The following is a 72,089-nucleotide window of genomic DNA, read 5'->3' on the forward strand; positions in this document are numbered from 1 at the left end:
CCCCATAGCATTGTTAGTGTTCCTTCTAGGAACCGGGGCAGGCAGTGAGCCGCTGCAAGGGGGGCATCGTCAAGGGGGCGGACCGGGCCCGCCGTCGTCACTGTTCTGGGTGGTCCCGTGCCGCCTAGGTCACAAAAGGGGCGTGCCCGGGCCGCGTCGTGACGAAAAGGGGCGGGCCCGGCTGCCGTCGTCAGGAATAGGGGCGGGCCCGGCCAGCATTGTCATTGAAGGGGGCAGGCCCGGCCGCACCAAAGGCTCTCTGCTGCCGGGGAAGCTCCGGGCACCGCTATATACTGCGGTGCCGGGCTTCCCCGATATTCATGCCCAAACCAGCATTGGGCCAGGCAAAATACACTTGGACCATATGCTAGTGTCACCCGTCTCTTGATTTCAGGTGGTAAATTTGTGGCCTAGGACTTGTTAACCCTTGCAAAACTACAGCTACTTATTCAAAATGAGACATGTCTCATATCTATGTGCCCATTTTGCCCATGTACTTCATGCCCAAGTCAGCGTTGGGCCAGACCAAAAACACTTGGGTCATCTGTAGGTCACACCCCTCTGTTGATTTCAGGTGTAAATTTTGTGGCCCAAAACTTGTTAACTCTTGCAAAACCGTAGTTAATTCAAAATGATAAAATGGTCCGGGTGCCCACTTTGGCCCAAACCAGCGTTGGGCCAGGCAAAATACACTTGGGTCACATATGTAGGTGATACCCCTCTGCTGATTTCAGGTGTCAAATTTGTAGCCCAAGACTCGTTAACCCTTGAAAAACTGCAGCTACTTATTCAAAATCGTTAAATATGGTGCATGTGCCCACTTTGCCAGCATATTTCGTGCCCAATTTGCCAGCATATTTCATGCACAAATTAATGTTGGGGCATACACACAGGACATACACATACCATACTTAGACACAGGCCATACATACACACATGCCATACATACACACACACACACACACACACACACACAGGGCCTACACGTACACTGATTATCAGACATGGTGGCAACTTGTTAGACTTGTGAAGACCATGCCAGGATATTAGTGATACTAAGAGAGTGATTCCCCCACTTGGATAAGAGGGTTGGTTTACCAGTGTGCACCCCCCTTATATAAGGTGTCACAGACAGGTACATCCCCTCTCTCTTTTTCTCCACCACACCTACAAATTGTACAGTGGTAAATGTGACTACTGAGATATGATGACTCAGACCAGATGAGTTGAGACCTTGATCCAGGCAGAAAGAAGAGATTGGTATTTTTATTTGCAAATCCAATTCACTACTTGGATCGGCTCCTCTATACACTGTTAAACACTTCATAAACATATTTTGAATTAACGCAATAAAGAGCAATCCCTGCCCGCCACCTTGTTTTATGTGTGTACCCCAACTGTATATGTCTATGTATGTTTTTTAATTCATTTTTCGCAGCCTTTTAATAAAGACAATAATAAAGGTTAATTTTTAAGGTTTATTAATTAGAGGTGCACAAACAAAAAGGACATTCTTTTTTCTTCTCTGTCCACTTCACATTATGCGCAACACAGTAATGCCCATTACTTATTAAACCACATGCCATTATGCCCATTACATGTCATTATGTCACACACCATAATGCCAATTACATACCATGTCACATAAGTGCCGCTTACCTACATGCTAGTTGCCAGAAGCTGCATGCTCGATGCCAGGAGTTTTGTGCTTGTTGGCACAGGGGGTTTCATGCTTGTTGCCATGAGAGGATTACATGCTTGCTGCCATGGGGGTTCCATGCTCGTTGCCATGGGGTGATTACACATTCATTGCCCAGGGGATGAAAAAGGGTTTACATCCTTGTTGCCCAAGGCGGGGGGATTACATGCTTGTTGCTCAGGGGGCTCCCTCCAACCATGTCGGCTCATGCCCCTCCTGGGCCCCTGACCCCAGGCTGCGCAATGCAGCAGGCTTCTCTAACCCCTCCTGCGGCTCTCGGCCATTTCAAATATGGTGCCGATACATGAGCCAATCAGAATTCGTGAACAGGCAGACATCAACATGGCTGCTTGTACGCGAGCTCTGATTGGCACCGGAGCTGCACTATATTTGAAATGGCCAAGAGCCGCTGAAGGGGTGAGGAAAGCCTTCGGCGCTGCGCTCCACTCTTCTAGTCTCTCAGTGGCAGCGGCAGAGGCGCTGGAGGGGTGGGGGAACTTGTGGTGCTGCTCTACTCTCTCCTTCACCTCTCATCGACAGCACCTACCCGAGGGGTGGGAGAAGTGCAGCAGGGAATGCAGGGTGATACGGTGCATCAGCAACATATTTCTTAAAGGTGCGCCGTACAACTCCGTACCCCCCCCTTACTTGCACCACTGCACCTACAGTACTCCAGCCAGTCCCTGCACTCTTGTCAGCAGCCGGTTGCGATCGTCATTTAGGTAGCCATCCTGACTGGCCAGGACATTGCAGGATGCTTCTGAACTACCTTTGTGAGTCCAGGGCTGCAGCCAGTTATATCACTACTGCTCGTGCCAATTGTTCTTCACTGCACAGGTGTGATCGGGTTACAGAACATACAGCCTCATGGCTGCAAATGGTTCCCCTGTCACATCTCTCCTGCTCCTAGAACACACAGTGTAAAAGTGTACGAGGAAGCCAATGTACCAGTCCTCACTGAAGAAACGCATCCCCATGACAATACAGTATATCAGGGTTGCCGACTTTAAGATTCTCCTCTCCGGGAGAAGCACGGAGAGGAGAGATTCAGCAGCCACTCAGGGGGCGGGGCTTGCGAGTGACATCACTAAGTCCTGCCCCCATGCTGTTAAAGCAGCTAATTCACGGATCTCCATGGAGGGGGCGGGGCTAAAATGACGCGATTGTGTCATTTTAGCTCCGCCCCCTCCTCTGAGACCCGAGGATTGCTGCATTTTAATGCCGCGATCCGGGGGTCAGCGGGGGTCCCCCCTGAATCCGGGAGGGTTGCCCACCCTTCCGGGGGGCGGGGAGGGGGACAAGATTTTCGGGAGACTCCCGGAAATTCCGGGAGGGTCGGCAACCCTGCAGTATATCCCCACCCCATAAGTCACAGTTAGGATGGTGCTTGCTGAGGAATCTGCAATTCATTTGCTGTGTGCCACCCAGAGCTTTAGAGATGAGGAAACAAAGCTTAATTGTTGTCTCATGGGACCACAAAACCTTATCTCGCATTGGGCCAGATGTATCAAGCTTCAAAAATGTGATAACATGGGGAGTGGTAAAGAGCCAGCCAATCACCTCCAACCTGTCATTTTTCAAACCCAGCCTGTTACATGGCAGGTAGGAGCTGATTGGCTGGCTGTTTATCACTCTCTGTTTTATCCCGTTTGAAGAGTGATACATCTGGCCCGTTGTAGCTGAGTCACTTTGATGCTTTCTGGCAAATCCAGATGTGCTTTGATGCAGTCTCTCTAATAATGGCTTCTTTCTAGCCACCCTCCCATACAGGACAGTTGTGTGCAGAGCTTTTCATATTGCTGACTGGTGCTTTCTCACTCGCACCTGAGGCACTGAGCTCTGTAGGTCCTCCTATAATAATAGTCGGCTACCCTGTGGGTCCCTCACTAGTCTCCTGGCTCTACCGCTGACTTGTGATGGGCGGCTTGGTCTAGGCAGCACCTGGGCAGCAGGACATAGCTTCCATTTCACCACTGATCCTACAGTGGGACATCAGAGCACTTGGCCTTTATTATTGGCTATTATCTTGTAGCCTTTCCTGCCTTGGGCATGTCTATAACTTTATCTGTTAGGTGAATAAAATGCTCCTTGGTCTCCAGTCTCACAGCTTTCCTTCACATTCTCCACCTGACCAATGTGATTTCAATGAAAGGGAGTTTGTCCATACATATTATTAAGGTACTTGTTTCCTAGCACGGCGCCCGTCGTGGGTGATCACATACCTTAAGTTAAGGTAACTTAGGGTATGCGATGGACGCGACCGACGTGATATTTGGCTATTTTTAGCCTTTATTGCCGGCAAAGAGAAAATCGCGTTGATCGCGTCCATCGCATGGCGTTATAATGGCACGCGTTCGACCAACGCGATCAACGTGATATTACATAGGGAGCAATGTTAAATTAGCCGGCTATTACAAAATCACGTTGATCGCGTCCATCGCATGCCATTATAATGGCATGCGATGCGACCGACACGATTTTACATAGGGAACAATGTTAAATGGGCCAATGATCCAGATTTTTGATTGTATAGGCACCCTAATGGGTAATGTGTATGTTAAATGCCCCCCCATTGTTAATGGGAACCCACGATTAACGCCAACCCGAAGCGTGGAGAGCATAGCGAGCCTGCAAGGGGAGGCGGTACGCGTCCTACGACCTGTTCATACCCCGCGAGGGGACGCGTAATACCTGTGAAGTAATGCGCGTCCGCTAGCCACGCTTTGGGCTCGGTGGATCGCTGCGCTCGCCACACTGTATAAAGTCAACTCCACGCCGACGTGCATAGTGGGGGTATGAAAAGGTCGGAGGACGCGTACCGCCGCCCCTCGCGTGCTCGCTATGCTCGCCACGCTTCGGGTTGGGGTTGATCGTGGGGTGCCGTTAACAATAGAGGGGCATTTCACCCATGAGGGTGGGTATACAATGAAAATTGGAGTCTGGGGGGCATTTTACATTGGGGCCAATGTAAAATCGAGTCTCAGGGACCATTTTACATTGGTTCCAATGTAAAAAATCGCGTTGATCGCGTCGATCACATCGCATGCGATTTGGTTGCATGCGATGCGATCGACACAATTTTTGGGATCCCGATGGATGCAATTAAAATTGCTGGCGCCCTGCTAGGAAACAAGTACCATTATTAAAATGAATATTGTATTATATCAGATAACAATCTACTGTTTATATTGGAACAGGGTTATTTATACTCAAAGGTCATACATATGATAAACTCATTATTGTATAAGTCTATCAAAAATCTACGCAATAAGAATAATTGTAACCTACAATCAACAGCAACAACATCAGCAGCAACTGGTTTAGGTAAGCAGAGCAAACCCAAGCCTACAAGGCTTATTCTGGCAGGGTGATGGCTTGGCGCAGTAAGGGGTCACAGCAACATTCTGTGGCTTCTGATTTATATTCTGTTCCCCAGTGGCACCAGGTTGTCTTTATAGGTGCCGGATGACTGAGCGGCAGTCAGGATTCCGACAGTAATTACATCGACGTCGGAATCCCGACTGCTAAACCCCTGACAGACGGGCAGCGGCTATTCTCCCTCGTGAGGGTTACTGTGTAACATCCATTTGCAGGCCCTGCGAGGGAATAGACCTTGCGAATGGGTGGTGGCCGGGCCACCATTTGCAAGACCGGGTTTGGTGGGCTCGCAAGGCTGTGAATTTGCAGCCTTGTGAATCAACCAGAATAACCCCTTTATCTGTAGTGTTATGTGGTGTGCGTCTACAGGGCCTCCAAATCCAATGTTTCTGCAGTCACAAAACACAAAACACCAGTCAGAGTACAAATAATTATTTATATTTTGGGGATTTATATGCAGACAAGATATATATATATATATATATTTTACTTCAGACCCAAAGAACAGGGTAAGAGGAAGGGGATAACAGTGCAAGGAGAGTAGCAAGGGAAATATAAATACAAATTGGGAAATTTAATAAAAACAAATATTAAAAATGCTTTGAGCTCATAGGTCCAGCTAAAATGGCAGTTTAACCCTTCCAATACTATAGGCCTGGACCTCCAGTCATGGAAGGGTTAAAATGATACAATGCGATAGTGTCTTATTAACTGTAAGAAAACCATACTTACAGGATTGTAACATTAAGAGCAGAAATGACGCCAGAAAGACCGATCGGGGGTCTGGTATCTGGGTCCGTAATAATAAAGTCACCACTTCATCTGTTTGCACAGCGCTGGCGCGCCGCGTGCCCAGTTTAGGGAGCGCTGATTCACCATCTGGTACTAATGATTGCCCCCCTTCTTTTCGAGGCACAATATTGGTCCTCGCGCCATGTTAAGATTAAGTGCACTTTTGTGGTGAGAATTAAATACAAAACAAACAAGAACCAAAAAAAAAAGGATTCACATAAAATACAATAGAGCACAAAGATATCTCAGTAACGTAAAACGGCTTGTGCAGCCTCTGGCTTAGTGGCAGCAGCTAACAGGTCAGACTGCTGAGCTACACAGCTTGCGGAGATGGTTAACAACAATCGGAGATGGGGTCTTCCTGGTAACTTCAATCAAGGATTGGGAGGGTCACAGATAAAGGGAAGGTTTGTAATAGAATCATACATAACATTTAACATACAGAAAATCAATCACATTTTTCTTGCGTGGGGATAGTTCCCTGTGTCTCCAGTGTGATGGTTTACTGATTTCAAGTTGTGCCCAGTTGATTCCAGTGCTGCTTGGTTTGGTCCAGTGTTGCACATCCAGTGAGGGGTTTGGGTCACCCCGCGACTGCCCGCAGTCTGGGGGGCATGGAGGAGGAGGGGCACGGGCACGTTTTCTGTGCCCAATGAAAAAAAAAAAAGGAAAAATTTGTTTTTTTTTTCCAGCTGTTCAACGAGCGCGTCAGTCGCCGAGTCGGTAAAAACTGAAATAATAGTCTGTAACTTGTGAAGGATCCAGAGAAGTGTCATAGCATCCTGCTGCTCCCTGAGAGACAGAAAGAGGGACAGTTAGAGAAGACTCCTGCGTATGAGGCATGAACACTGCACAAGTATCAGACAATAGAGGGGGATGTCAGGTGCTAGAAGGCGCATCTATTGCCTAATGACCTTACACTAATACTGGCAATGTAGTATAATCGGTGTCTGGATTCTGGGAAGACAGGCGCAGTGTAACCCAAGCTGATGGCTGCGTATTTCTTGTAAATGCACTAAGGACACTGGTGAGTAGATCAGAACGGCTTACCGGAGGTGACACCTGCAGGTGAAAGGTGAAATCCTGGGAAGGAAACAACTGGAGAGGCCATAAGTGGTACGATGATGGGATCGGCTGAGTACACGCTCCAGAGACCTGGGGGAGAGAAAAAGTTTCCATCAACTCCCATTACATTTACTACCAGGAGTACATACATATAATACTACATTTTATTAGCAGCTTATAGTCTCTGATCATGCTATTGCAAATGCCTGTAGCAGCCAGGGTCTATGGTACCATAGCAGGAATCTGGCAGCTTTAGGACCCTTGCCATATGCTGTCTAGCTAGCCCTAGGGTGCTCAGCACAGGCCAGAGACTTACAATGGTCTATGATACAGGTCTTCAACCTGTGGCCCTCCAGATGTTGTGGAACTACATGTACCAGCATGCCCTGACAGTTTTGGCATGCTCTTATAGGGAAAAAAATGTGGCAATGCATGTTGGAACATGTAGTTTCACAACATCTGGGGGGCCATTGAAGATCCATGGTCTATGATATATTTGGGAGAACCATTTCACCTTGTGTGGAGCAGAGCATAGAAACTTAAGTGACAGCTCTGTTGAACAGCCTAAAACTTACCTTCATCTGCACTTTAGCATACTCTGAGTTGCTTGCAGCTTTACAGAACTGTGAACATTGGGTCAGGGCTAAAAAAAAGGGCAAAAGCGCTTATTTAGAGTTTAAGATTTGTAAGTTTGTTTGCATATTATTGCGCAATAATATAGATATTTAAGCACTTAGGTGTTACAGCAAAAGGTTGAATAGAGAGTTATTAAATGGTACAGATATTTGAATGTGTTCAATTTAAAGTGATTAATTACGAGTACAATAAGAATGTTCATTGGTTGTAACATAATACAGTAGAATTGTAGAATACATTTGTTTACTTTAAGAAAACATCTAATCAGTCGTTCTTCTCTGCGGGCGTCCTGGGAGATTTGCATAGTCTCCGAGGTGCTCGTAGCGGGGTGGGCATACAGTAGGCGGGCAGGGGGCCTTCGCAGGGTTTCCTGGGCGTACTCACAAAAATATTGGATGCACCCAGGAAATGCTGGGCATCAGCAAGTGAACGGGGGTGGCTACTTGCCTTCCGGGGGCCGGCAGCAGACGTCACGAATGTCAGCTGCCCACAATGTTCACGGAGCAGGGTGCCACTTAATAAAGTCACCAGGGAGTGAGCGCTTCAGAAATCGACCATCGAATGATTTTGGGAAAATATGCGAATAGCGGGGTGTGGGCATTTCTGCGGTGCTACAAAGCTCACAAAGAAGCAAAATAACACTGCTTTGCCAGCCAACCAGAATAAGGGCCATACTGCTTATTAATGGGTGCAAGAATAGTGTAGCCCTGGCAGAAACAATGGTTAAGCATAGAGAACCCCAAGTAGGCATCGGCCTGGCTGCGATCCCATGGGAATGCCCAGCATTTCATAGAGACGCCCATGCCACTTTCATGGAGGAGAAACATCCTCCGGTGTGTGACAGCACTTGATGCTCTGATGAAGTGAACTATTAGGGGGAGCAGGCAAGAAACCGAATGGACATTCCAAACTACATCATCTACATATGCGATGGTCAGTGGGATGTACCGCCAATGCTTTGTACATCCCGTCCAGAGAGAGAGAGAGTTGGGGCAGAGAGAGACTGGACACACTTGTCGGCATAAGCAGGCAGCAGACGGAACACATGAATTCCCCCCCTGACTCTGCAACACCCCAATTGCTGGCTCAATAATCCTGGCTGGTACACACTTTTGCAGAAGAAAATCAACGAAATAAAAATGTATTGTTTGTGGGGGAAACAATTGTTGTCACTGATTTTCATTTTGTCTTTGACTGATCTTCCTTACCCATTGCATTGGCAGGTCTCAGTATCATATCCGCCACAGACGGCTCCTATTTATTTTTGATCTGTCCGACAGCCGGCGCTTACCTGTTCGCTAGGCTGGAAGTATATGCACCTTAGCGAACAGGACTGAATCAGGCCTCTTTATCTGTCTGTGCTCATGGTCGCCATCTCTCTCTACAGATCTCACACACTCTCCCTCTGCCCCAGGTTAATGGCTGTGAGGGGTAAGGAGACAGGAGGGAAGAAGGACACAGAAAACCTATATGTTACCTAACAACTCGATAAAAAAACCTCGATAATGGAAATGCTGTAGATGTGATTTTCCTAGATTTCGCTAAAGCATTTGATACTGTCCCACACAAGAGATTGATTAATAAAATGGAGAACCTAGGATTGGGTGAAAATATCTGCAGATGGGTAGGGAATTGGCTATGTAATAGAGAACAAAGAGTGGTTGTGAATGGTGCCATATCAGATATGATACCGGTACTAAGTGGAGTGCCCCAGGGTTCGGTTTTGGGGCCCATTTTGTTTAACATTTTTATTAACGATATTGGGATAGGGTTACTCAGCAATGTATCCATCTTTGCGGACGATACAAAACTTAGCAAAGTCATCAAATCACCAGAAGATGTCACCATGCTTCAAAATGATCTTGCAATTCTAGATGAGTGGGCAAAAAAATGGAAGATGAGGTTCAATGTAGATAAATGTAAGGTTATGCACCTTGGGAGACACAACCAGTGTGCAAGTTACAACCTTAGCGGAGAGGAACTGGGTAATTCCATACTTGAAAAGGATCTAGGAGTCCAAATAGACAGCAATCTAGGATGTAGTGCCCATTGTAATGTAGCTACAAAAAAGGCCAACAAAATTCTGGCATGTATTAAGAGGGGAATGGAAACTAGGAACTCAAGGGTAATTATGCCACTATATAAAGCATTGGTGAGACCTCACCTAGAGTACGGAGTACAGTTCTGGGCCCCACACTATAAAAAGGACATCATAGAATTAGAAAAAGTCCAAAGGCGAGCAACAAAGCTTATTAGGGGAATGGAGAATTTAAGCTACGGGGAGAGATTAAGCAATTTGGGACTATTTACATTAGAAAAGAGACGTTTAAGGGGGGATATGCTCAACATGTACAAGTATATCAAGGGCCAATATAAGGAACTGTCACACACCCTATTTTCTACTAGAAAGGAATCTAGGACGCGAGGGCATGAGTATAGATTAGAAAAAAAAAAGATTTAATTCAGCTAGTAGAAAGAATTTCTTTACGGTCAGAACAGTCAAACTCTGGAACTCTCTTCCCAGAGAGGTGGTAACGGCTGGCTCATTAAATGCGTTCAAGGCAAAGTTGGACAAACATTTACTGGAGAAAAACATCCATGGGTACAAATAAGAAATATAATTTGTCTGTAAAATACCAGAACCTACCAAATCAGCAATGGATATCTATACCAGGTTGAACTAGATGGACGCAGGTCTTTTTTCAACCTTACCTACTATGTAACTATGTAACTATGTAACTCACCTCTGATATAATGCTAGAACAGGTCCAGGTGCAGCACATATTCGGTGTACACATAGGTGGCCGGCTGCTCACCCGTTGTACTCGTGTAGACCTGGGTAACATAGATAAAGGTTATTACTGCACTATTCACACAATACTGACTATAGTGCACAACCTAGGGGTCTAGTTACTAACATGCAGCAATAAGGTGGATTGTCTATTACCTATTATTGGGGCAACAGAAACTCACTTATTGCCACCATCAGAGAAAGGTGACTAAGATCTGGGACTTAAAAATACTTTCTACCTCACTCTTCCCAACTGCTTTAAATGTAATAATAAAATACATTTTTAACCAATGTATCATCTTTTTTTCATGGATTTTTGTAAGAAACACCCTTTCAGCATTTTATATGTGGAAATGGGAAACAGGGACAGAGGGGCGCACAATCACTGTACTATAGTGTTCTCAGATCTAGTCCTCTGCATACACTGGCAGTGCATGTTTTCCATATGTCCTTGCTGGAGCACAGGCATATTCATTACTCACTGACACATTATAAAATATCTACAGATGATTCTTAGGATTTCACTTGTGTTTCTGTGAGGAGACCTGTAAATTGTGCGACGTTAGCTTGTCCCAAGAACTGGAAATGGGAAGCAATGCTCCTCTATAAGAAATGAATGTTACAGTAAGGGGGTCATATTGTTCATTTGCACCCCCCACGTGGTCCAGCGATGGGTTTTTTCCGTGCATGCGCATAATGAATTATGCGCATGTGCAGGGTCCCTGGGCGACTGAACTCAGCGACTGATCAGTTCACACTGACCAATGTGGGCCAGGGGAGTGGGGCAGCAGAGTAGGGTGTCCACCATGGGAACGCTCAGCATTTCATGGCCGTCCCTATGGGATTGCGTGCAGCGAGTGGTGTGCCAGGGTTGGACGGCTGACGTCACATGACGTCGGGCAGGCGGATGACGTCAGCCGTCCGTCCTGGTTTCGGCCGGCCACTGACTTATATTTGCGTGGCCTGGATAAGTCATTCGGTGGTCGGTGATCATCAAATGATTTCTCCTGCTGCGGGCACATGAGAGGGTATGTGTATTCGTGACACTTCCCCTCGCATGGTTGCAAGGTGATACGGTGGCGATTCGGCAGGGGCAGGCCCTCTGGGACTCGGTACGCTGCGAGTTTCACAGCTTACCGAGTCAACCAGAATCAGGGCCTAAGTGTAGAGATGGTGATGTGTTATATGTGTTATATAAAATATCTCTCAATAATCCATCTATGCCAAATCACTTCAGTCAGACACAAAGCCCTCTGACTGGCTCACTGGTCACCAAAGGCTATCCGCTTACGCAGCACTTTTACAGTTACAGGAAGAACACTATACACGTGTACCCAGACCGTCCAATAGGACCCTTCCATCAGGTACAGAAAGCTCTGCTCCCGGACTTCCCAGGTGGTTACCTGCAGTGAAACAGCTTTCTCATCAATTATCTAGTTCAACACAGGTGACTACAATCATAAACAGGGGGAAGCCCAAGAGCAGATCCTCTTGTACCTGATGGAAGGGGTCGTGCTGGGGGATCTGTTATTCCCCCACTCCCATCCCTAACTCCCCTCTCACATGTCAATACAGACAAAAGTAAAACAGTAGGGATGGCCATTCACGATCGATGATTCGAAATCATCGATGGTTCATGGCCAATGTCGAATACTTTAGCCATCGATGGGGGAGAACCAGATGCTTTCCCTCCATCGATGGAACAGTAAAACGATGTTTGCTTTATTTTTTTAAAGCCCCGGGACACAGAGCATAGCTCTGCCCCCTGACACCAGCGAAGCCATGTCCCCCGTGTTTTGATTGGCCCACAGGCCAATCAATCAAACACAATGGATGACCATCGATATGTGAAAATATTGATGGTCATCATTGCATAGTTTAGCACTATCGATGGCAATGGCAACAACGGCCATCCCTATAAAACAGATATTTTAGTAGATGTATTTAAAAGTGAAAAAACATAGGCACCTGATTGTCACTACCCCGGAGGGCTGTATTCTATTGTATTATTGTGGTGAAATAGTTACAGCCATACATTTATGTACATTTAATGTTCCTTTCCTGCAGTTAGATTATAAATTAGGAACATGTACATAGGATCTCACTGAAATTAGGCACAAATAACATTAACAGGGTAAGTTATAGCAACTTAGAAATCCTAAAAATAAAATTAGGCCCATTAGCATGGATACTATAGAGTGTATATGGGAGAGCAGCAAGCTGGTCACATGACCCAAGCTATACACTTTCATAGCTGAGAGTGGCAGTTATTTTCCAACTGGCATCTCTGCAGCAGACAGCATCAGAGGAGGAAGCAGGAGCCCAAGCAGAGGATTGAGAAGGGGAGAAAAAGCGATTTCAGGAGACAGAAAGCCAATTACTGGATCAGGTGAACCCGTCGTAAGACGCAGGAGCCGAATCAGGAGAGGTAAGTAAACTTATTGGATCAGGTGTACCCGTCAGTAGACGCAGGAGCCCGATCAGGAGAAGTAAGTAAACTTATTGGATCAGGTGTACCCGTCGGAAGACGCAGGAGCCGAATCAGGAGAGGTAAATCGACTTATTGGATCAGGTGTACCCGTCGGAAGACGCAGGAGCCAGATCAGGAGAGGTAAATCGACTTATTGGATCAGGTGTACCCGTCGGAAGACGCAGGAGCCAGATCAGGAAAGGTAAATTGACCAATTGGATCAGGTGTACCCGTCGGAAGACGCAGGAGCCAGATCAGGAAAGGTAAATTGACCAATTGGATCAGGTGTACCCGTCGGAAGACGCAGGAGCCAGATCAGGAGAGGTAAATCAACTTATTGGATCAGGTGTACCCGTCGGAAGACGCAGGAGCCAGATCAGGAGAGGTAAATCGACTTAGTGGATCAGGTGTACCCGTCTGAAGACGCAGGAGCCAGATCAGGAGAGGTAAATCGACTTAGTGGATCAGGTGTACCCGTCTGAAGACGCAGGAGCCAGATCAGGAGAGGTAAATCGACTTATTGGATCAGGTGTACCCGTCGGAAGACGCAGGAGCCAGATCAGGAAAGGTAAATTGACCAATTGGATCAGGTGTACCCGTCGGAAGACGCAGGAGCCAGATCAGGAAAGGTAAATTGACCAATTGGATCAGGTGTTCCCGTCGGAAGACGCAGGAGCCAGATCAGGAGAGGTAAATCGACTTATTGGATCAGGTGTACCCGTCGGAAGACGCAGGAGCCAGATCAGGAAACGTAAATTGACCAATTGGATCAGGTGTACCCGTCGGAAGACGCAGGAGCCAGATCAGGAAAGGTAAATTGACCAATTGGATCAGGTGTACCCGTCGGAAGACGCAGGAGCCAGATCAGGAGAGGTAAGTCAACTTATTGGATCAGGTGTACCCGTCAGAAGACGCAGGAGCCGGATCAGGAGAGGTAAGTCGACTGATTGGATCAGGTGTACCCGTCGAAAGACGCAGGAGCCAGATCAGCAGAGGTAAGTTCACATATTGGATCAGGTGTACCCGTCGGAAGATGCAGGAGCCGGATCAGAAGATGGAGGAGATGGTCGGGAAGAAGAGGAGAAGGAAGGAGACCTCAAGAAGGCCTGAAAAGGAAGCACCTAAGGAGGAACCCAGCGGCAAGATACAGAAGACAGACCAGAACACAGAGGAGATGGCCGGAAAGAAGAGGTGCAGGAAGGAGACATCAAGAAAGCCTGAAAAGGAAGCACCTGAGGAGTCCAGCAGCAAGATGCAGGAAAAAGACCAGAAGACAGTGAAGAACACTTCATCAAGAAAATCCAGAGAGGAGGAATCGCTGGAAGAGAGAAAGAGAGCAGCAAGCGAGGCTAAAGACCCGGATGAAGATCAGCCAAGACCAGGTAAGCGGAAATGTAGTTGGATGTCCTTGCACTGTAGTTCATTTTTACACTGGCAAAGTTGAATATTGTTTATATAAAAAAAATATTAATAATGTTTTATATGTAATTTATATTCATTTCATTGGTTACTACAGTTATTCAGATAAAGACAGTCTCAAAAAAAAGGATTAGTAAAACTACTGTAATATTTATGGAGAAAGGTGCACAACTACAAAGGTGCTGTAACCTACAGTATAGCTCAGTTTGGTGACAGGCATATGCCGGCATTCGCAGTGTCATTTACACAATGAAAACACAGTATGAATGTTCTTCTACCTTTACCTAGCCTAATCCTAACATTACTATGATTATTACTTCATTAACCCCACACCCAAACATCAGGGGGTCTACAGAATAGCTCTAGGTTTACTGGCACTAAAGGTGGTAATACCCAGGATGGCAGTGCCTGCATTTATACGTGACAGCCCAACCCCCCTGGGGAAGACAGCCATGGTGATAACTGAAGAATGTAGGGCTGGTGTCACCTGGTTTAATGACTCATGGGGGGAAATTTACTAAGATGTGTATGCTACTTCACATGTGATGTTGCTATGGGCAACCAATCAGAATCTACTTCTTATTTATTTAGCATCCTCTAGAAGACAGGATCTGATTGGTTGCCCATAGCAACATCACATGTGAAGTAGAATACACATCTTAGTAAATCCCCCGCCATGGTGTCATGGCGGTTTTTTCCCTTCATTTAATTATGGACTTGGATATTTAATCTATTATTAGATATTTAATCTATTATTAGATATTTAATCTAAAGTAATGTATGTTAACATGAATTTCACATATAGGAATACAGATGCAAACCCTTTCAGGCTGTTTATAGGACAACAAAACGCATTATATCCCGTGTCAAACTTGGACATGAAGGGCCCATCAGGCAAATGTAATGGTTGGCATCTATTGTAGCTTAATGCCATTACAAATGTACTACAGGCAATGTGATTAGTGCCAGAACGGTATGGCCAGTAACTACAGGATTAGCTCAGAGGAATTGGCTTGGTCACTAGAACCCCAGGCAATCCTTTTGATCACTAGCAATAATTTACCTGCTTAAATTTGCATGAGAATGCATCACTAACAGTTCCTTACAACACATAAATGCACATGCTCCATTCCTACAATAATAAATAGGCACTATTCAGTTACGCAACAAAATTATTAAACTCAAAAGTGATCAAGGTGCAGGGAAATACTGTGTCTGAAGTCTGGGGGCACATAGAAAACATTGGTGGTAGGTGTAGAAGGACAGAAAGCCTACATAAGCAGAGGGAAGGGCTAAGGCACTGCAAGGGAACAAGGGAAGGGTAGAGAGCCTGGATCAGACAGCGCCCGAGAGTCCAAACCACGCAGGGATAGAGCAGAGAGACTGAACCAGACAGGGGAAGGGCAGAGAGGCCAGACCAGACAGTGTAAGGGCAGAGAGGCCGGACCAGACAGGGGAAGGGCAGAGAGTCTGGACGAGACAGGGGAAGGGCAGAGAGGCCGGACCAGGCAGGGGAAGGGCAGAGAGGCCGGACCAGGCAGGGGAAGGGCAGAGAGACCGGACCAGACAGGAGAAGGGCAGAGAGGCTGGAGTGCCCCACGTAGGAATACTTAATTAAAGGTGTATTCAGGAGCTTGGGCTTACTGTTCAATGAGGCCTGGTGGTTCCGATTAGCTAGAAGTAGCTTTGTAAAACCCTATAGTGTGCTACGCTGTAAGTTTGAATCGTGCCCTATCTCCTTATCTGTTGAATAATAAATTCCTAATCTATTATTTTACTCCGCAAGGACCAAGCAGCATCTCACCGCCAGACTGCCCAGAGGACGAATCTCAATTCCTGGAGAGATATGACATCCGTCGGGAGTTAGGCCGAGGCACATACGGAGTGGTCCTGCTGGCGCACGACAACATCACCAAGACGGATGTCACCATTAAACTCTTGAACAACAACGGACTGTCAGATAGAGAAGAACTGAAGGCGTGGATGGAGACCAGAGCCCTACAATCAACATCTGGGAGCCCCTTCTTAGCACATGGACTTCTGACCTTCCAGAATGAAGACGTGTTGGCATTCGTCATGGACTACGCCAGCGGTGGAGACCTGTTTGACCTGCTGCAATCAAGAGGGCGTCTTGAGTCTACGGCTACAACGTACGATCTATGCATAATCTGGTGTATAACTCTGTGTGATATAGGATTCCGGTACTTATGTAATATCTGGACTCCCGTTTTTCTTATGAGACCGCGTCCCCTCGCGGGGCTCGCTGCGCTCGCCACGCTTCGGGCACGGTGGCTCGCTGCGCTCGCCACACTATAGAAAATCAACTCCATGCGTAGTTGGATAGTAGGGGTATGAAAAAATGGGGTGCATTTAACATGGGAGTCCAGATAATACATAAGTACCAGGATTCCTTGTTGGACGTCCATCAATTTGTCTCTTCCTGCTAGAATTCTATTCTACCCGTATTTGTCTTCCTTTCGTGTTCTACAGCTCTTACACTGTTCCCCATCCCACACTGTATCTCTCTATCCTGCCCATACACAATGGCTGATTTGGGATATTACAATGTTGTTACATTTCTTCTATAACAGAGTCTTCGCTGCCGAGATCGTGTCCGGTCTCCAGTACTTCCACAGGATGGGCTTCATCCATCGGTAACTTTCTTTCTTTCCTCATTTAAATAAACATAGAAGAAAAGATAATTTGGGATTCCTATATATATACACCCCTTTGTGTGCAGCTCTAGCCTGACCATTACATCCCTCCAAAGCCCCTCCTACCACCCTGTCACTACCACACCCACTTCTATCTGGGCCACAGGGAAATACATCTCAACTGCCAGACACCTGGGATAATGCAGTCCCAATCATGGCATCAGGGCAGAGCCAGCAAATTGAGACAACTCAAGTCAATCTCAGACATTGGGAGCAATGCTAGCGGTGTATATGTGGATCTGATTATAAGATTATATGCATGCAAGTGCAAATATACAGGAAGGACAGCAACTCTGCCAGCATCCAGCATCTGCCAGCAAACACTTCTTATTCGCAACACAATGCACCTAAGACGCACCAGGAGACTTTGCCTTAATATGTGTCTGAGGACGTATCTGCAGCCTTAGACACTTATGATGTATGCAAACAAGTACTTAATGACAAAATACTTATTGTTCCTTTTACAGAGACATCAAACCAGAGAACATCCTGCTTCATGACGGCCATATTAAAATCACCGACTTCGGGCTGGCGATCGAGAACAAACCCAGAGCCTCTGGCTACGCTGGAACACGTGGCTACATTGCCCCAGAGGTGAGGCTATAATAAATTTGAGGGGCTATGTGATAAGGTGGATATGGAGGAGACAATGTCACATTTCCATTCTTACTACCAAAGCCCCAGAATTAATCTGTACATAAATTAATTAAATTTCTATTCCCATTATGTACCCAGCGTGTCTGTCCCGGTAATGGTGTTCCCAGTGTGTCTGTCCCGGTAATGGTGTTCCCAGCATATCTGTGCCGGTAATGGTTTACCCAGTGTGTCTGTCCCGGTAATGGTGTTCCCAGCGTGTCTGTCCCGGTAATGGTGTTCCCAGTGTGTCTGTCCCGGTAATGGTGTTCCCAGTGTGTCTGTCCCGGTAATGGTGTTCCCAGCATATCTGTGCCGGTAATGGTTTACCCAGTGTGTCTGTCCCGGTAATGGTGTTCCCAGCGTGTCTGTCCCGGTAATGGTGTTCCCAGTGTGTCTGTCCCGGTAATGGTGCTCCCAGCGTGTCTGTCCCGATAATGGTGTACCCAGCGTGTCTGACCTGGTAATGGTGTTCCCAGCGTGTCTGTCCCGGTAATGGTGCTCCCAGCGTGTCTGACCTGGTAATGGTGTTCCCAGCATGTCTGACCTGGTAATGGTGTTCCCAGCATGTCTGACCTGGTAATGGTGTTCCCAGCGTGTCTGACCTGGTAATGGTGCGCCCAGCGTGTCTGACCTGGTAATGGTGTTCCCAGCATGTCTGACCTGGTAATGGTGTTCCCAGCATGTCTGACCTGGTAATGGTGTTCCCAGCATGTCTGACCTGGTAATGGTGTTCCCAGCATGTCTGACCTGGTAATGGTGTTCCCAGCGTGTCTGACCTGGTAATGGTGCGCCCAGCGTGTCTGACCTGGTAATGGTGTGCCCAGCGTGTCTGACCTGGTAATGGTGTGCCCAGCGTGTCTGACCTGGTAATGGTGTTCCCAGCATGTCTGACCTGGTAATGGTGTTCCCAGCATGTCTAACCTGGTAATGGTGTGCCCAGTGTCGGTCCTGGGAACTGTGTGCCCAGCATGTCGGTCCAGGGAACTGTGTGCCCAGCATGTCTGTCCTGGGAACTGTGTGCCCAGTATGCCTATATATGATAAACATGATCTGATTTCTCATTCATCTCACATGTATGGAATTATTTGTCAGTGTAACATCTGATGGCAGGCGTATTGTGCCCAGATCTGCTGTCCTGTTTATGAAGTGTAATGTAGTGAACTTCTTACCTTTTAATGACAGATCATCATGGGAGACCGATATAATGCGGGAGTGGATTGGTACTCCTTCGGTGTGGTGCTATTCCAGATGTCAACAGGAAAATCCCCCGAGGAGTGCCGCATCTCGGCTTTGGCGGGCTGTCATCTGTGCCCGAATACAAGAAACATCATTGAAGAGGTGAGTGTGAGAACATACTTAGCATTCAGCACTAGGTAACAAAGAGGCCATGAACAATGTGTCAGCGTCTGTTATTTATACAGAACCCCCATTCTCTAGTATCAGCCATGTAGTTGTTCTACGAGCGGTCATGTAGCTGTACATGGGGAAGCTATACGTAGTTACATACGTCAGATTACATTACTGGCTCCCTGACACACACAAATAAGTGAAGGAAACTCCAAGCCAGATCAATGCCTGCTGCAGGAGTCACTGTACCACTGACATACACTACTGGTCACGTTATACAGCACCGGCATTTTCCCTGTTTCTATTCAAATATAAGCAAATCAAGTCCAGTGAATGACCCCCAATGGTACCATGATAAGCAGTAACCTGCTAGAGGTTAGGGGAAAGAATACTAAACTACATAGACACACATCCTCTGATTAGGGCAATACAGTATAATGCTTCTTTTCTTTGATGCTAAAATCATGTCTCCTAAATATGTACTGTAAGAAATCAGACTGCAGATAAACAGAAACTTAGGGCCTTATTCTAATCGAAACGGTGAAACGTGCGTACGGTCCGTCACACCGTACGTTTCCTGTACGCTCACGGTGAGCGTAAGTCCGCCCACAGAACAGCCACACACGGATGGTCACAATGGGGAGTGGCGTACACTTGAGCGTACGCCACCGTGCACGGACGGATCTCCCTCTTAGCCACCGACACCTGGCGTACATCAGAGCGTACGCCACCGTTTACGGACGGGTCTCGTCTGTTTTCACACCGTCACCTTCCGTATATCTGAACGTACGCCACAGTGCAAGTAGAAATTGAGTCCAAAAACATCATTGTTGCTCTTAGATGTGGTTTGTGTCTTTTTCCTAATAAAAAACTGGTATGTTTGTGTTACAGTAAAAAAGTTGACACACGTCGACTTCTGTGAATTGAGTGTCCTGCTTTTTAAAGTATACAAAAACACTTTCTGAATGGGTGAGATGGTTATTGCAGCATTGCTTATTGCATTCAGGTGTATGTAATTTACTTGTATTCGGCATTAATTAGCAGACCCAGGCGTCCGCTCTCATGCGGTAGCTCTAAGAGTGGTCAGGAGCACTCTTTGGCGTCCACCTGTTTTTGGTCCAAAATTCACGGTGCATTCGCCGATCGAGACGGTTGTGGCACCGTGCATTTTGTGTGCACACCCCCCTGTACGCCCATGTTTACGCCCAGTTTTCCTCATTACTCCGGCCGCTCCCATAAAAACGCCCACATGCCGCCCACAATGACCGTACTCTTGCGGACAGGTTTTTTCGCACGGAGAGACCCGTTCGTGAGCGGTGTGAGGTCACCGCACATGCGCATAGCGAAAGCTACGTATGCGCAGATGCAAAAAAACCCTGAACCGACCGTGTACGGTCCCACGCACCAAGCAGAATAACCCCCTTAGTTACACTCCTGTTCCTCTTTCCAGCTCCTGTGTGGTGACCCTGAGATGCGTCTGGGTGAGAACGGCAACATCAGAGAACATCCATTCTTCACAGGAATCGATTGGGAGAAGTTAGAACATCTGCAGGACCCATTCACTCCCAGCTTCTCCCTGCAGCCACCACAGTGAAGGTAACATCACTTCCCCAGGTGCAGGAGGTATAACATCATCTCACACAGGAGCAGCCGATACCTCCATCAGTAGCCACATAACAACTTCCAGCTTCCAGAAGAACACCTGGCTCCTCCGTCAGCCCGAATTACACAAGGTGGCAGAACATCGCCCCTCAACTAACAACTACGGTATGTTCTCCAACGCCCATCAAGTACTGGAGACCGAGAGACCGGAACATCAACTCTCTTCCTGATTGGGTAAGTACGATCCAACCCACATTGCGAATCCACCAAACCCCGCCCGGCGAACGCATGCCCCTCCGCCGCCCCAGCAAAGTGTGGCTTCGCCCGCACAGCAGCGAATGGATGTTTTGCATAAACATCCATTCGCTTTGCTGGGGTGTCCGCCCACATCATTCGATGGTCGGTGACCATCGAATGATGTTTAGCGTGCACGCATATATAAGTGACTTTTCAGTTGCATATATATGCGTGCACGCTGGCGTGGATATGGGCGGCCAGCTGACATCCGGTGATGTCAGCTACCCGGCCCACACACCCGCGTCACCTCCTCATTACCATGAGAACGCCCAGCGTTCTCATGGAAACGCCCATGGAACGCTGGGCGTTCCCATATGGTAATGGGGCAGCCCGGCGCTCCCCGCCCATCTCTGCCCCCCCCTCGCTGCCATGGGTGCGTGCACCCGGCGACCCAAAAGGTTGCCGTGGGTGCACGCACCATGAGCCTGCACATGCGCAGAAACACGTCTGCGCATGCGCAGACGCCCAACATCGGTACTGCGTGCGAATGCGCGCAGTACCGATGAAATCTGAATAAGGCCCATTATGCGCAATGTTTACATTCTGCACATGCGATCACATCGCAGAACAACAAACACCTCTGCCATATTTACTGCAGGGGAGCTTGCGGTGTAGAGAATGGAGGTAGGGGGTGGAATGCACCTCCTCCTGCATTTGCATTGCTTAAGGATTGCACAAGCTTATCATGTGCAATCCAAACTGAATCAGGCATCTACTGAAAATGTATATAAAATATAACATCAATGGCGAGGGTTTGGCTGGCAACTTGGGGAGGACGGAGGCCAGAACTGATGTTATATTTTATATACATTTAAGCTGCAAGGCAAAGTTTCTTTGGTCTCGCAAGCCAACCTGCATCTGCAAGCCTGATGAGACTGATGCACACACGGAGCATTTTGTGCTATTTTCTAAGCAATCTTACTAGATTGCTTAGAAACTAAGCACAAATCTCACCGTGTGTATGCTCCTGGCGATCCCGATGCGCGGTCCCGCACACCGGGATCGCCTGATTAGTAAGTCAGTGCATGCAGACGAAATCTAGTAAGATTGCTTAGAATATCTGCATGTCTCACTGCGTGTGTACACAGGACGCGACCACTTCCGCGATCGCGTCCTGAATCCACTCCCCCCTCATCACTTGTCCCCTCCCATTGTTCTCCAGCGTGCAAGCCCCCCATCTCCCTGGTCCCTCACCCAGTGTGTGTGGTAGGGCCACTCGGTGTTGTGCAGGTCGTCCCTCGCGGGCATGCTCCTGTGCGCCTCACTTTGGACGTGTAGGGGAAGCCGAGAATCCCCCGCTCCGGGATGCACGGAGGACACAGTGGCTCCTGCTCCCTGAGCGCGGGCAGCGTGGACGCGGTGACCGTCTTCAGCAGGCAGACTGGCGGGGAGAAGCAGCGGGCGAGGTGCAGGAGAAGAACCAGGAGGCCCGAGCAGAGCAGGCACAGGGGGGCAGGGGGCATGCCGGCGGGATTGGGGCGCAGCCGCTCACACCCGGCTCTCACTCATCATCTGCCCCGTAATTGTGTGCTCCTTGCAGCTGTGTCAGAGAGGCTGCTGCTGCCGGGTCTCACGCGCCGGGTCACTGGGTGATGGGCACACACAACACAACGCACACCCTAATGCCCAGTCACCCCTCTGTCACCTTGTACAGCACACCCTAATGCCCTGGCACCCCTCTGTCCCCATGTACAGCACACCCTAATGCCCTGGCACCCCTCTGTCCCCATGTACAGCACACCCTAATGCCCAGTCACCCCTCTGTCCCCATGTACAGCACACTCTAATGCCCAGTCACCCCTCTGTCCCCATGTATAGCACACCCTAATGCCCAGTCACCCCTCTGTCCCCATCTATAGCACACCCTAATGCCCAGTCACCCCTCTGTCCCCATCTATAGCACACCCTAATGCCCAGTCACCCCTCTGTCACCTTGTACAGCACACCCTGATGCCCAGTCACCCCTCTGTCCCCATGTACAGCACACCCTGATGCCCAGTCACCCCTCTGTCCCCATCTATAGCACACCCTAATGCCCAGTCACCCCTCTGTCCCCAAGTATAGCACACCCTAATGCCCAGTCACCCCTCTGTCACCTTGTACAGCACACCCTAATGCCCAGTCACCCCTCTGTCCCCATGTACATCACACCCTAATGCCCAGTCACCCCTCTGTCCCCATGTACATCACACCCTAATGCCCAGTCACCCCGCTGTCCCCATGTACAGCACACCCTAATGCCCAGTCACCCCTCTGTCCCCATGTACAGCACACCCTAATGCCCAGTCACCCCTCTGTCCCCATCTACAGCACACCCTAATACCCATTCACCCCTCTGTCCCCATGTATAGCACACCCTGATGCCCAGTCACCGCTCTGTCCCCATGTAAAGCACACCCTAATGCCCAGTCACCCCTCTGTCACCTTGTACAGCACACCCTAATGCCCAGTCACCCCAATGTACCCATGTATAGCACACCCTAATGCCCAGTCACCCCTCTGTCCCCATGTATAGCACACCCTAATGCCCAGTCACCCCTCAGTCACCTTGTACAGCACACCCTAATGCCCAGTCACCCCAATGTACCCATGTATAGCACACCCTAATGCCCAGTCACCCCTCTGTCCCCATGTATAGCACACCCTAATGCCCAGTCACCCCTCAGTCACCTTGTACAGCACACACCTGAATGCCCAGTCACCCCTCTGTCCCCATGTATACCACACCCTAATGCCCAGTCACCCCTCTGTCCCCATGTATACCACACCCTAATGCCCAGTCACCCCTCTGTCCCCATGTATAGCACAACTTAATGCCCAGTCACCCCTCTGTCCCCATGTACAGCACACCGTAATGCCCAGTCACCCCTCTGTCCCCATGTATAGCACATCCTAATGCCCAGTCACCCCTCTGTCCCCATGTTTAGCACACCCTAATGCCCAGTCACCCCTCTGTCCCCATGTTTAGCACACCCTAATGCCCAGTCACCGCCCTGTTCCCAGGTATAGCACACCCTAATGCCCAGTCACCCCTCTGTCCCCATGTATTGCACACCCTAATGCCCAGTCGCCCCTCTGTCCCCATGTATAGCACACCTTAATGCCCAGTCATCCCTCTGTCCCCATGTATAGCACACCCTAATGCCCAGTCACCCCTCTGTCCCATGTATAGCACACCCTAATGCCCAGTCACCCCTCTGTCCCCATGTATAGCACACCCTAATGCCCATTCACCCCTATGTCCACATGTACAGCACACCCTAATGCCCAGTCACCCCTCTGTCCCCATGTACAGCACACCCTAATGCCCAGTCACCGCTCTGTCCCCATGTACAGAAGACCCTAATGCCCAGTCACCCCTCTGTCCCCATGTATAGCACACCCTAATGCCCAGTCACCCCTCTGTCCCCATGTATAGCACACCCTAATGCCCATTCACCCCTCTGTCCCCATGTATTGCACACACGAATGCCCAGTCACCCCTCTGTCCCCATGTATAGCACACCCTAATGCCCAGTCACCCCTCTGTCCCCATGTGTAGCACACCCTAATGCCCAGTCACCCCTCTGTCCCATGTATAGCACACCCTAATGCCCAGTCACCCCTCTGTCCCCATGTATAGCACACCCTAATGCCCATTCACCCCTATGTCCCTATGTACAGCACACCCTAATGCCCAGTCACCCCTCTGTCCCCATGTACAGCACACCATAATGCCCAGTCACCGCTCTGTCCCCATGTACAGAAGACCCTAATGCCCAGTCACCCCTCTGTCCCCATGTATAGCACACCCTGATGCCCAGTCACCGCTCTGTCCCCATGTAAAGCACACCCTAATGCCCAGTCACCCCTCTGTCACCTTGTACAGCACACCCTAATGCCCAGTCACCCCAATGTACCCATGTATAGCACACCCTAATGCCCAGTCACCCCTCTGTCCCCATGTATAGCACACCCTAATGCCCAGTCACCCCTCAGTCACCTTGTACAGCACACACCTGAATGCCCAGTCACCCCTCTGTCCCCATGTATACCACACCCTAATGCCCAGTCACCCCTCTGTCCCCATGTATACCACACCCTAATGCCCAGTCACCCCTCTGTCCCCATGTATAGCACAACTTAATGCCCAGTCACCCCTCTGTCCCCATGTACAGCACACCGTAATGCCCAGTCACCCCTCTGTCCCCATGTATAGCACATCCTAATGCCCAGTCACCCCTCTGTCCCCATGTTTAGCACACCCTAATGCCCAGTCACCCCTCTGTCCCCATGTTTAGCACACCCTAATGCCCAGTCACCGCCCTGTTCCCAGGTATAGCACACCATAATGCCCAGTCACCCCTCTGTCCCCATGTATTGCACACCCTAATGCCCAGTCGCCCCTCTGTCCCCATGTATAGCACACCTTAATGCCCAGTCATCCCTCTGTCCCCATGTATAGCACACCCTAATGCCCAGTCACCCCTCTGTCCCATGTATAGCACACCCTAATGCCCAGTCACCCCTCTGTCCCCATGTATAGCACACCCTAATGCCCATTCACCCCTATGTCCACATGTACAGCACACCCTAATGCCCAGTCACCCCTCTGTCCCCATGTACAGCACACCCTAATGCCCAGTCACCCCTCTGTCCCCATGTACAGCACACCCTAATGCCCAGTCACCGCTCTGTCCCCATGTACAGAAGACCCTAATGCCCAGTCACCCCTCTGTCCCCATGTATAGCACACCCTAATGCCCAGTCACCCCTCTGTCCCCATGTATAGCACACCCTAATGCCCATTCACCCCTCTGTCCCCATGTATTGCACACTCGAATGCCCAGTCACCCCTCTGTCCCCATGTATAGCACACCCTAATGCCCAGTCACCCCTCTGTCCCCATGTGTAGCACACCCTAATGCCCAGTCACCCCTCTGTCCCATGTATAGCACACCCTAATGCCCAGTCACCCCTCTGTCCCCATGTATAGCACACCCTAATGCCCATTCACCCCTATGTCCCTATGTACAGCACACCCTAATGCCCAGTCACCCCTCTGTCCCCATGTACAGCACACCATAATGCCCAGTCACCGCTCTGTCCCCATGTACAGAAGACCCTAATGCCCAGTCACCCCTCTGTCCCCATGTATAGCACACCCTAATGCCCAGTCACCCCTCTGTCCCCATGTATAGCAAACCCTAATGCCCAGTCACCCCTCTGTCCCCATGTATAGCACACCCTAATGCCCAGTCACCCCTCTGTACCCATGTATAGCACACCCTAATGCCCAGTCACCCCTCTGTCCCCATGTATAGCACACCCTAATGCCCAGTCACCCCTCTGTCCCCATGTATAGCACACCCTAATGCCCAGTCACCCCTCTGTCCCCATGTATAGCACACCCTAATGCCAAGTCACCCCTCTGTCCCCATGTATAGCACACCCTAATGCCCAGTCACCCACTGTCCCCATGTATAGCACAACCTAATGCCAAGTCACTCCTCTGTCCCCATGTATAGCACACCCTAATGCCCAGTCAACCCTCTTTCCCCATGTATAGCACACCCTAATGCCCAGTCACCCCTCTGTCACCTTGTACAGCACACCCTAATGCCCAGTCACCCTTCTGTCCCCATGTATAGCACACCCTAATGCCCAGTCAACCCTCTTTCCCCATGTATAGCACACCTTAATGCCCAGTTACCCCTCTGTCCCCATGTATAGCACACCCTAATGCCCAGTCACCCCTCTGTCCCCATGTATAGCAAACCCTAATGCCCAGTCACCCCTCTGTCCCCATGTATAGCACACCCTAATGCCCAGTCACCCCTCTGTCCCCACGTATAGCACACCCTAATGCCCAGTCACCCCTCTGTCCCCACGTATAGCACACCCTAATGCCCAGTCACCCCTCTGTCCCCACGTATAGCACACCTTAATGCCCAGTCACCCCTCTGTCCCCACGTATAGCACACCCTAATGCCCAGTCACCCCTCTGTCCCCACGTATAGCACACCTTAATGCCCAGTCACCCCTCTGTCCCCACGTATAGCACACCCTAATGCCCAGTCACCCCTCTGTCCCCACGTATAGCACACCCTAATGCGCAGTCACCCCTCTGTCCCAATGTATAGCACACCCTAATGCCCAGTCACCCCTCTGTCCCCATGTATAGCACACCCTAATGCCCAGTCACCCCTCTGTACCCATGTATAGCACACCCTAATGCCCAGTCACCCCTCTGTCCCCATGTATAGCACACCCTAATGCCCATTCACCCCTCTGTCCCCATGTATTGCACACCCGAATGCCCAGTCACCCCTCTGTCCCCATGTATAGCACACCCTAATGCCCAGTCACCCCTCTGTCCCCATGTGTAGCACACCCTAATGCCCAGTCACCCCTCTGTCCCATGTATAGCACACCCTAATGCCCAGTCACCCCTCTGTCCCCATGTATAGCACACCCTAATGCCCATTCACCCCTATGTCCCTATGTACAGCACACCCTAATGCCCAGTCACCCCTCTGTCCCCATGTACAGCACACCATAATGCCCAGTCACCGCTCTGTCCCCATGTACAGAAGACCCTAATGCCCAGTCACCCCTCTGTCCCCATGTATAGCACACCCTAATGCCCAGTCACCCCTCTGTCCCCATGTATAGCAAACCCTAATGCCCAGTCACCCCTCTGTCCCCATGTATAGCACACCCTAATGCCCAGTCACCCCTCTGTACCCATGTATAGCACACCCTAATGCCCAGTCACCCCTCTGTCCCCATGTATAGCACACCCTAATGCCCAGTCACCCCTCTGTCCCCATGTATAGCACACCCTAATGCCCAGTCACCCCTCTGTCCCCATGTATAGCAAACCCTAATGCCCAGTCACCCCTCTGTCCCCATGTATAGCTCACCCTAATGCCCAGTCACCCCTCTGTCCCCATGTATAGCACACCCTAATGCCAAGTCACCCCTCTGTCCCCATGTATAGCACACCCTAATGCCCAGTCACCCACTGTCCCCATGTATAGCACAACCTAATGCCAAGTCACTCCTCTGTCCCCATGTATAGCACACCCTAATGCCCAGTCAACCCTCTTTCCCCATGTATAGCACACCCTAATGCCCAGTCACCCCTCTGTCACCTTGTACAGCACACCCTAATGCCCAGTCACCCTTCTGTCCCCATGTATAGCACACCCTAATGCCCAGTCAACCCTCTTTCCCCATGTATAGCACACCTTAATGCCCAGTCACCCCTCTGTCCCCATGTATAGCACACCCTAATGCCCAGTCACCCCTCTGTCCCCATGTATAGCAAACCCTAATGCCCAGTCACCCCTCTGTCCCCATGTATAGCACACCCTAATGCCCAGTCACCCCTCTGTCCCCACGTATAGCACACCCTAATGCCCAGTCACCCCTCTGTCCCCACGTATAGCACACCCTAATGCCCAGTCACCCCTCTGTCCCCACGTATAGCACACCTTAATGCCCAGTCACCACTCTGTCCCCACGTATAGCACACCCTAATGCCCAGTCACCCCTCTGTCCCCACGTATAGCACACCTTAATGCCCAGTCACCCCTCTGTCCCCACGTATAGCACACCCTAATGCCCAGTCACCCCTCTGTCCCCACGTATAGCACACCCTAATGCGCAGTCACCCCTCTGTCCCAATGTATAGCACACCCTAATGCCCAGTCACCCCTCTGTCCCCATGTATAGCACACCCTAATGCCCAGTCACCCCTCTGTCCCCATGTATAGCACACCCTAATGCCCAGTCACCCCTCTGTACCCATGTATAGCACACCCTAATGCCCAGTCACCCCTCTGTCCCCATGTATAGCACACCCTAATGCCCAGTCACACCTCTGTCACCTTGTACAGCACATCCTAATGCCCAGTCACCACTCTATCCCCATGTATAGCACACCCTAATGCCCAGTCACCCCTCTGTCCCCATGTACAGCACACCCTAATGCCCATTCACCCCTCTGTCCCCATGTATAGCACACCCTAATGCCAAGTCACCCCTCTGTCCCCATGTATAGCACACCCTAATGCCCAGTCACCCCTCTGTTCCCATGTATAGCACACCCTAATGCCCAGTCACCCCTCTGTCCCCATGTATAGCACACCCTAATGCCCAGTCACCGCTCTGCCCCATGTACAGCACACCCTAATGCCCAGTCATCCCTCTGTCCCCATGTATAGCACACCCTAATGCCCAGTCACCCCTCTGTCCACATGTATAGCACACCCTAATGCCCAGTCACCGCTCTATCCCCATGTATAGCACACCCTAATGCCCAGTCACCCCTCTGTCCCCATGTATAGCACACCTTAATGCCCAGTCACCCCTCTGTCCCCATGTGTAGCACACCCTAATGCCCAGTCACCCCTCTGTCCCCATGTATAGCACACCCTAATGCCCAGTCACCCCTCTGTCCCCATGTATAGCACACCCTAATGCTCAGTCACCCCTCTGTCCCCATGTATAGCACACCTTAATGCCCAGTCACCCCTCTGTCCCCATGTATAGCACACCCTAATGCCCAGTCACCCCTCTGTCAACATGTATAGCACACTATAATGCCCAGTCACCCCTCTGTCCCATGTATAGCACACCCTAATGCCCAGTCACCCCTCTGTCCCATGTATAGCACACCCTAATGCCCAGTCACCGCTCTGTCCCCATGTATAGCACACCCTAATGCCCAGTAACCCCTCTGTCCCCATGTATAGCACACCCTAATGCCCAGTCACCGCTCTGTCCCCATGTATAGCACACCCTAATGCCCAGTCACCGCTCTGTCCCCATGTATAGCACACCCTAATGCCCAGTCACCCCTCTGTCCCCATGTATAGCACACCCTAATGCCCAGTCACCCCTCTGTCCCCATGTATAGCACACCCTAATGCCCAGTCACCCCTCTGTACCCATGTATAGCACACCCTAATGCCCAGTCACCCCTCTGTCCCCATGTATAGCACACCCTAATGCCCAGTCACACCTCTGTCACCTTGTACAGCACATCCTAATGCCCAGTCACCACTCTATCCCCATGTATAGCACACCCTAATGCCCAGTCACCCCTCTGTCCCCATGTACAGCACACCCTAATGCCCATTCACCCCTCTGTCCCCATGTATAGCACACCCTAATGCCCAGTCACCCCTCTGTTCCCATGTATAGCACACCCTAATGCCCAGTCACCCCTCAGTCCCCATGTATAGCACACCCTAATGCCCAGTCACCGCTCTGCCCCATGTACAGAACACCCTAATGACCAGTCATCCCTCTGTCCCCATGTATAGCACACCCTAATGCCCAGTCACCGCTCTATCCCCATGTACAGCACACCCTAATGCCCAGTCACCCCTCTGTCCCCATGTATAGCACACCCTAATGCCCAGTCACCCCTCTGTCCCCATGTATAGCACACCCTAATGCCCAGTCACCCCTCTGTCCCCATGTGTAGCACACCCTAATGCCCAGTCACCCCCCTGTCCCCATGTATAGCACACCCTAATGCCCAGTCACCCCTCTGTCCCCATGTACAGCACACCCTAATGCCCAGTCACCCCTCTGTCCCCATGTATAGCACACCCTAATGCCCAGTCACCCCTCTGTCCTCAAGTATAGCACACCCTAATGCTCAGTCACCCCTCTGTCCCCATGTATAGCACACCTTAATGCCCAGTCACCCCTCTGTCCCCATGTATAGCACACCCTAATGCCCAGTCACCCCTCTGTCAACATGTATAGCACACCATAATGCCCAGTCACCCCTCTGTCCCCATGTATAGCACACCCTAATGCCCAGTCAATGCTCTGTCCCCATGTATAGCACACCCTAATGCCCAGTCACCCCTCTGTCCCCATGTATAGCACACCCTAATGCCCAGTCACCGCTCTGTCCCCATGTATAGCACACCCTAATGCCCAGTCACCGCTCTGTCCCCATGTATAGCACACCCTAATGCCCAGTCACCGCTCTGTCCCCATGTATAGCACACCCTAATGCCCAGTCACCCCTCCTTCCCCATGTATAGCACACCCTAATGCCCAGTCACCCCTCTGTCCCCATGTATAGCACACCCTAATGCCCAGTCACCCCTCTGTCCCCATGTATAGCACACCCTAATGCCCAGTCACTGCTCTGTCCCCATGTATAGCACACCCTAATGCCCAGTCACCGCTCTGTCCCCATGTATAGCACACCCTAATGCCCAGTCACCCCTCTGTCCCCATCTATAGCACACCCTAATGCCCAGTCACCCCTCTGTCCCCATGTAGAGCACACCCTAATGCCCAGTCACCCCTCTGTCCCCATGTATAGCACACCCCCGCTACTACAGCACATGCTGCATAAGGTGTACATACACTGAATGAGACATCCTGCAGTACACGGGGAGCCTGCTATCTGCTGGGTCAGTGGCGTAACTACTGTGGGTGCAGCTGCTACAGGTCCTGAGCTGTCGGTAGGGCCCGCTACTCACCCTGCACCCTATAAAAAAAAAAGGCAGTGGCACCCACTGCAGCGACACCCTCTGCCCCCCCTTTAGACGCCGGAGATCATTTTGGGTCCTGCCTCGCCCCTCAATAGCCAGCCAGAGATGTACCCTGGCCTGCACTGACCTCCCCCACCCCCATTTCAGGAGCCAGAAATGTGCGTGTGTCCTGCGCCGCCCCGCGCCCCACCAATAGCCGGTGATGCGCCCTGCGACCTCCCGGGTCCCCCACCCTCTTCCTAGATGCTAGAGATGTGCGTCCCACCGCCGCACTGCCTACCCCCCAGACGCCGGAGATATTGCGTGACCCTGACCCCCGCCTAGCAGTCCCTGCACCCACCTCCTCTCCAGTAGCTGCATCATGATGGGAACACAGTGCTGGGCCTGCCTCCAGCATCCGCACAGGGATGACACTGCTGCCTTGTCCAGCATGAATTCCCCTGCCGCCGGTCTCCACTTGACCCTGTGCCTGGAGCTCACCCCCTGCTTGGTAAGTGCCCTTGGAGCACTGTACCTTCTTTTCTGTACCCAGTGTGCGTGTGTGTGTATGAAACCTTATGAGCCACCTACACCCTTCCTCTGTGTGTGACCCTTTTCACCCCCCATCACCCCTGGTGTATTTCCCCCTATTCTCTTGTATGACACCTTGACCCTCTTCCACCCTCATCCCTGGTCTTTAACCCTCCTGTACCACACATCCCCTGTATGTGTCACCTTCCCCACTCTCCACATCCTTCCTCTGTGTAAGACCCCCTGAACCCACTATGCCTGTGTGACACCTTCTTGCCCCTACCCCCACTGTGACCCCCTGTAGTACTTTTTTTTTTTTAAATTGCGTAAATTTTTTATTGAAACACATGAAAATAGGTGTACAGCTTTACATTTCAATGTACAGATATAATTAACAGCACTGATAGAATACAATGCATGCAATGTTTGTACAGAATAAAATGTTTAAGCTAGCGAACAAAAAAAGGGACTGTGTCAATTTTTTTTGAGTAATATACATTCCAAATGCAATGGATTCGTTTGGGTGAATTGTTCACTAGCTATATCAGGTACACATATAGATTGTTCGGATTTAATATTTTTTAAACTTTAACAAACATTCTTAACCCGGTACTCTTAAGATGGAGTACCATCCTACCACCCCCCAACTAACAAAGTAAAAGAAGGAAAGAGAAGAGAAAAAAAAAAAAAAGAAGAGAGCAAATAATCAATATTGAACCGTGTATACTTAGATGTGCATATAGGCACTGAGGTAGATTTGAAGTATTTCAGCAAGGTGTGTAATGGATTAAGTGATGGACCGCATCACACTACAGGGGGGAGAGAGGGAACGGGCACCCACCAGGCCCCAGGGTTGCATAGTAGTAGGGCATACAGCCCTCATTGTGGGTCAGTGGCCAAGGCCAGTCTAGAAGCATTCCAGCTGCCCCATTTAGCAGCGTATGGACCGAGCGAGCCACGTGATCTATAGGTGAACCTTTCGTGACTCACCACCTCATTGACAAGCGCCCTCCAATGGTGTACATTTGGATGCGTTACATCGAACCACTTCCTGGCTATTAGTACCTTAGCAATGGCCATAAGACTTAGCACATATTTATAAACTGGAGGGGATCGGGACTCCTGCAGGCCCAGAGCAAATATACAATATTTGGGGTCAAAGGGAGGAAGAGAGGGGTCAGTGATAAGTACATCGGTCCAGACCATCTCCCAAAAGTCATGAATCGGCGGGCAGGACCACATCATATGCCAGAAATCAGCACCAGGCGTTGCACATCTGGGGCATTTATCATCCGGCCTCAATCCCGCTCGCATCAGGGAAACCGGGGATTTGTAGGCCCTGTGCAGTACATAGTATGATACTTGCTGATATTTCAGGCATGAAGTGGCGTATCTAACTGAGTCTAGAATCTCAGCCCACTGCTCCGCATCCAGGGCCCCTATGGTAGATTCCCACTTATCCCTGAGGGGGATGAGACTATCAGTGTCAACTCGGCTAACGATGTCCTTATAGATGGTGGAGACTTGTTTTGTAGTAGCTAGGCTCCGTAGGAGGGTCTTTAGAGGGGAGTCAGCAGTGAGGGGGGGGGATCTTTAAACTGGGTTTGGGCTGCATGTCTAAGTTGCAGATAGCGGTAGAAGGAGCTATTGGGGATTTGGAGTTCCCCTGAGATTTCTTGGAACGTTTTAATTACTCCCGAGGTATATAGTTGGCCTACTGACACGAGACCCGCCCCCAACCAGAAACCCTCTAATGATAGCTGTTCAAACTCCGGGTATGTTTTGTTAAACCATAGGGGGGTATCCCCATCCACCCCTCCCCAACCGCACACCCTATGAGACTGCCGCCAAACCAGTACTGCCTGCCTGAAAAGAGGGGATAGAGTAGGCTTGGAGGGAGAAGAGAGAAGGAACTGGAGAGGGGGGAGGCGGGACCCCACACACTCGGTAAATGATCCCTCAAAAGTGGGGCCGGATCTTCCCAGGATCCAATCAGAAATATGTGCCAACTGTGCTGCAAAGTAGTAGAGTCGGAAGTCAGGCAGTCCCAGACCTCCATCCGCTCGTGGTTTAGTAAGGGTTTTAAGGGCTATCCTAGGTGGCCTGTTTGCCCATATAAAAGAGGAGAGGAGGGTATTAATGGTCATGAATAAATGTTTAGGTATGTAGATCGGGGAGTGCTGGAGCAGATACAAGTATTTAGGGAGGATAGACATTTTGATGAGATTGATTCTGCCCATGACTATCAAGGGGAGCTTCTTCCATATATGTATTTTGGCCTTAAGGTCTTTAGTAACCGCATTGATGTTAAGGTCTATAAAATCTGGGATTTTAGGGGTGATCCAGACCCCCAGGTATTTAAACCTGAGGACCCACTGTAGTGGGGAGGCAGTTGGCAGTCTCTCCGGTATTTTTCCCGAGAGAGGGAGGATACTAGATTTCCCCCAGTTGACCAGGAGACCCGAGAAGACTCCAAAGGTCTGGACTATCTGCAGCATTCCCTCCAAGGAGGTTCCAGCGTCCCTCAGGAAGAGAAGGGTGTCGTCAGCATATAATGCAACAACATCTTCCCTCCCCCCCAGAGGAACGCCCCTGACCACCGGGGAGTCACGAAGCATAATGGCCATGGGTTCAATGGCAAGGGCAAAAAGGGCAGGTGATAGCGGACAGCCCTGCCTAGTACCTCTACCAAGGGGAAATGTCTCCGTCACATACCCGTTAACTGATATACGAGCTACTGGGGATGAGTATAGCAGGCGTACCCATTGTATAAAATTAGGGCCAAAGGCAAATCTGCGCAGGACCCCCCACAAATAATCCCACTCCACAGAGTCGAAGGCCTTGGCAGCGTCCAGAGACACCACCACTGCCTCCGACCTATCCAAGTTGCTCCCCTGTAAATGACAGTATAATCTCCTGAGGTTACGAGTGGTTGATCGGCCCGGCATGAAGCCAGATTGGTCCTCGTCTATAACGGTGGTAACCACTAAGTTGAGTCTAGTTGCCAAGATTTTGGCAAGTATTTTCACGTCCGTTGAGAGAAGTGAAATGGGGCGGTAAGAGTCTGGGAAGGAGGGGTCTTTACCTGGTTTGGGTAAACAACAATAATTGCCTCTGCCATAGATGGAGGTAGGGCGCCCCCCTGTTTTAGGTCCGCATAAAGCTGGAGCAGATAGGGTACAAAAAATTCCTTATGTTTTTTATATACCTCTATTGGTATACCATCGCTACCAGGGGCTTTATTGTTGGGGAATGAGGATATGGCCGCATCAATTTCACTGGAGGTGATATCTGATTCAAGCAGAGCTACTGACTGCTGGGATAGGGACGGTATATTAATATCCAAGAGGAATTGTTCTAGCTGATATGGTGTATATGTCGCCCGGGACGAGTATAGTGAGGAATAGAAAGCTAGAAAGGTCTGTGCGATCTCTGGCGTTGTAAAGTGTTCCCTGCCCTGTGCGTCACATATTTTTTGGACGGAACAGGCGGACCTCTCGTCACGGGCGAGATACGCCATATAGCTACCCCCTACGTCAGACTGGGAATATCTAGCGTGGGCCGAGAATAGAAGCTTACGTTTAGACTTGTCAAACAAGTGGTCAGTCCACATTTTACGTGTCACATCCCACCGTATTTTGTCTTCTGGGAGACCAGAGCGTAGGTATTCAGCTTCACCCAGTGAGCACGCCTCCTCAAGTTTGGCCTCCTCCTCCCGACCCGCCCTCTTGACATTGGCTATTCTTTTTAGAAGGGAGCCACGAATGACTGTTTTAAATGTCTCGTGCTTAATAACTGGGTCCCGGCATGAAGCATTGTCCTCATGGAACGCAGACCACTCCCCCACCAGCCCACCTCCGTCAGCCAGAAGTGTGAGCCAAAAAGGATTAAGCCTCCAGGTGCGAGCACCTCTGGAAGGCAGCATATCCAAAGTAATAGACAGGGGGGAGTGGTCCGAGATCCCTCTGCGGAGATACTCCACCGTAATAATTTTGGGTAGTAGGTCCGGAGACACCAAAGCAAGGTCTATTCTAGAGAACGATTGATGACCCGGGGAGAAACATGAAAATTGTCTCTGCATGGGGTTTCTATGTCTCCAGGCGTCAACCAAGTCCAGCTCATCAACTAATCTAGCAAACGGGGTGGGTGTGGGGACCGGGGGAGAAGGAGGGCGGCCCGCAGCCGTCCATCTGTCCAGCGATTTGTCTAGAATATTGTTGAAGTCCCCTATGCATAGCGTAGGGGCTAAGGGGAAAGAGGCAAGGAATGTCACAGCCTTCTTAAGTACCTCATTACTATAGGGGGGGGTACATATACTGCAAGGATATTTAAGGTGATATGGTTAACAGTTGCCCTTAGGAAAACATAGCGACCGAATTGGTCAATCTGGTGATGAGTGAGATGGAAGTTGATAGATTTTTTAATTAGGATTGTAACTCCTCTGGCGTTATTAGAGAAGGTGGAGTGGAACATATGTCCCACCCAGGGTTTTTTTAGGGACATAGTTTTAGTACCAGTAAGGTGGGTCTCAGATAGGCAGGCTATGTCTGCTCCATGCTTTTTAACCTCCGCAAGCACAAGTGAACGTTTGACCCTGTCATTGAGGCCCCTCACATTCCAACCGAGTGTGCGGAGCCCCGCCACTACATTAGGGGGAGGCATAGGTGAGGAGCAGAGTAGGCGAGAAGGAAGGAGGGCTCACATCGCCCGGGCAGGGGGCAAACAGGCATATCATTGCCCATAGTAAGAGGGTGCAGTCTGATTGGCATTGGCATTTAGTAAAAACCTGGCACTCCCACGACCCACATGTGTGATGGTTAGGCCCACGGGGCCCCCGGATATCCGCCCCCACCCCCAGAATGGAGCGGTAGCTATGCAGACACTTACTTATACAAGAATACATCAGCCCCATACACATCATTACCTTTAAAAAAATTAAAAAAACTAAAAAAAGAGAAAGCAGTGAAAACAGTAATAGAACAATCCCCCCAATAACCCTAACCCACCCTGTATACCTACCGAACATTAGATATACCTTGGATCCCAGTAACAGCTAGAACTAAACTTTCCCAACCAAAATACTAACTGTGCTAACTAAGGGGTATAGGTAATAGTAATCACCTATAGACTAATAACTATTTCCTAGCATGCTTTGAGCTCCTTAGAATGGAGTACATCCTGAGCTAGATATACAAAATTATTAAACAGTATGAGTAGACAGAATCCCCAGTTGCCCCACTTATGGGGTATTAGATCAATTATGCTCACAGGACGTGTGTCAGTTCTGGTGCCGTGGCCTGCGGTCCAGCCACTGCTCCGCCTCCTGTGGAGAATTGAAGAAGTGGGTGACACCATCCGCCACCACCCTGAGCCGGGCCGGGAACAGCATGGAATACTGCACCTGCCGGTCTCGTAACTTGCGTTTAATTTGTAGGAATTGTGCCCGTGTTTTCTGGACATCTGCCGCAAAGTCGGGGAACGCCGCCACCACCTGGTTGTCGATTTTGAGGGGACCTCTCTCCCGTGCCAGCCTGAGGACAGCGTCTCTGTCCTTGTAGTGTAGGAATCTAGCTATAAAGGTGCGTGGGGGGGCTCCCGGTGGCGGGGCTCCAGCGGGAAGCCGGTGGGCCCTTTCAACTGTGAATTGCCGGCTGAAGTCATCAGGGGAAAATGTCTCTAGTAACCATCTCTCTAAGAATTTCTCCGGGGAAGATCCCTCTGTTCTTTCGGGCAGTCCAACAAATCGCACATTGTTGCCCCTCCATATCTGATATCTTGGACTTAACGGCCGCCATTTGCGTAGTGAGTTCTGCCACTGCTGTTTTAAGGGGATTAGTCACATCCTCCAGGTCTGATATCCTATGCTCGGCCTCCCCCACCCTCTCACGGACCTTCTGCATATCATGGCGAATGAGGGAGATGTCAGACTGTACTTGGCCAATTCTATCCATGACTCTCTGCTCAGTAGCCGATATGGCTAGGAGGATCTGCTGAGTGGACTGGGCAGCCGTGTCAGTGGGGGGAGAGTCCTCATCCGCATTTGGGGATTTTGGAGATTCAGCTCGGCTCGTTGACTGCGCTGGAGGGGGGGGCTGGGAGCCCCGAGCATATTTCTCCAATCTAGTCGCTGCGGAGGGGCCTCCCGTTTTCCCCATGGCACAAGGGTGGCCTAGGACTTATATCGGGAAAGGCTTATTGTCGGAGTTATATATTGATGCGGCACTCTGGATGGTTGGTCCGCAAGGCGTCGGGGGGGTAATCACTCCTCTCTCAGGGAGGGCCGTAGCACCGAAGACAGGAGGGGGTAGTAGGCGGCAAGGTCAGCAGAGATCAAGGGGGACAAAAGTATAGTTGGATAAGGGAGGCCAACGTGCAATATCAGAGAGTACAGAGTCACTGCAGTGCGAAGCCAGTCCTCCTGACAGAGCCTCTAGGTGGAACAGCGTCCTGAATGTAGTGACAGAAGAGTCAAAGGCACTATGTTGAAGTATATGATGCAAGTATAAGGCAGCAATGCTGGAGTATGGAGCAAGATGAGACCTTTAGGTAGTATGTACAGCAGTAGAAGGGAGCACGCAGGTTAAGTGCCAAAGGGCAATATGCTGGGATTAGCTTTGCAGCAAGGACCCTGGACTTCCCACAGGCTACTTATTGTGGGGCACGGGGGGCAGGCAGAGGGTGGAAGGTAGCTCACTTCAGTGGGAGAAGTGGGTTCTCTGCTTGGCCAGTGGCCCCCACACGTCACCCTCCTGCCAGATATGCTGAAGTGGGTCAAGGCAGGTCACAATGAGCGCCAGTAGTGTCTCCCTGCTTAAGGCGTCAATATGCAGGCCTCCACAGTTCTCCAAAATGGCGCCGCCTCCCCTCCCCAGCGCCCGCTTGGCGCGAATTAATATGCTGGGCACAAATTAATATACTGGGCGCTTCTGCCCGACTCACCCTCGATGGAGACCTCAGTAAGGGGTCCCTCGCCTCCCGATGGATGTGAGACTGGGAGGCGTCAGGACTCCGCGTCCAGCCGGCCGCCTCCTGGCTCTGTATGCCGGGCGGGGGGACGGGGTCTCAGGCGGGCGTGAGGATTTTGCTCCGGGTCACCAGCGCTGTCACAGGGAGGAGGTCGGGCGCCGGCGGTGGTGTGCTGGCAGCGTCTGTTACCTCGCGGCACCCGCGAGGCGTGCCGGATGGCTCGCGAGCTCCGGCGTCTGCAGGTCCAAGATGGCGGCGGGGTCACTAGCGGTGCGGGAGACGGCGTGGATCCCTCTCGCAGCCAGGCACCCGCTGGATTTCAGCGCCGCTACTCCGTGGGCTCTGTTAGGTACTGCTCTGGGCAAAGTGGTGAGGCAGCCAGGTCTCTGTCAGGGCACAGAATGCAGGATTTCTGGAGGATTTTTGCGGAGCTCAGTGAGAACACGTCTTCTCACATGCTCAGCCAAGCCACCCCCTGTAGTACTTTACCACCTTCCTCTGTGTTTGACCCTCCTGTCGGCCACTACCCCTGTGTTTCTTACCTCCTGCCTCTGTGTATGCATTTTGACACCCTGTACAAAGGGGTGGGGGGGCCCTTTTCAAAATTTGCTATGAGGCCCAGAGAGATCTAGTTACGCCCCTGTGCTGGGTGCTTCCACATTATACTACAGGCAGGACATTTCTGTCTATACAGATGGAAAAAATGTATTCCAAACCTTGCCAGAGCCATCTACAACGGCGAACCCTGGTGAGTATGCTTTCCTTCCCCAGGTAACCTAACAGGACTTCTTAGGGACCACCAGATGGATGGAGGAGACCTACCTACGTGTCAAGATAGGTAAGTATTCAGATGAAAGGGCTCTGAATGTAATAAAGTTTTATTTTTCATGTGTGTTTGTGTTTTTATTTAACTATTGGTTCTGCTTTTGAACTATGAGCCCAGTAAGCTCTTAAATGGGCCACATGCTGGGACTTGTGGTTCTCCAAGTCCCAGTATGCGTTCCAGGCTTGCTGGAACTCATAGTTCCACAGCAAAACCCAATGGTTTATTCAAATTTTTACACTTGAATCAGCCCGGTACCCACTGGGGGTGCCAGACGCGTTCCCGACAGTCATTTACCAGACGTCGGGATCCCGACTGTCAAAACAACGACAGCCCAACGGCCACTCGCTATTTTTCCTTGTGGGGGTCCACGACCCCCATAGAGGGAGAATAGAATACCCCCCGCAAGGGGTTTTTATGCGCTCGCCATGCTGTCTGAGTCCGGCTGTCCGGATCCCGAATGTCGGAACCCCATACCACACCCCTCACAGGCCAGGGGTACTGGGACTGCCTGGCCAGGTAAGTTCTGGAAGGGGGGACCCCTTTATCGGTGGGGTCCCCACTTCCCCAGGACCCCTGACCAGGCTGACCGGTTGGAGGGATGAATGCTTTCGCGGGGGGTACTTGTAGAAAAAGTCTCCCCTCGCCCCCCCGGCTGTGGCATTACCTTGCTGGCTGGTTGGGCCTGGGGCTGGTTCTTGAAATACGGGGGACCCCATTCGTTTTGTCCTCTGTATTTTGGGAACCAGGACCGGCCATTGGGCCTGGTGCTGGTTTAAAAAAATACGGGGAACCCTTACTTGTTTACTTGTTCGGGGGGGGAACGCCGTTTCAAAAAAATATATATTTATTTTTTACACTGACACCTGCACAGATCTGATTGATCCATGTAGGCTTCTGCTGATACGAATTAGTATTTAATGGCTGATAAATACAAATTCGTATTGAAAAAATACGTATGCATACGACATCAGTAAAATAGTCAGTAAAATATAAAAAACAAAACCTCTCATTGCTTGAGGATCCCACGTGATAAGCTGCTGTGAGCAGCTTATCATATGTGACCCAAGCTGAATTTATATAAAATATAAAATCAAAGGCGAGGAATTGGCTGGCAACTTGGGGCGGATGGAGGCCAGAACTGATTTTATATTTTATATAAATATACATTTACGCTGCAAGGTGAAGTTCCTTCGCCTTGCAAGCCAGCCTGCGACTGCAAGACTGAGTAAGGGGAGACTTACTTAAGCTGTAGCCATAGAGGGACACTGCAACCGATGGTCACAATGTCCCTCTAAACTGCCATTGCATCGCAGTTTGATATGATCACAAATGCCGGCAAGGGGTGGTATGCACCTCCTCCTGCATTTGCATTGCTTGAGGATCCCACATGATAAGCTGCTTATCATTTGCGACCCAAGAATAGAATAGAATAGAATCAACTTTATTGGCCATGTGTGCTTGCGCACACTAGGAATTTTTGGGGGATTTACAGTGCAGCATAAATCATGGCTAAGGGGGGGGGGGGGGGGGGAGGCATTACATACATTACATTGAGACATTACATGCGGGGACCACATTTTTAAAGGGCAAAATTCGCCCTGCCCCTCTAGCAGTGCCCCATTTAAACAGCCTCACGGAGAAGCCCAGCGCCGCCGCAGATGGCGATACCCGGCGCTTACCCGGCAGCGAAGCGACTTCGGGGGGGGCCAGGCCCGCCCCCTTTGATGACGGCGGCGGCTGGGCCCGCACCCTTTGATGAAATTTTTTTAAAAATATTTATTTTTTACACTGACACTTGCACGGATCTGAATGATCCATGTAGGCTTCTGCTGATACGAATTAGTATTTAATGGCTGATAAATACAAATTCGTATTGAAAAAATACGTATGCATACGACATCAGTAAAATATGAGAAAAAAAAAGAAAAAAAAACCTCCCCTCTGGTAATATCCACCCACTATTATTGCTTAGCACAAATCTCTGCGTATATATGTGCTCCCCATGGGAGATCGACACCAGCAAAGTTGCTTAGCAAAATTGTATGCCCCTTTACTCAGGCTGCAGTCGCAAAGGGTCACAGCCACCGATGGTCCCGATGTTCTTCTAAACTGCAATCACAGTTGGATACGATGGCAAATGGAGGCAGGGGGTGGAATGCACCTCCTCCTGCATTTGCATTGCTTAAGGATTGCACATGATAAACTATTGCAAGCAGCTTATCATATGCAATCCAAACTGAGAGCCTGATTCAGACCTGTTCTCTATGCTGGGGAAAAAAATGGTGTCTGCAGCGCTTAAGTGGGGAGGCGTCATGTAAAAAGCAACCCTGAGTGCGGCGAAACGCATCCCAAGGATTGGTCTGTCCATCAAGTACTGGAGACCGAGAGACCGGAACATCAACTCTCTAAAGCCTCTTAAAATCTGAGCTCTTTAGCCAGGTTGACAAAGCCGGCCTGAGCGCTCGAAACGCGTTTCCAAAGGATTCCCGCCTCATTTGTGACACCAACCTGCTGCACATCTGTGATACCAACTTGCTGCATGTCTGCACTTTAAACGTACTGACAGCCTGCCTAAATCATCGCTCCCCAGCAATGGCTATGACTGCCAGCTGCATGCGGCTGTCACCACATGAGAGTGTACAGGACACTGACCTAGGAAGAACGGAGAATAGCTTGTGCGGAAGGTACGGCCGTAGCAGTCCGGGACCATGGACCATCGGCTTCTCCACACAACAAGGTACTCCTGGTACCTCAACACACAGGACACATGTCACATGCTCTAACTTTCTATCTATAACGTGCAATACATCGCGCGCATCAAGTGCGGTCCAAAAATTAAGCCGGCCTGCGACTGCAAGCCTGAGTAAGAGGAGACTTACTTAGGCTGTAGTTGTAGAGGGTGAACGTGACCGATGGTCGCAGTGTCCTTGTAAACTGCCATTGCATCGCAGTTTGATATGATCACAAATGCCGGCAGGGGGTGGTATGCACCTCTTCCTGCATTTGCATTGCTTGAGGATCCCACGTGATAAGCTGCTGTGAGCAGCTTATCATATGTGACCCAACTGAATTTATATAAAATATAAAATCAAAGGCGAGGAATTGGCTGGCAACTTGGGGCGGATGGAGGCCAGAAATGATTTTATATTTTATATAAATATACATTTACGCTGCAAGGTGAAGTTCCTTTGCCTTACAAGCCGGCCTGCGACTGCAAGACTGAGTAAGGGGAGACTTACTTAAGCTGTAGCCATAGAGGGACACTGCAACCGATGGTCACAATGTCCCTTTAAACTGCCATTGCATCGCAGTTTGATTTGATCACAAATGCCGGCAAGGGGTGGTATGCACCTCCTCCTGCATTTGCATTGCTTGAGGATCCCACATGATAAGCTGCTTATCATTTGCGACCCAAGAATAGAATAGAATAGAATCAACTTTATTGGCCATGTGTGCTTGCGCACACTAGGAATTTTGGGGGATTTACAGTGCAGCATAAATCATGGATAAGGGGGGGGGATGCATTACATACATTACATTGAGACATTACATGCGGGGACCACATTTTTAAAGGGCAAAATTCGCCCTGCCCCTCTAGCAGTGCCCCACTTAAACAGCCTCACGGGGAAGCCCAGCGCCGCCGCAGACGGCGATACCCGCTGCTTACCCGGCAGCGAAGCGACTTCGGAGGGGCCAGGCCCGCCCCCTTTGATGACGGCAGCGGCTGGGCCCGCACCCTTTGATGACATTTTTTTTTTAAATATTTATTTTTTACACTGACACTTGCACGGATCTGAATGATCCATGTAGGCTTCTGCTGATACGAATTAGTATTTAATGGCTGATAAATACAAATTCGTATTGAAAAAATACGTATGCATACGACATCAGTAAAATATGAGAAAAAAAAAGAAAAACCTCCCCTCTGGTAATATCCACCCACTATTATTGCTTAGCACAAATCTCTGCGTGTATATGTGCTCCCCATGGGTGATCGACACCAGCAAAGTTGCTTAGCAAAATTGCTTAGAAAAATTGCTTAGCACAGATCTCTACGTGTGTATGCCCCTTTTTTCAGGCTGCAGTCGCAAAGGGTCACAGCCACCGATGGTCCCGATGTTCTTCTAAACTGCAATCACAGTTTGATACGATGGAAAATGGAGGCAGGGGTAAAATGCACCTCCTCCTGCATTTGCATTGCTTAAGGATTGCACATGATAAACTATTGCAAGCAGCTTATCATATGCAATCCAAACTGAGAGCCTGATTCAGACCTGTTCTCTATGCTGGGGAAAAAAAATGGTGTCTGCAGCGCTTAAGTGGGGAGGCGTCATGTAAAAAGCAACCCTGAGTGCGGCGAAACGCATCCCAAGGATTGGTCTGTCCATCAAGTACTGGAGACCGAGAGACCGGAACATCAACTCTCTAAAGCCTCTTAAAATCTGAGCACTTTAGCCAGGTTGACAAAGCCGGCCTGAGCGCTCGAAACGCGTTTCCAAAGGATTCCTGCCTCATCTGTGACACCAACCTGCTGCACATCTGTGATACCAACTTGCTGCATGTCTGCACTTTAAACGTACTGACAGCCTGCCTAAATCATCGCTCCCCAGCAATGGCTATGACTGCCAGCTGCATGCAGCTGTCACCACGTGAGAGTGTACAGGACACTGACCTAGGAAGAACGGAGATCAGCTTGTGCGGAAGGTACGGCCGTAGCAGTCCGGGACCATGGACCATCGGCTTCTCCACACAGTAAGGTACTCCTGGTACCTCAACACACAGGACACATGTCACATGCTCTAACTTTCTATCTATAACGTGCAATACATCGCGCGCATCAAGTGCAGTCCAAAAATTAAGCCGGCCTGCGACTGCAAGCCTGAGTAAGAGGAGACTTACTTAGGCTTTAGTCGTAGAGGGTGAACGTGACCGATGGTCGCAGTGTCCTTGTAAACTGCCATTGCATCGCAGTTTGATATGATCACAAATGCCGGCAGGGGGTGGTATGCACCTCCTACTGCATTTGCATTGCTTGAGGATCCCACGTGATAAGCTGCTGTGAGCAGCTTATCATATGTGACCCAAGCTGAATTTATATAAAATATAAAATCAAAGGCGAGGAATTGGCTGGCAACTTGGGGCGGATGGAGGCCAGAACTGATTTTATATTTTATATAAATATACATTTACGCTGCAAGGTGAAGTTCCTTCGCCTTGCAAGCCAGCCTGCGACTGCAAGACTGAGTAAGGGGAGACTTACTTAAGCTGTAGCCATAGAGGGACACTGCAACCGATGGTCACAATGTCCCTCTAAACTGCCATTGCATCGCAGTTTGATTTGATCACAAATGCCGGCAAGGGGTGGTATGCACCTCCTCCTGCATTTGCATTGCTTGAGGATCCCACATGATAAGCTGCTTATCATTTGCGACCCAAGAATAGAATAGAATAGAATCAACTTTATTGGCCATGTGTGCTTGCGCACACTAGGAATTTTTTGGGGATTTACAGTGCAGCATAAATCATGGATAAGGGGGGGGGGGGGGAGGCATTACATACATTACATTGAGACATTACATGCGGGGACCACATTTTTAAAGGGCAAAATTCGCCCTGCCCCTCTAGCAGTGCCCCACTTAAACAGCCTCACGGGGAAGCCCAGCGCCGCCGCAGACGGCGATACCCGGTGCTTACCCAGCAGCGAAGCGACTTCGGAGGGGCCAGACCCGCCCCCTTTGATGAGGGCGGCGGCTGGGCCCGCACCCTTTAATGACATTTTTTTTAAAATATTTATTTTCTACACTGACACTTGCACGGATCTGAATGATCCATGTAGGCTTCTGCTGATACGAATTAGTATTTAATGGCTGATAAATACAAATTCGTATTGAAAAAATAGTATGCATACGACATCAGTAAAATATGAGAAAAAAAAAGAAAAACCTCCCCTCTGGTAATATCCACCCACTATTATTGCTTAGCACAAATCTCTGCGTGTATATGTGCTCCCCATGGGAGATCGACACCAGCAAAGTTGCTTAGCAAAATTGCTTAGAAAAATTGCTTAGCACAGATCTCTACGTGTGTATGCCCCTTTACTCAGGCTGCAGTCGCAAAGGGTCACAGCCACCGATGGTCCCGATGTTCTTCTAAACTGCAATCACAGTTTGATACGATGGCAAATGGAGGCAGGGGGTGGAATGCACCTCCTCCTGCATTTGCATTGCTTAAGGATTGCACATGATAAACTATTGCAAGCAGCTTATCATATGCAATCCAAACTGAGAGCCTGATTCAGACCTGTTCTCTATGCTGGGAAAAAAAATGGTGTCTGCAGCGCTTAAGTGGGGAGGCGTCACGTAAAAAGCAACCCTGAGTGCGGCGAAACGCATCCCAAGGATTGGTCTGTCCATCAAGTACTGGAGACCGAGAGACCGGAACATCAACTCTCTAAAGCCTCTTAAAATCTGAGCACTTTAGCCAGGTTGACAAAGCCGGAAACGCGTTTCCAAAGGATTCCCGCCTCATCTGTGACACCAACCTGCTGCACATCTGTGATACCAACTTGCTGCATGTCTGCACTTTAAACGTACTGACAGCCTGCCTAAATCATCGCTCCCCAGCAATGGCTATGACTGCCAGCTGCATGCGGCTGTCACCACGTGAGAGTGTACAGGACACTGACCTAGGAAGAACGTAGATCAGCTTGTGCGAACGGTACGGCCGTAGCAGTCCGGGACCATGGACCATCGGCTTCTCCACACAACAAGGTACTCCTGGTACCTCAACACACAGGACACATGTCACATGCTCTAACTTTCTATCTATAACGTGCAATACATCGTGCGCATCAAGTGCAGTACAAAAATTAAGCCGGCCTGCGACTGCAAGCCTGAGTAAGAGGAGACTTACTTAGGCTGTAGTCATAGAGGGTGAACGTGACTGATGGTCTCAGTGTCCTTATAAACTGCCATTGCATCGCAGTTTGATATGAACACAAATGCCGGCAGGGGGTGGTATGCACCTCCTCCTGCATTTGCATTGCTTGAGGATCCCACGTGATAAGCTGCTGTGAGCAGCTTATCATATGTGACCCAAGCTGAATTTATATAAAATATAAAATCAAAGGCGAGGAATTGGCTGGAATTTGGGGCGGATGGAGGCCAGAACTGATTTTATATAAATATACATTTACACTGCAAGGTGAAGTTCCTTCACCTTGCAAGCCAGCCTGCGACTGCAAGACTGAGTAAGGGGAGACTTACTTAAGCTGTAGCCATAGAGGGACACTGCAACCGATGGTCACAATGTCCCTCTAAACTGCCATTGCATCGCAGTTTGATATGATCACAAATGCCGGCAAGGGGTGGTATGCACCTCCTCCTGCATTTGCATTGCTTGAGGATCCCACATGATAAGCTGCTTATCATTTGCGACCCAAGAATAGAATAGAATAGCATTGCAGCATCAAGCATGGATAAGGGGGGGGGGGGGAGGCATTACATACATTACATTGAGACATTACATGCGGGGACCACATTTTTAAAGGGCAAAATTCGCCCTGCCCCTCTAGCAGTGCCCCACTTAAACAGCCTCACGGGGAAGCCCAGCGCCGCCGCAGACGGCGATACCCGGTGCTTACCCAGCAGCGAAGCGACTTCGGAGGGGCCAGACCCGCCCCCTTTGATGAGGGCGGCGGCTGGGCCCGCACCCTTTGATGACATTGCGGCCCGGGCACGCCCCTCTTGTGACATTGGCGGCCCGGGCCCGCCCCCTTTGATGACATCAGCGGGCCCGGTCCACCTCCCAGCGCCCTGCCCGCTCTAAATGCTAGAGGCTGGAGTTGGGCCCTCCCTGGGCTGAGTTCCACGCCTCTGCCCCCTATAGTCTAATCATACATCCTACCTGGGGGGGACGGGGGGTGCTGCCACAGGATAGATGGCTCCTGCATCTGCTGATGATGGGGGACAGCGGCTTGGTTCTGTGGGACTGATATATCCCCTGTCCTGGCCGGGTGCCGCCTCCAGGTGCCGATGGGGGCCACCGTTACCTCTGGGGGTCATCATGCCGGGGACCGTGCCTGCGGCCAGGTCCTGAGCCTCTGGTGCCGTCCCCGGGGGCTGAGCTGTGCGCCGCTGGCTGGGGCCTGGTCCACTGCCGTGTCATCCAGTGCTGCATCTCCGTGCATCTCCTGCAGTTGCAGTGAGCCCTCCCCGGCTGGGGTGGGGGGGAGTGGTCACCGTGCCGCCATCCGTCCTCCTCCTACGCCGTACTCCGTCCAGGGCGCCCTTTCTGAGGCCCCTACCGGAAGCTCAGCTAAATTTAGATAAAATATAACATCAAAGGCGAGTGATTGGCTGGCAACTTGGGGCGGATGGAGGCCAGAACTGATGTTACATTTTATATAAATATAAATATATGCTTCAAGGTGAAGTTCCTTCGCCTTACAAGCCGGCCTGCAACTGCAAGACTGAGAAAGCGGAGACTTACCTAAGCTGTAGCCATAGAGGGACACTGCAACCGATGGTCACAATGTCCCTCTAAACTGCCATTGCATCGCAGTTTGATATGATCACAAATGCCGGCAAGGGGTGGTATGCACCTCCTCCTGCATTTGCATTGCTTGAGGATCCCACATGATAAGCTGCTTATCATTTGCGACCCAAGAATAGAATAGAATAGAATCAACTTTATTGGCCATGTGTCCTTGCGCACACTAGGAATTTTTTGTGGATTTACAGTGTAGCATCAAGCACTGGGGGGGGGGGGACGGCATTACATACATTACATTGAGACATTACATGCGGGGACCACATGTCCGACGAGCAGCACAGCGCATAGGCAGCCATCAGTGGCGCCACTGGTCTCTGCAGCAGCCAGGTAGGTAACGATATAAGTAGTGTTCCCGCTAGGCTGCTTTAGCTCTAGCAGCGCCCCGCTAAAACAGCCCCACGGGGAAGCAAAGTGCCGCCGTAGATGGCGATGCCCAGCGCTTCCTCAGCAGCAAACCGACTTCGGAGGGGCCGGGCCCGCCCCCTTTGGTGACGGCGGTGGCCGGGCCCGCCCCCTTTGATGAGGGCAGCGGCCCGGGCATGCCCCTCTTGTGTCAATGGCGGCCCGGTCCGCCCCCGGCGCCCTGCCCGCTCTAACTGCTAGAGTGAACACTAATAAGCAGGGACAGTACAGTTTTCACACAGGGAACACATACCTGCCGAGCTGCACAGCACCTAGGCAGCCATCAGCGGCACCACTGGTCATTGCAGCAGCCAGGTATGTAACAATATAAGCCGGGACAGTACAGTATCACACAGGGAACACATACCTGCCGAGCTGCACAGCGCCTAGGCAGCCATCAGAGGCGCCACTGGTTGCTGCGGACTCCTGCATCTGCTGATGCTGCGGGACAGCAGCTTGGGCCTGATCTTTCCCCTGTCCTGGCCGGAAGCCGCCTCCAGGTGCCGATGGGGGCCACCGTCACCTCGGGGGTCATCATGCCGGGGACCGTGCCTGTGGCCGGGTCCTGAGCCTATGGTGCCGTACCCGGGGGCTGAGCTGTGCGCTGCTGGCTGCGGCCTGGTCCAGTGTGGCGTCATCCAGTGCCGCATCTCCGTGCATCTCCTGCCGTTGCAGTGCGCCCGCCCCGGCCGGGGTGGGGGGGGAGTAGTCACCGTGCCGCCATCCGTCCTCCCCCTCCGCCGTCATGGCGCCCTTTCTCCGCCCCGTACCGGAAGCTCAGCTAAATTTATATAAAATATAACATCAAAGGTGAAAGATTGGCTGGCAACTTGGGGCGGATGGAGGCCAGAACTGATGTTATATTTTATATAAATATACACTTACGCTGCAAGGTAAAGTTTTCTTCACCTCGCAAGCCAGCCTGCGACTGCAAGACTGAGTAAGATGAGACTTACTTAAGCTGTAGTCGTATAGGAACACCCCAACCAATGGTCGCAATGACCCGCTACACTGCCATTGCATCGCAGTTTGATATGATCACAAATGCCAGCAGGGGGTGGTAAGCACCTCCTCCTGCATTTGCATTGCTTGAGGATCCCACATGATAAGCTGCTGTGAACAACTTATCATATGTGACCGAAGCTGAATTTATATAAAATATAACATCAAAGGCTGGCAACTTGGGGCGGATGGAGGCCAGAACTGATGTTATATTCTCTATAAATATACATTTACGCTGCATGGTGAAGTTATCTCCCCATGTGACTCCAATATCTTCGGCCACTTAAAAAACAAACACTTAAAGGTGAACGGTTCACCTGTGACAAGGAGGTGCAGGAGACCGTGGAAACCTGGATTCATCAGCAACCAAGGAGTTTCTACACTGAATCCATCCACTCCCTTGTTACGCGCTGGATCATTGCATCAATGTCAATTATGTGTAGTTGTAATGTTACACATGAACTGTAATTAAATATTCTTTGATTAAAATATTGTTTACATACAACCGTAGTCTCCCTTTTCATTTGGGCACACCTTATATATGGTCTGTATACCCCATTTTCTATGCAGATGTCATTTGTTCAGTATGTAAATGGTAGTGTCTACAAAACTCCTATGGACAAATCTCTACTTACATTCCAGCAAATGTGATTGTAAAACTCATTATGGCCCTTATTCTGGTTGCCACGCAGGGAACGGTGGTGGCACTGTGCATACGCAACCAGGACAGCGGGCGGGGGTGGCCCCATTAGCGTATGGGAGTGTTTCATGGACGTTCCTATAAGAACTCAGGGCGTTCTCATGCTAATGAGGCCATGATGTGGGGGGTGGGCAGCTGCTGATATCACCGGATGTCAGCTGCCCCCCCATTTCCTTCCCAGTGTGCCCACATATGTAAGTGCCTTGAAAGTCACTTTTATTTGCATGCACGCACCACATCCTTCAATGGTCGGCAACCATCAAAAGATGTGGCCGTTCCCTCCTGGCCTGTGAATGGATGTTACTTTGTGGATGTTACTGCAACAGCCAACCATTTACAAGGCGGGCTTTGGTGTAATCACAACGCGGCAAATTTACAGCCTTGCGAATCAACCAGAATAATCCCCTATATGTAAATTACAAGACAGGAAGTGATCACATACTCACCTGCTATTAAATGGTGCCCTCCGGGATACCAGGGGTAGGGGGTGCGGGAATTCCAGCAGATGTAACGGGATGCACTTCTGGAAGTCAGAACATTGCCTCTAAATTCCGGAGTCCCCTGTGCATTCCGGGAGTGCGGACCAGCATGGATTGGAGTCTACGAAAAGGGGGGGAATCACTGATATCATTTCTCTGACTGAGCCCTGAAATGTCTTTTTCGCAATTATCATACATTGAATGCTGTTAAATCTATGTATTACATGACATGCAAATAATAGTAAAGCGTGGAGCAGATACTGTAAAAAACAATATATGTAATTCAACGTAGTGGAACGATCACATTGTAAATAAGCTGGAAACTGATTATAGCCGCCGGCCAATGTAACAGGTGAAGAATAGTCAGTGCGACGAGCTGACGCCTGGGAACCGTGTAATGTATATTGAGCTCTGTAAGTACCCACCTGAAGTAGCCCAAGTAGCCCAACCCTGAGAGGGAGAGTGATCAGATAGTATACAGGGCATTCCGGGGGAAATACAGAAACCAGGGTCTCCTTATAGAACAGATGCTAAACCAACTAAAATACTGATTTATTAGAAGATGATTATAATACAGTTCCGCCATCCGGTGCGTTGTCGGCCGCTGGAGTCGGCATTTCAGCTCACACCGGCCGGGGAGGGACGGGCTGAAATAAGTGACCAGTGGCTTTGCGTGGCTAAACCTAATCCTAATGAGCACAAACAGCGTGATAAAATACATCAATAGAGTATCACCCCATCTCCTTGGGGCTAATTCAGACCTGATCACGTGGCTGCGAATTTGCATATCAGCCGATTCTTCATAAACTGCACATGCGCACGGCCCCTATAACCCATTTCAAGTCCTTCTATTCCATTCCAGACTCTTCACCCACTCTACTATTGTAGCAGCATCCTCCTCTCCCCCCCATGTCAGCCTGCCCACCTACACCCCTGCTCTAGCAGCATCCTCCTCTCCCCCCATATCAGCCTGCCCACCTACACCCCTGCTCTAGCAGCATCCTCCTCTCCCCCCCATGTCAGCCTGCCCACCTACACCCCTGCTCTAGCAGCATCCTCCTCTCCCCCCATGTCAGCTTGCCCACCTACACCCCTGCTCTAGAAGCATCCTCCTCTCCCCCCATGTCAGCCTGCCCACCTACACCCCTGCTCTAGCAGCATCCTCCTCTCCCCCATGTCAGCCTGCCCACCTACACCCCTGCTCTAGCAGCATCCTCCTCTCCCCCCATGTCAGCCTGCCCACCTACACCCCTGCTCTAGCAGCATCCTCCTCTCCCCCCATGTCAGCTTGCCCACCTACACCCCTGCTCTAGCAGCATCCTCCTCTCCCCCCATGTCAGCTTGCCCACCTACACCCCTGCTCTAGAAGCATCCTCCTCTCCCCCCATGTCAGCCTGCCCACCTACACCACTGCTCTAGCAGCATCCTCCTCTCCCCCCATGTCAGCCTGCCCACCTACACCCCTGCTCTAGCAGCATCCTCCTCTCCCCCCATGTCAGCCTGCCCACCTACACCCCTGCTCTAGCAGCATCCTCCTCTCCCCCATGTAAGCCTGCCCACCTACACCCCTGCTCTAGCAGCATCCTCCTCTCCCCCCATGTCAGCCTGCCCACCTACACCCCTGCTCTAGCAGGATCCTCCTCTCCCCTAATGTCAGCCTGCCCACCTACACCCCTGCTCTAGCAGCATCCTCCTCTCCCCCAATATCAGCCTGCCCACCTACACCTCTGCTCTAGCAGCATCCTCCTCTCCCCCCATGTCAGCCTGCCCATCTACACCGCTGCTCTAGCAGCATCCTCCTCTCCCCCCATGTCAGCCTGCCCACCTACACCCCTGCTCTAGCAGCATCCTCCTCTCCCCCCATGTCAGCCTGCCCACCTACACCCCTGCTCTAGCAGCATCCTCCTCTTCCCCCATGTCAGCCTGCCCACCTACACCCCTGCTCTAGCAGCAGCCTCCTCTCCCCCCATGTCAGCCTGCCCACCTACACCCCTGCTCTAGCAGGATCCTCCTCTCCCCTAATGTCAGCCTGCCCACCTACACCCCTGCTCTAGCAGCATCCTCCTCTCCCCCAATATCAGCCTGCCCACCTACACCTCTGCTCTAGCAGCATCCTCCTCTCCCCCCATGTCAGCCTGCCCATCTACACCGCTGCTCTAGCAGCATCCTCCTCTCCCCCCATGTCAGCCTGCCCACCTACACCCCTGCTCTAGCAGCATCCTCCTCTCCCCCCATGTCAGCCTGCCCACCTACACCCCTGCTCTAGCAGCATCCTCCTCTTCCCCCATGTCAGCCTGCCCACCTACACCCCTGCTCTAGCAGCAGCCTCCTCTCCCCCCATGTCAGCCTGCCCACCTACACCCCTGCTCTAGCAGCATCCTCCTCTCCCCCCATGTCAGCCTGCCCACCTATACCCCTGCACTAGCAGCATCCTCCTCTCCACCCATGTCAGCCTGCCCACAGACACCCCTGCTCTAGCAGCATCCTCCTCTCCCCCCATGTCAGCCTGCCCACCGACACCCCTGCTCTAGCAGCATCCTCCTCTCCCCCCATGTCAGCCTGCCCACCGACACCCCTGCTCTAGCAGCATCCTTCTCTCCCCCCATGTGAGTCTGCCCAACTACACCCCTGCTCTAGCAGCATCCTCCTCTCTCCCCATGTCAGCCTGCCCACCTACACCCCTGCCCTAGCAGCATCCTCCTCTCCCCCCATGTCAGCCTGCCCACCTACACCCCTGCTCTAGCAGCATCCTCCTCTCCCCCCATGTGAGCCTGCCCACCTACACCCCTGCTCTAGCAGCATCCTCCTCTCTCCCCATGTCAGCCTGCCCACCTACACCCCTGCTCTAACAGCATCCTCCTTTCCCCCATGTCAGAATGCCCACCTACACCCCTGCTCTAGCAGCATCCTCCTCTCCCTCCATGTCAGCCTGCCCACCTACACCCCTGCTCTAGCAGCATCCTCCTCTCCCCCCATATCAGCCTGCCCACCTACACCCCTGCTCTAGCAGCATCCTCCTCTCTCCCCATGTCAGCCTGCCCACCTACACCCCTGCCCAAGCAGCATCCTCCTCTCCCCCCATGTCAGCCTGCCCACCTACACCCCTGCTCTAACAGCATCCTCCTTTCCCCCATGCCAGCCTGCCCACCTACACCCCTGCTCTAGCAGAATCCTCCTCTCCCCCCATGTCAGCCTGCCCACCTACACCCCTGTTCTAGCAGAATCCTCCTCTCCCCCCATGTCAGCCTGCCCACCTACACCCCTGCTCTAGCAGCAGCCTCCTCTCCCCCCATGTCAGCCTGCCCACCTACACCCCTGCTCTAGCAGCATCCTCCTCTCCCCCCATGTCAGCCTGCCCACCTACACCCCTGCTCTAGCAGCATCCTCCTCTCCCCCAATGTCAGCCTGTCCACCTACACCCCTGCTCTAGCAGAATCCTCCTCTCCCCCCATGTCAGCCTGCCCACCTACACCCCTGCTCTAGCAGCACCCTCCTCTCCCCCCATGTCAGCCTGCCCACCTACACACCTGCTCTAGGAGCATCCTCCTCTCCCCCATGTCAGCCTGCCCACCGACACCCCTGCTCTAGCAGCATCCTCCTATCCCCCCATGTCAGCCTGCCCACCGACACCCCTGCTCTAGCAGCATCCTCCTCTCCCCCCATGTGAGCCTGCCCACCTACACCCCTGCTCTAGCAGCATCCTCCTCCCTCCCCATGTCAGCCTGCCCACCTACACCCCTGCTCTAACAGCATCCTCCTTTCCCCCATGTCAGCCTGCCCACCTACACCTCTGCTCTAGCAGCACCCTCCTCTCCCCCCATGTCAGCCTGCATACCTACACCCCTGCTCTAGCAGCATCCTCCTCCCCCCCCCCATGTCAGCCTGCCCACCTACACCCCTGCTCTAGCAGCATCCTCCTCTCCCCCCATGTCAGCCTGCCCACCTACACCCCTGCTCTAGCAGCATCCTCCTCTCCCCCCATGTCAGCCTGCATACCTACACCCCTGCTCTAGCAGCATCCTCCTCCCCCCCCCCCATGTCAGCCTGCCCACCTACACCCCTGCTCTAGCAGCATCCTCCTCTCCCCCCATGTCAGCCTGCCCACCTACACCCCTGCTCTAGCAGCATCCTCCTCTCCCCCCATGTCAGCCTGCCCACCTACACCCCTGCTCTAGCAGCATCATCCCCTCCCCCCATGTCAGCCTGCCCACCTACACCCCTGCTCTAGCAGCATCCTCCTCTCCCCCCATGTTAGCCTGCCCACCTACACCCCTGCTCTAGCAGCATCCTCCTCTCCCCCCATGTCAGCCTGCCCACCTACACCCACCTACGACCTAGGAGGCAGGGCGGGAGGAGGTGGGGCAGCGATGAGAGAAGAGGACAGCGGGCAGGAGGAGGCAGGTGCATCCAGCAGCTGGGCACTGTGCGGCAGGCACTGCCGCTGACCGGGGACGGTCGGGAACTGATATATGTTACTGTATATGTATGGTGAGGTCTCGAGGAAGTGACGGGGCAGCGGCTAGCAGCGGGGCAATGTGCGGCACTAAAGCATGGGAGCGGGAGAGTGTATATCTATGGTTTTACTTTTTTTTTGTGGGCTATGAGGTGTTACCTGCAGGCGTCGTAATGGGCGTTACCTAGGTCACGTGGGTACGACCCTAATGAATCTTTTTAAAATAACTATGCCCTCCCCTCAGTGTAATTGTCTGGTAGTTTATATTGCAGCATTTCACACTAAGGGCCTGATTCAGCAAGGCTCGGTAATCAGGGGTCAACTGCTGCTTGGCGAGCCCATAACAACCATCCGAACGCTCCGTCAGTACCATGCGAGGGAGTGTACTCACACACAGCCCCTCGCACACAGCTGGGTTAAGGCTCTGGAGGGCCGAGGGGACTTTTGACAGGGGGGCCCTGAGGTCTAACATTAAAATCATATTACAAATTTGTGTGCGTGTATGCATGTGTGTGTGTGTGTATGTATGTGTGTGTGTGCATGCATGTGTGTGTGTGTGTGTGTGTATGTATGCATGTGTGTTTGTGTATGTATGTGTGTGTATGCATGTGTGTGTGTATGTATGTGTGTGTGTATGCATGTGTGTGTGTGTACACATACATATCTTTTATTTACATATTAGAGCCTGTGTGACCCAGAAATGTTGCAAATATGCTGTTTAATAAATGCAATGTAATATAATGGTTTAATACTGCAGTGCCATGCGTGGTCTGAATTCATTCCTGTCCATCAGCAGGGGGATGTAATGGGATGCCGGCAGTCAGAATATCAATGCAGACCTCCCAATCAGTGGTGTAACTACAGAGGGTGCAGGGGATGCAACTGCTGTGGGGCACGGGGGCAATCCCCTACACCCTATTTTAAGTTGATTTTTTTTTTTTTTAAATAGTAGTGCCGCCTTGGCAGAGGCTGCGCCACTATCCTGTTACTCCCCCCTTCATCGCCGGGTGGGAGCAGGAAACACAGCGGCTGCAGGAGCCTATATGAGTACTAATTCTGTCACTATGGTGGGTGGGAGCAGCAGGAAGCCCAGTGGCTGCCGGCTCTCAAGAGACCAGTGGCACCCTGGCGGCATGTCACCTTACCCCCTCTCATCTGGCTGCCGGCACCTGAGGAGCAGGAAACACAGCGGCTGCAGGAGCCTATATGAGTACTAATTCTGTCACTATGGTGGGTGGGAGCAGCAGGAAGCCCAGTGGCTGCCGGCTCTCAAGAGACCAGTGGCACCCTGGCGGCATGTCACCTTACCCCCTCTCATCTGGCTGCCGGCACCTGAGGAGACATGTGAGTCACTGTGGCAGCAGGGGAAGGAGAAGACCCAGCGGCTGCAGGAGCACCGGAGGAGAAAAGTTACTGCAGCTGTGGGAGGTGGAGGAGGCCTGCGGCTGCCAGCGCTGTGAATGTAAGTCCCTCCATCGCTAGTGAAATCAAGACATGCATCCTCTCCTCTTCCCCTATCACCCTCTGTAACCTCACCTCGTCACATCACCTCACCAACTCTATCCCTGCCACCCCCTCACAATCTCTCCCCTCACCACATCTCGCCCCGTCACCTCACCCCTGACCTGCATCCTCTCCTCCCCCTCATCATCCCATGTCACCTGACCACCTCTTGCCCCCGTCACCTCACCCCTGACCTGCATCCTCTCTTCCCCTCATCATCCCTAGTCACCTGACCACCTCTTGCCCCGTCACCTCACCCCTGACCTGCATCCTCTCCTCCCCCTCATCATCCCATGTCACCTGACCACCTCTTGCCCCCGTCACCTCACCCCTGACCTGCATCCTCTCTTCCCCTCATCATCCCTAGTCACCTGACCACCTCTCGCCCCGTCACCTCACCCCTGACCTGCATCCTCTCCTCCCCCTCATCATCCCTAGTCACCTCACCAGCTCTTGCCCGCCCATCACCTCACCCCCTCTCTATCTCACTCCTGCTGCTCTCTGTCTCCCCTCTCTCCACCTTCTCTTTTTAGCACCTGACCCACCCCCCATAGAAGCATTGTAGTGACAAAGGTGGTGGTTGGAGGCCATTTCAAGATTTTGCTATTGGGCCCTGAAAGTTCTAGTTACCCCCTGATCCCAATCATAAGTATGTGGGGCAGGCCAGCGTCAGGCTGGAAGAAAATTAGGTTTTGGCAATAGTGGCGGAGTTAGGGTTAGGCTGTGGGCAGGAGGGTTCGGCCACTAGAAAGAAGGGGGGTTAGGGTTAGGCTGTGGGGCACGAAGGTTAGGCACTAGCAAGGAGGGATAGGATGATGGCATCTGTATTCTGACTGCCGGCATCTACACCACCAGTCATCTGCATGTATTTCATAAATAGTATACGAGTATACATACATATATATGTATATACATAGCCTATAGGGCATACACAGACACATACCATACATAGACACAGGGCATATATGCACATAAACCATACATATACACAGGGCATATATGCACATATACCATACATACACACAGGACATACACACACACATACCATGCATACACATGTGGCATAAACACACACTATGTTTATAAAAACACACAAGCTATAGACATTATTAAAGCAAATAAGCCCCACAAGCAATCACACCCACTGCTGCTACCAAGACATCACAGTGCTCACTGGGCCAGCATACAGTGATGTATTAATGGTTCTTACACTCCTCACCCCATTGCCTATGCCCCTTCTGCTGACACCAACAACAAAGCACACATACCTGGGGAGTCAGCCTCACCAGGACAGAAGTAGCTGGGCCAGGCAAAATACACTTGGGTCATCTGTAAGTGGCCCCCCTCTGATGATTTTAGGTGTCAAATGTGTGTCCCAATACTCATTAACCCTCGCAAGAGGGATTTTTCTGAATAAGAAGCTGGAGCTTGAATAAGAAGTGAATAAGAAGCCAACTTCAGCCTCGTCAACTTAAATCTGTGTGGGAAGGGGGATATATAGCCTTTGAGTAAAAAGAAATATAAAAATATATGATACAGCCAGTACAGGCTATGGCGAGGGAGCCAGTGACAGGGACTATAGAGAGGTAGGGCAGGGGGAGCAGAGGCGGTCCTGCAGCGATGCATAACCCACAGCAGAGAGTGCCGGCACCGGGAAGGGTGATCCCTGGAGCGGACAAGGGCCTGTGCAGTGCTGTGAGCTGCTGACCTGTAAGGAGCGGAGGCTGCGCAGCTGTGTGTGACCAGGAACCGCGCTGCCCCCACTAGCTGCCAACCACAGGAGGAGCCCCAAACCCAGAGAGAACAGAATGATGTTGTTGTGTGCTGCCGAGGTGTCCTACATAGTGCCTGCCCGTGGAGGAGCTGAGAGATTAAAGACTAGAACCTCAAGGAAGAAGGTGCTGAGGGGGTAAATTACCTAGGAGCACACCCAGCCGGAGGATTCCCCCGGGGTTGCTCCGAAGAAGATAGAGGACGCAGCAAGTGGAGACCAAGGCGCGCAGGCACCGCGGAGGACACCCTCTCTCGAGGAACCAGAAGTGTGGAGGACACGCAAAGGACCCCTAGCTGGAAAGACCTGTAGAAGCCCCCTCAGTAATGCGGAGCTGCCCTGTGAGATGCCTGCCCGAAAGTGAGCTTTGAACACGATGCAACATCAAGGACAAGAGCCACTCAGAGGACAGGGGACAGCCCAGCGGAGGAGAGGACAGAGGAAGATCCCCAGCCTGATAGGAGCCGGGGGTGGACGCAGAGGCCGACCCAGAACAGCACGACAGGCGGAGCCGAGGACGACCCAGCACCTCCTGCTGCAGGTCAGGAGCCGAAGACACAACTAGCAGAGAAGTAACTGTCACTGATTTACAGAAGAGGAACTATCTGGGATAATTAAAAAGTTCTGTAACACAATGCAGTAACTGTAATTGAAGGGGATCTATACCTACCTAGCAGAGGAGCAGCCACAGTCATTACACCGCACTTGCAAACTTCATGTTACAGTGGTTTGTTGCGATGCGCAGCATCCCGGGTGTGCTGTGGTGCGAGTCCAAAAGGAGTTGTGGGTGAGACAGAGAAGCGCTACAGGTGGCGGGGAGTACCACCTTATCCCGGGTGCTTGTGCCCCTCCTTCCTGATATTGCCACATAGTCCTTACGCTGCCATCTCTGCCCATGGCATTCCTCCGCCCCACGAGGCTGCCCCATAGAATTCCACTGCCCATAGTATTCCTTCCCTTCCTCCGCCCCTAGCATTATGCTGCCCACTCTGCCCCCTAGCATTCCACTGCCCACACTTAGGTCGACAGTCATTAGGTCAACACCGTTGGGTCGACAGGTAGCAAGGTCGACATGTGTGAAGGTCAACAGGTGTCTAGGTCGACATGGGACAAGGTCGACATGGGTTTTGGTCGACAAATGCATTAGGTATACATGGGTTAGGTCGACAGTTCGACATGGGTTTTTTTCACTGTTTTTTTTTACCCAAATGTCGACCCAGTCGACATGGATGCAGTTGGAAGTCAACTGCAGCCCCTCGCATCACTTGCTTCGGGCACGGTGCCTCGCTGCGCTCGGCACACTATTTTACTCTCCCACCATGCCCTAGTGGATGGTAGGGCATGAAATGCCACCTGTCGGCACAAAAAACAGTGTAAAAACCCATATCGACCTAACCCATGTCGACCTAGACACCTGTCGACCTTCATCCATGTTGACCTTGCTGCCTGTCGACCCAACAGTGTTGACCTAATGACTGTCGACTTAACTGTGGTCGATAATACGACCGTATCCCGAGTTCATCACGGGTGGAGGGTAAGTGTTAAATGTACTCTATGATATATATATATATATATATATATTTATTATTTATTTATTAGCAGTTTCTTATATAGCGCACACAGATTCCGCAGCGCTTTACAGAGAGAATATTTGACCATTCACATCAGTCCCTGCCCCAGTGGAGCTTACAATCTATATTCCCTACCACATGTACACGCACACACAGACATTCTAGGGTTAATTTTGTTGGGAGCCAAATTAGCCTAGCAGTATATTTTTGGATTGTGGGAGGAAACCGGAGTACCCGGAGGAAACCCACGCAAGTACGGGGAGAATATACAAACTCTGCACAGTTAGGGCCATGGTGGGTATTGAACCCATGACCTCAGTGCTGTGAGGCAGTAATGCTAACCATTACACCATCCATACTGCCCATGGATGAGTGCACACTAGCACAGTAGAGTGTTAAATGTACTCTATGATATATATATATATATATATATATATATATATATATATATATATATATATATATATATATATATATATATATATATATATATATATATATATATATATATATATATATATATATATATATATATATAGACATTATATATATGTAGTTTTGTATTTGTAATTTGATCCTGAAGACGGGGGCTGCGACCCCCCATCTCCTATGGATTAAAATTTGTCCTACCTTTTCTACAAACAATACAGTCTCTGAATGCCGCTTTCTTCGTTCATCTCTCTCTCTCTCTCTCTCTCTCAGAAAGAATAAGCAGCACTCACCAGTCTGTAGTTGAATGGAGGTACAACCTCCATTGGCAGACCTCTCCCACTGCCCACTCTGCCCATAGTATTCCTTCCCTTCCTCCGCCCCTAGCATTAAGCTCAGTGTTGCCGACCCTCCCGGAAGTCTCCCGAAAATCGGGTCCCCCTCCCGGCCCCCCCGGAAGGGAGGGCAACCCTCCCGGAATCTGTGGGACCCCCCTGAGCCCCCCGAATCGCGGCATGTAAATGCCGCAATCCGCGGGTCTCAGAGGAGGGGGTGGAGCTAAAATGGCACAATCGCGTCATTTTAGCCCCCCCCTCCATGGATATCAGTCATTTGTACTACTGTATTTCCCGTAATGGGGGCGGGGCTTAATGACATCAAAGTCAAGCCCCGCCCCCCGAGCGGGTAAGGAAAGTCTCCTCTCCTGGCTTCTCCCGGAGAGGAGCATTAAAAAGTCGGCAACCCTGATTAAGCTGCCCACTCTGCCCCCTAGCATTCCACTGCCCTCTCTGCCCCCTAGCATTCTGCTGCTCACTCTGCCCCATGGCATTCCAGCCCATTCTGCCCCATAGCATTCCGCTGCCCACTCTGCCCCATGGCATTCCGCTGCCTACTCTGCCCTGTAGATATTCCGCTACCTGCTCTGCCCAATAGCATTCCTCCGCCCCATAGCATTCTGCTGCCCATTCTGCCCCATAGCATTCCTCCTCCCCATAGAATTCCGCTACCCGCTCTGCCCAATAGCATTCCTCCGCCCCATAACATTCCGCTGCCCATTCTGCCCCATAGCATTCCTCCACACCATAGAATTCCACTGCCCACCCTGTCCAATAGTATTCCACTGCCCACTCTGCCCCATAGCATTCATCCACCCCATAGCATTCGACTGCCCACTCTGCCCCATAGCATTCAGCTGCCCAGTCTGCCCCATACTATTCGACTGCCCACTCTGCCCTATAGCATTGTCAACATCAAGGACACATCAAGACACATTAAGACACATTGAGGCAACATCAAGGACAAGAGCCGCGGGGAGGACAGGAGACAGCAGAGCGTAGGAGAGGACCCAGGAAGATCCCTAGCCTGGTAGGAGCCGGTGGTGGAACTTGCATAGGCCAACCCAGAACAGCACGACAGGTGGAGCCGAGGATGACCCAGCACCTCCTGCTGCAGGAGCTGAGGACACAAAACAAAGCCTCACCTGCTGTGGAGCGAGTCCAGAAGGAGTTGTGATGCAGAAGCGCTACAGGTGGCAGTGAGTACCCCCTTATCCCGGGTGCTTGTGCCCCTCCTTCTTGATATTGCCCCATAGTCCTTACGCTGCCCACTCTGCCCATGGCATTCCGCTGTCCACTCTGCCCCATAGCATTCCTCCGCCCCATAGCATTCTGCTGCCCACTCTGCCCATAGTATTCCTTCCCCCCATAGCATTTCTCCGCCCCCTAGCATTATGCTGTCCACTCTGCCACATAGCATTCCGCTGCCGACTCTGCCCCATGGCATTCTGCTGGCGACTGCCCCATGGCATTCTGCTGCCCACTCTGCCCTGTAGACCTTTCGCTACCCGCTCTGCCCCATAGCATTCAGCTGCCCAGTCTGCCCCATACTATACAACTGCCCACTCTGCCCCAAAGCATTCCTCCGCCCCATAGCATTCAGCTGCCCACTCTGCCCATTGCATTCCCTACCCCCATAGTATTCCTCCACCCCATAACATACCGCTGTCCACTCTGCCACATGGCATTCCGCTGCGACTCTGCCCCATGGCATTCTGCTGCCGACTCTGCCCCATGGCATTCCGCTGCCCTCTCTGCCCTGTAGATCTTCCGCTACCTGCTCTGCCCCATAGCATTCAGCTGCCCCATACTATACAACTGCCCACTCTGCCCCATAGCATTCCTCCGCCCAATAGCATTCCGCTGCCCATTCTGCCCCATAGCATTCCTACGCCCACTCTGCCCCATAGCATTCCTCCACCCCATAGCATTGTTAGTGTTCCTTCTAGGAACCGGGGCAGGCAGTGAGCCGCTGCAAGGGGGGCATCGTCAAGGGGGCGGACCGGGCCCGCCGTCGTCACTGTTCTGGGTGGTCCCGTGCCGCCTAGGTCACAAAAGGGGCGTGCCCGGGCCGCGTCGTGACGAAAAGGGGCGGGCCCGGCTGCCGTCGTCAGGAATAGGGGCGGGCCCGGCCAGCATTGTCATTGAAGGGGGCAGGCCCGGCCGCACCAAAGGCTCTCCGCTGCCGGGGAAGCTCCGGGCACCGCTATATACTGCAGTGCCGGGCTTCCCCGATATTCATGCCCAAACCAGCGTTGGGCCAGGCAAAATACACTTGGACCATATGCTAGTGTCACCCGTCTCTTGATTTCAGGTGGTAAATTTGTGGCCTAGGACTTGTTAACCCTTGCAAAACTACAGCTACTTATTCAAAATGAGACATGTCTCATATCTATGTGCCCATTTTGCCCATGTACTTCATGCCCAAGTCAGCGTTGGGCCAGACCAAAAACACTTGGGTCATCTGTAGGTCACACCCCTCTGTTGATTTCAGGTGTAAATTTTGTGGCCCAAAACTTGTTAACTCTTGCAAAACCGTAGTTAATTCAAAATGATAAAATGGTCCGGGTGCCCACTTTGGCCCAAACCAGCGTTGGGCCAGGCAAAATACACTTGGGTCACATATGTAGGTGATACCCCTCTGCTGATTTCAGGTGTCAAATTTGTAGCCCAAGACTCGTTAACCCTTGAAAAACTGCAGCTACTTATTCAAAATCGTTAAATATGGTGCATGTGCCCACTTTGCCAGCATATTTCGTGCCCAATTTGCCAGCATATTTCATGCACAAATTAATGTTGGGGCATACACACAGGACATACACATACCATACTTAGACACAGGCCATACATACACACATGCCATACATACACACACACACACACACACACACACACACACAGGGCCTACACGTACACATACCATACATACACACAAGGCATAGATATACACATACTATACATACACACACGGAGGGCATACACGCATACATATCATACATACAAACACAGAGGGTATACATGCATACATCCCATACATACACACATAGACACAGGGCATACACGCTCACATCCCATACACACAGACAGAACATAAATGCACACATACTGTACCATACACACACACACACACACACACACACACATGGCATACAAAGACACATACCATACATAGACACAGGGCATACAAGCACACATACCATATATACACACAGGACATACATGCACACATACCATATATACACACAGGGCATACGCACACATATACCATACATACACACGTAGCATAAAAACACACTGGGCGAAATGTAATAGGGTGTGATTTTTTAGACATGTGCGATTTTTGGTCAAAAACGGCCGAAATCGCACATTTTGCGAAAATCGCACATTTAATAGGTTGAAAATCGCGGGAAAAAAATCGCACTTTTTACCGCGAAATCGCACTTTTAGAAGTGCGATTTTTAGTCACATTTCAATTCGCATCCAGATGTTTTCCCATTATAAAGTATACAACTCGCAAATGTAATAGGGTGCGATTTTTGGTCAATGTTACCAAAAATCGCAAAAAAAATAGACCAGGTTCTGACAGGCGAATTTGACAGAACCATGCACAGATCATTGAGATCTGTGCATGGTTCTGTTAATAAAAATGTGTAAAAGTGTTTTTATAAAAAAAAAAACGGCGTGGGGTCCCCCCTCCTAAGCATAACCAGCCCCGGGCTCATTGAGCCGGGCCTGGTTCCAAAAATACGGGGGAACAAAAAGCATAGGGGTCCCCCGTATTTCTGAAACCAGCCCCGGACTCTTGGACCGGTCCTGGTTCCAAAAATACGGGGGACAAAAAATCTGGGGGTCCCCCGTATTTTGAAACCAGCACCGGGCTCCAACAGCCCGCGGTGTCATGCCACAGCCGGGGGACACTTTTTATACAAGGTCCCCCGGCCAAAACATGAGCACCGTGGCTGGTCAGCCTTGGACGGGGTACCTGGAGGAGTGGGGACCCCCCCAATAAAGGGGTCCCCCCCCCCCAGGCTTCACCCGTCCAGGGCTGAAGCCCGGGGCTGTCACCGGCGTCCGTGGCCAGTGGACGCCGGCCTGATAGGGTTAAATCCATCATACATATCATTACATTGCTTTTTACCGGCGAACTACAAGTGCCAGCAGACCTCCCCCGCATGCTGGGACTTGGAGAACCACAAGTCCCAGCATGCAGGGCATTAATGGGCCCGCTGGGACTTGTAGTCCACCTGTAAAAAGAATGTTTATAAAAAACACACACACAGAGAAGTACAAGTTTATTACACACACACACCTCAATTTTACACCAGCATACTTACCATTCCTGGATCCAGCGCTGGTCTGGCTGCTTCACAGCCGGCTCCCCCCGCACTGACAGGCAGCGGGGAGAACCGGCTTTCTCCGTTGCCTGTCACCGGCTTTCTCCGTAGCTTCTGTAGCGCTGTCCCAGTGCTACAGAGGCTGAGAGCGTGATTGGCTGAGCTACAGTATGCGTCTCCATGGAGACGCATAGCTCAGTCCTGATTGGCTGAGCTATGCGTCTCCATGGAGACGCATACTGTAGCTCAGCCAATCGCGCTCTCAGCCTCTGTAGCACTCGGACAGAGCTACAGAAGCTACGGAGAAAGCCGGTGACAGGCAACGGAGAAAGCCGGTTCTCCCCGCTGCCTGTCAGTGCGGGGGGAGCCGGCTGTGAAGCAGCCAGACCAGCGCTGGATCCAGGAATGGTAAGTATGCTGGTGTAAAATTGAGGTGTGTGTGTGTAATAAACTTGTACTTCTCTGTGTGTGTGTTTTTTATAAACATTCTTTTTACAGGTGGACTACAAGTCCCAGCGGGCCCATTAATGCCCTGCATGCTGGGACTTGTGGTTCTCCAAGTCCCAGCATGCGGGGGAGGTCTGCTGGCACTTGTAGTTCTCCGGTATAAAGCAATGTAACGTATGATCGATTTAACCCTATCAGGCCGGCGTCCACTGGCCACGGACGCCGGTGACAGCCCCGGGCTTCAGCCCTGGACGGGTGAAGCCTGGGGGGGGGACCCCTTTATTGGGGGGGTCCCCACTCCTCCAGGTACCCCGTCCAAGGCTGACCAGCCACGGTGCTCATGTTTTGGCCGGGGGACCTTGTATAAAAAGTGTCCCCCGGCTGTGGCATGACACCGCGGGCTGTTGGAGCCCGGTGCTGGTTTCAAAATACGGGGGACCCCCAGATTTTTTGTCCCCCGTATTTTTGGAACCAGGTCCGGATCAATGAGCCCGGGGCTGGTTATGCTTAGGAGGGGGGACCCCACGCCGTTTTTTTTTTAACTTTTTTTTTTAGCACAAAATCGCATTTATGAAAATGCGCACATTTTCATGACTGAAAATGCGCACATTTTCATGACTAAAAATTGCCCAAAATCGCGGCAAATCGCATTTTTTTGCCGCAAATTCGCATCTCATTACATATGCGAATTCGCGGCAAAAAATGCGATTTTTAAAGGTGCGATTTGGTGCGATTTTTTTTTTAGTCTAAAAAATCGCACCCTATTACATTTCGCCCACTATGTTTATAAAAACACATGAGCAATAAACATTAAGAAAATAAGCCTCACAAGCAGGGCCGTCTTAACATTAGGAAGGGCCCCTGGGCAACCTAGTTCACTGGACCCCCCCCCCCCCAAATTAGTTTGCCCAGGAGCCCACAGTCACCTCCCCAACCCTCACCTCTCTGGCTCCGTGCGGCAGCCAGTCAGCTTCCGGCGGCCGGGGATCCGATCATCTTCGCTGGGGGATCCGGGCAGCGGGATCAGGGCAGCGGCGGTAGCTAGGAGCCTGCCCTGAAGTGGCAAAGCGCTATTAACTGGCGGGGCGGGAAGCGCTGTTGCATTTGAAAAGACTGGCCAGACGCTGATTGGCTGAATTCAGCCAATCAGCGTTCGGCCAGTCTTTTCAAATGCAGCAGCGCTTCCCGCCCCACCGGCAAATAGCGCTAATGGGAAAGATGGTGGCCGGGTGGCGGGGATCCGACCATCCTCGCTGGGGAAGGGGATCAGGGCGGCGGTGGCGGTAGCTAGGAGCCCGAAGCGGCGAAGCACTATTTGTCGGCGGGGGCGGGAAGCGCTGTTGAATTTGAAAAGACTGGCCGGATGCTGATTGGCTGAATTCAGCCAATCAGCATTCAGCCAGTCATTTTAAATGCAGCAGCGCTTCTCGCCCCCCCTGCCGGCAAATAGCGCTTCGCCGCTTCGGGCTCCTAGCTACCGCCACCGATGCCCTGATCCCCCTGCCGGATCACCCAGTGAGGGTGATCAGAACCCCGGCACACGGACCCCCGAAATTAAATTCACTGCTAGCTAGGAGGTGAAGCGCTATTTGCCGGCGGGGTGGGAAGCGCTGTTGCCTTTTCAAAGACTGGCCGGATGCTGATTTTCTGAATTCAGCCAATCAGCGTCCGGCCAGTCTATTCAAATGCAACAGCGCTTCCCGCCCCGCCGGCAAATAGAGCTTCGCCGAATCAGGCTTCTAGCTACCGCCACCGCCCTGATCCCCCTGCCCGGATCCCCCAGCGAGGGTGAGCGGATTCCCGGACCCCGGCCACCATCTTTCCCATTGGGCTGGGCCGGGGGCCCCTAGGTCCTAGGGCCCCCGGGCAACTGCCCATCGTGCCCAATGGGAAAGACGGCACTGCTCACAAGAAGCAATCATAGATTATTCCCCAATCCCCACACCCCCACTGCGGCAGTGCTACCAAGACATCACAGTGCTCACTGGGCCAGCATACAGTGATGTATTATGTTCTTACACTCCTCACCCCATTGCCTATTCCCCTTCTGCTGGCACCAACAACAAAGCACACATACCTGGGGAGTCAGCCTCACCAGCACAGAAGCAGCTCCATCTCACAGCCCTGTGAGGTGTAGAGAGAGAGGAGCTGCCTGAAAGCCGAGGAACTGTGCGCTGCAGCGCCACCTATCTGCAGCTCTACAACATTACATCCAAAACTGTCTCCATGTTTTCCCCACAGCTCCGCTCTATATAAAAAAAAAATGTCAGCTGGCTTGAATGAACAGGGGCCCTTTCAGAGAGGGGGGACTGGGGATACATACCCCCTCCCCCCCAATCCGGCCCACCAAAGTCGTTCGGTGTCAGGGATTGGAAATGCGCAGAAATGTGCAAAACCCGACCATCAGGACTGGTTCCGAATTCGAGGCCTGATTCAGTACCGCTCACTAAGCAGTGGTCAGTTAGTGAGTGGCATAACTCGCGCCCCCTGCCACCGAATCCTGTCGGTAACATGCGAGGGGATGTACGTGAACATTTCCCCTCACATGCGGCCATCAAATGATTTCTCTCCTCTTAAGAAATAAACTGAGTTTCTTTTCCGTCAGAGTCCACCAAAGAGAGGGTGGGCGCTGACATCATGTGGCGTCAGCCGCCGGCCATCGACCCACCTGCGTTCCAAGGGAATGGGCAGCGTTTTCCTGGAGACGCTTATAAAATGCTCCGGCCTTTTCCTGTACCCTCCCCTACCCGTGCAAGCACCTCACCTTTGACAGGTGTCGAAAGCGTTCGCACAGAGGCCCTGCACATGTGTATAATTGGACATAAGCATCCTCAGAGCAGCACCATCGGTCCCCGGCGCGTATACACTGGGGGCGATCACTCCTGAATCACCCCCTCAGATCGATACGAGCTATCCACTATCAGCCTCCAACTGCGCTGTTTTAGGACTTCATGACAATAAACTTCCTGTAATCCGGCAGTCTAGTAATCTCTGAGGTGTATGAGGAGTCTAGTTACAGACCTGTACGTCTGATCCTCTTTCTGCACCAGGACAGCTCCTCTAAATCAGGGCAGACTTCTCCACAGAGACTGGCAAATCTCTGAACTTCCTCTGCCCTCTGGCACCTACCCAGTGGCGCAAGTAGAATTGATTTATCAGTACTCTAAGCGAGTGCGCCAAAAGTGGGCGTGGCCATGTGTCATGATGGGGCGTGGTCATATGAAACTAAACGAGTGTTTACAGGACAAAAGGGGTATGGCCACATTATGACACATGCCGTAATGCCCATTTCACATTATGCCCCACAAGGTAATGCCTATTACACATAATATCCCACACCGTAAATTCCACTTCACATTATGAGTAAATGGGGGAGGAGGTTGTCATTCGCACAAGACAAGGATATTGGTCGGACCCCTAAATATGTCCACGATTTATATTTCTGATTTTTTAGGAACAGGTGTGTGCTACCTAAGGACACAACATGTATAGAAGACAGAGAAGAAAAAAGAATGTCCTTTTTGTTGGTGCACCTCTAATTAATAAACCTTAAAAATTAACCTTTATTATTGTCTTTATTAAAAGGCTGCGAAAAATGAATTAAAAAACATACATAGACATATACAGTTGGGGTACACACATAAAACAAGGTGGCGGGCAGGGATTGCTCTTTATTGCGTTAATTCAAAATATGTTTATGAAGTGTTTAACAGTGTATAGAGGAGCCGATCCAAGTAGTGAATTGGATTTGCAAATAAAAATACCAATCTCTTCTTTCTGCCTGGATCAAGGTCTCAACTCATCTGGTCTGAGTCATCATATCTCAGTAGTCACATTTACCACTGTACAATTTGTAGGTGTGGTGGAGAAAAAGAGAGAGGGGATGTACCTGTCTGTGACACCTTATATAAGGGGGGTGCACACTGGTAAACCAACCCTCTTATCCAAGTGGGGGAATCACTCTCTTAGTATCGCTAATATCCCGGCATGGTCTTCACAAGTCTAACAAGTTGCCACCATGTCTGATAATCAGCAAGGTGACAATCTCGCATACCTGCAGATTACCTATTATGGTGGCAGGAGTGTGGGGATACTGAGCAAACCCCGTATAACTGTTTAGATTCACCCACCTGCAGATTACCTATTATGGTGGCAGGGGTATCTAATATCTAAACAAAAACCCCCAGACCTCACCTGGCAGTGAGACAGCCTCCCGAAGGGCTGGTCTTTCTCCCCTTGGGGGTCGAGGTCACCCTGATATTGTACAGAGTGACACCCTTTATTACCAATTGGGGATAACAGTGCTTGGTCTTAGATACTTACCTGCATATTACCATATATGGTGGCAGCATATATGAGTAACCAAGCAGATCCTATTAACACACTTGATACCAACATCATATTGAGTCTGCTACCTTGCTGAGATTGTCACCTTGCTGATTATCAGACATGGTGGCAACTTGTTAGACTTGTGAAGACCATGCCAGGATATTAGCGATACTAAGAGAGTGATTCCCCCACTTGGATAAGAGGGTTGGTTTACCAGTGTGCACCCCCCTTATATAAGGTGTCACAGACAGGTACATCCCCTCTCTCTTTTTCTCCACCACACCTACAAATTGTACAGTGGTAAATGTGACTACTGAGATATGATGACTCAGACCAGATGAGTTGAGACCTTGATCCAGGCAGAAAGAAGAGATTGGTATTTTTATTTGCAAATCCAATTCACTACTTGGATCGGCTCCTCTATACACTGTTAAACACTTCATAAACATATTTTGAATTAACGCAATAAAGAGCAATCCCTGCCCGCCACCTTGTTTTATGTGTGTACCCCAACTGTATATGTCTATGTATGTTTTTTAATTCATTTTTCGCAGCCTTTTAATAAAGACAATAATAAAGGTTAATTTTTAAGGTTTATTAATTAGAGGTGCACCAACAAAAAGGACATTCTTTTTTCTTCTCTGTCCACTTCACATTATGCGCAACACAGTAATGCCCATTACTTATTAAACCACATGCCATTATGCCCATTACATGTCATTATGTCACACACCATAATGCCAATTACATACCATGTCACATAAGTGCCGCTTACCTACATGCTAGTTGCCAGAAGCTGCATGCTCGATGCCAGGAGTTTTGTGCTTGTTGGCACAGGGGGTTTCATGCTTGTTGCCATGAGAGGATTACATGCTTGCTGCCATGGGGGTTCCATGCTCGTTGCCTTGGTGTGATTACACATTCATTGCCCAGGGGATGAAAAAGGGTTTACATCCTTGTTGCCCAAGGCGGGGGGATTACATGCTTGTTGCTCAGGGGGCTCCCTCCAACCATGTCGGCTCATGCCCCTCCTGGGCCCCTGACCCCAGGCTGCGCAATGCAGCAGGCTTCTCTAACCCCTCCTGCGGCTCTCGGCCATTTCAAATATGGTGCCGATACATGAGCCAATCAGAATTCGTGAACAGGCAGACATCAACATGGCTGCTTGTACGCGAGCTCTGATTGGCACCGGAGCTGCACTATATTTGAAATGGCCAAGAGCCGCTGAAGGGGTGAGGAAAGCCTGCGGCGCTGCGCTCCACTCTTCTAGTCTCCCAGTGGCAGCGGCAGAGGCGCTGGAGGGGTGGGGGAACTTGTGGTGCTGCTCTACTCTCTCCTTCACCTCTCATCGACAGCACCTACCCGAGGGGTGGGAGAAGTGCAGCAGGGAATGCAGGGTGATACGGTGTATCAGCAACATATTTCTTAAAGGTGCGCCGTACAACTCCGTACCCCCCCCTTACTTGCACCACTGCACCTACAGTACTCCAGCCAGTCCCTGCACTCTTGTCAGCAGCCGGTTGCGATCGTCATTTAGGTAGCCATCCTGACTGGCCAGGACATTGCAGGATGCTTCTGAACTACCTTTGTGAGTCCAGGGCTGCAGCCAGTTATATCACTACTGCTCGTGCCAATTGTTCTTCACTGCACAGGTGTGATCGGGTTACAGAACATACAGCCTCATGGCTGCAAATGGTTCCCCTGTCACATCTCTCCTGCTCCTAGAACACACAGTGTAAAAGTGTACGAGGAAGCCAATGTACCAGTCCTCACTGAAGAAACGCATCCCCATGACAATACAGTATATCAGGGTTGCCGACTTTAAGATTCTCCTCTCTGGGAGAAGCACGGAGAGGAGAGATTCAGCAGCCACTCAGGGGGCGGGGCTTGCGAGTGACATCACTAAGTCCTGCCCCCATGCTGTTAAAGCAGCTAATTCACGGATCTCCATGGAGGGGGCGGGGCTAAAATGACGCGATTGTGTCATTTTAGCTCCGCCCCCTCCTCTGAGACCCGAGGATTGCTGCATTTTAATGCCGCGATCCGGGGGTCAGCGGGGGTCCCCCCTGAATCCGGGAGGGTTGCCCACCCTTCCGGGGGGCGGGGAGGGGGACAAGATTTT

At 51.0% G+C, this 72,089-nt stretch overlaps 1 long non-coding RNA gene across 1 annotated transcript; it reads right to left on the bottom strand.

Annotated features, from left to right (window-relative positions):
* Window positions 1-9,458: 9,458 nt before the first annotated feature.
* On the bottom strand, window positions 9,459-58,762 carry LOC146006949 (uncharacterized). Its single transcript, XR_014444138.1, has 4 exons — window positions 58,020-58,762; window positions 50,763-50,916; window positions 18,770-18,905; window positions 9,459-10,405 (listed from the first exon to the last, which is right to left on the bottom strand). It is a non-coding gene; the product is annotated as an uncharacterized LOC146006949 (long non-coding RNA).
* Between the last annotated feature and the right edge of the window lie 13,327 nt (window positions 58,763-72,089).

This window comes from Crinia signifera, chromosome 6 (genome assembly GCF_055691185.1).
Source record: "Crinia signifera chromosome 6, ASM5569118v1, whole genome shotgun sequence".
NCBI classification, from domain to species: domain Eukaryota; kingdom Metazoa; phylum Chordata; class Amphibia; order Anura; family Myobatrachidae; genus Crinia; species Crinia signifera.